Genomic DNA, 72089 nt, shown 5'->3' with positions numbered 1-72089 from the left:
AAATCTGGTCAGATTTGAGCAGATTAAGCAAATAAATCCTTATAGTGCGGTTACACTACAGTTTTTTGCCGGGTTAACCCACTTTATGAGGATTTATTGCTTAATCTGGTCAAATCTGACAAGATTTGCCATACAAAAATTAAATCCTCTCACGACTGGGTTTATTTTAAGTCCGGCACAAATCCACCAAAAATACAGTGTTGTATTCGGTATTTGTGCAAAAAAATCCAACTCTACTCAAAAAGTACCAAAAGTTGCAACTGTTATTTGCAATAGAGTTTGTCGGGTTTTACACGTTTACGATTGGTCGCATGAGATTTTATGGTGTTAATAAATCTAAAGTTATTTGAAAATCATAAAATTACTTATTTTTTTACATTAGACACTTTTTTAACAAAAAGTACTCTTGATACCATGGTACAAAAATGTATCCCTGTGTGTAAAATATACCAATATGAGCAAAGAGGCGACAATATTTCATACGAGAAATTGTAAAAGTGTAAAACACGACTTTATTAGTTATTTTGTATGTATACGTAAACAAACATCAGCTGACAGTTTATATCCTCGAAAAGCTAAGTGTAACCAGCAAAGATTAACCCACTGGATCTATTAAACCCAGTGGGTTAACCTTCAATAGTGTAACCGGGGTATTATGAAGTGGGTTAACCCGGCAAAAAGCTGTAGTGTAACCGTGCTATAATACAAATGATAAAAACTCTCCATTAAATTTGATCATAACTGAGTTTACTTCCTCTGCTCTGCTTTTTGTGACACCGCAACTGATATTGCTTCATCATCCAAATGGTTTTTCATTTTTTCTCCAATTCCAGTTCAGATTTCCAAAAAAACTCTAACTGCACTTCAAAAATAATTTGCGTCTCGTGAATTACAGCAATGTTCGTATCTTTAGTTTGTATTTCTTTATTTTTTTAAACAAATTCTTATAATTTTAGACACTCTTTCTTGTGTTCAGAAGGAAAACTGCGACTGTAGGGATCAAAAAATTGGCTTGCTTGGCTAAGGATCTATAAGCGAGTGCTTCTAAAATGTATCGAGCGGAGTGCATTTTTCATAACTCCGTGTGGGCTGCATCGAAAGATGTATTGAAATCATAACTCTGCATTGCACTACTTCCAAACTTTTTACTGGGTTTATACTAGAACAGTGGGTTGAATTGAAATAATATTTTCCATCATTTCTACTGCTGAAGGGGACTTAAGGCCTGGGTACATAAGCTGCCTCGCCTGCTTGCCTTGCTTGCTTCTGATAAATGAATAAAAAAGAAAAGGGCAACCCAGTTCGAAATTTGCTCGACCTTCTTTATACTTTTATTTTTATTATGTCAGAAATGAAGCAGGAAAGCGAGACAATCAGGCGAGACAGCTTATGTACCCAGGCCTTTAAATGCAGAAATGATTTCTGCATTGATGGGTAATGATGAAATTAATCTTTATTTAACATTCATGCCTCCAATTATAAAAGAGATAAATATGCTTAGGCCCGTTACTATATCCTTTTTGTAGTTAAATGTTGGCCGATATCGGACAGATAACCAGTTTTTTATTCCTACAAGTTTGATTTAATAATAAGTGTCAGATAAATTAAAAGGAACTTTGTGTTCCTTTTAAAATTTAAAGTGCGCCCAAAAACAAGTAAAATTTGAGAGCAAATTCAAATCAACCAATCCAATTTGAATAAATTTGATGTATACAGATTGTTTTGCTTGAAATGGAATTGAAGATGTAATAACAAATCCCTGGTAACGCGAACTTTATTCCTTATTTTTCTCAAAGTAAGGTATAACAAAAAGGGATTTTAAAGAAAAAATGTAAGAATGGACCTTATAGCCCATTTAGACTAGCCATAAATCCTCGACAAATCTCATAGCATTTAGATATACATTTTTGAGGATTTAAATAGCAGTCAGCTGATTTTTGTTCATAGCACAATTACCAAGGTAGATGCTTCAGCGCATCTGATCGAATTTGAAACGTCAAAAGAATTTTTTGTAAATTGAATTCGTCTCAAAAACATACGTCAAATTACAAATTTATTGCTTAATACTGAAAATGTTAGCACATTATGCTACTAATGCTAACTAGAGAGCAAATAAAGAATTATTTTTCGCAGTTTGCCCATCTAAAATAAATAAACGAATTATTTTATCGTTTAGATATCGTAAATATTAGTCTTGCTTGATTAAAATCAACTTTGTACATCAAAACAAATTTAATTTTTCCGCCTTGTTTAACAATATTTGCATTTTAAATTATTTTTAGTGTAGCAATTCACCGATGCATCTACCTTGTTTCTTGTGCCAGCTTGCAACTTTTTGTATTTTCTAGCAACATGTTGCAAAAACCAGAGTTGTATACGAGAATTTATGCCAGATTTAAAACAAATCCACTCAATACGAGGATTTATTTTTGTATGGGAAATCTGGTAGATTTTGGCTGGATTTAGCAAATAAAACCTGATAATGTGCTAAATCTGGCTAATGAAGTCATATCGAAATGGGCTATTAATCTATGTTTTTAAACCTATGCACACTGCTAATATGCATTTTCCCTGTGCACTCGAATATTGAAACCATTTATAAAAAAATTAAGAAGATAATAGGTCTGTTCGATAACCCAAAAGTTTGTACAAATTTGTACAAACTTTTACAAAATGCTGTTCGATAACAAACTTGTTCAGTAAAAGAGAACTGACAGAACTTGCAAGTAGTTGTAAGAACTTGCAAATACTTTTTACTTGCGAAGTTATCGAACAGGCCAATTGAAAAAATAGTGGAGTCGGTCGAAGACGACTCGGCATATTTACCATGAGGAGCCATGGACCTAGGTTTTAATTTTGACTTGTACTTTTTTGAGTAAACAATTATTAAAGTTAACAAGTAAAGAAGCATTAAGTTCGGCCGGGCCGAACTTTTCATACCCTCCACCATAAAATATTCATTCCTGTCCCCAACTTTAAGTGAGTACGTTAAAATGTCAGATAATGTACATAAATTGCTTCATTCGGGAGACCCTTTTCATGGTGCCTATATCTAACTGTTGACAATTTTTGGTGGGCTAGAAATTGGGAGGTACTGTTATATAGGGGTTATAATAAAACATGGGCCTATGTTGACAGTTTTTGATGGGAGCCTTTAATAGCAAATAACTCTTAATTCGGTTAAAAAATTTAGCTAGAATCCTCTAAATATCGAAAATCGGTACATAACGTGGGAACTTCAAATGTCATTAACAGCTACTTCGGAGGTGTCTGGGCTATACGAAAATATGAACTTAAATGAACAATTTTTGTTTCAGAATTTTTGTTAACTTTTAAATTTCAAATTACAGAAAGTTCGTCCAAAAAATAAAGCTAAGGTACGGAAAATCGGGAGGTTTGCTTTGGGGCTATACAAAAACATGGACCTACGTTCGGTTAAACATTTTAAGTAAAATCCTCAAAGTACCGAAAATAGGGAAGTATCGTTATATTGGGGCTATGTCGAAAATTGTTGGTGCAGATGTGTGGTGACCACTACAACCTTCAAATGTCAAATTACAGTTAGTTCTGTTAAAAATTGTAGCTAAAATTGCCAAATTACTGAAAATTGGGAGGTACCGTTACATGGGAGCTATATCCGAACATGGACCTATGTTGACAATTTTTGATGGAGAGGTGTGGTGACCACTAAGAATTTCAAATGTCAAATGTTCAAATTACAGATAATTCGGTTAAAACTTGTTTGTAAAATTCTCAAAATACCTGAAATCGGGCGGTAACGTTATATGGGGGCTATTCCAAAACATGGACCTATGTCCACTAGTTATATAAGTTTATTGACATTTAAGAACCCTAAATGTCAATTGATAGCTAAATCTGTCTGAAAATGTAGATAAAAACGTCAAAATGCCGTAAATCGGGGGTACCGTTATATGGGGGCTATACCAAAACTTGGACCTAGGTCCACTACTTTTGTTATATAAGTTTAGTTACACTTAAGAAACCTAAATGTCAAATTATAGCTATATCGGTCTGAAAATGTAGCTAAAAACGTCAAAATACCGTAAATCTGGGGTACCGTTATATGGGAGCTATACCAAAACGTGGACCTATGTCCACAAGTTCTGTCACATAAGTTTATTAACATTTAAGAACTTTAAATGTCAAATTATAGCTAAATCGGTCTGAAAATGTAGCTAAACCCGTCAAAATACCGTAAATCGGGGGGTACCGTTATATGGGGGCTATACCAATACGTGGACCTATGTCCACAACTTTTGTTATATAAGTTTATTGACTTTTAAGAACCCCAAATGTCAAATTATAGCTACATCGGTCTGAAAATGTAGCTAAAAACGTCAACATACCGCAAATCGGGGGGTACCGTTATATGGGGGCTATACCAAAACGTGGACCTATGTCCACAACTTCTAATTTATAAGTTTATTAACACTTAAGAACCCTAAATGTCAAATTATAAGTTTAGTTACACTTAAGAACCTTAAATGTCAAATTATAGCTATATCCGTCTGAAAATGTAGCTAAAAACGTCAAAATACCGTAAATCGGGGGGTACCGTTATATAGGGGCTATACCAAAACGTGGACCTATGTCCACAAGTTTTGTCACATAAGTTTATTGACATTTAAGAACTTTAAATGTCAAATTATAGCTACATCGGTCTGATAATGTAGCTAAACCCGTCAAAATACCGTAAATCGGGGGGTACCGTTATATGGGGGCTATACCAATACGTGGACCTATGTCCACAACTTTTGTTATATAAGTTTATTGACTTTTAAGAACCCCAAATGTCAAATTATAGCTACATCGGTCTGAAAATGTAGCTAAAAACGTCAAAATACCGCAAATCGGGGGGTACAGTTATATGGGGGCTGTACCAAAACGTGGACCTATGTCCACAACTTCTAATTTATAAGTTTATTAACACTTAAGAACCCTAAATGTCAAATTATAAGTTTAGTTACACTTAAGAACCTTAAATGTCAAATTATAGCTATATCCGTCTGAAAATGTAGCTAAAAACGTCAAAATACCGTATATCGGGGGGTACCGTTATATGGGGGCTATACCAAAACCTGGACCTATGTCCACAACTTTTGCTATATAAGTTTATTGATACTTAAGAACCCTAAATTTCAAATTATAGCTAAATCGGTCTACAAATGTAGCTAAAAACGTCAAAATACCGTAAATCGGGGGGTACCGTTATATGGGGGCTATACCAAAACGTGGACCGATATAGCCCATCATCGAACTTGACCTGCCTGCAAACAAAAGACGCATTTTCCCAAAATTTCAGCGTTCTATCTCTATTTTTGTGGATGCTAGAGTGATTACCACAGACGGACGGACGTGCTCAGATCGACTTAGAATTTTACCCTGATCAAGAATATATATACTTTATAGGGTCGCAAATGAGTATTTCAATGCGTTACAAACGGAAAAACAAACTTAATATACCCTCCGTATTATGGTGGAGGGTATAAAAAGACCAGTGCCGAATATCTTAAACGCTGTTAATACAAATGCTGAAACCGATGCCTATAAATATGCAATTTTTAAACAAACAAGCAATTTTACCCCAATATTTGCAGCAATTCACTAGGTCAACACAATTTTAGCTCTATGCGAACCTTTTTAGAAACAGTTGTCAACACAAAAATCTCCACGATTGTTTACGAATCGGAAAATGGAGAAAGTTATCATTCGTAAGTTGGAGATGGTATTAAATATGCTTTCTGTTCCAACAAGTAATTCTTAAGTAGAAAGAGTCTTCTATTTTGAACTATATTCAGAAATAAAATGCAGTACGAGTTACTAGAATAAATAATAAATTTTCTAACAACTCCATTTGTTGTAGAAATGTTACAACTCTTTCATTATACAAATTTATATAAATCCAATGAGACTGATGACTCTGAATCACTTGAAAGTGAAGTTTTCAATATCGTTAATTTAATTCATATATAAGTGTATAGAATACTTTACAAGTTTAATAATATGAATTTCAATAGTAAAATAAAATTACTTTTGAATTTTTTGTTAAACAATTTTTGGGGATTTTTTTGAGGAAATTTAATAAAATCTGGGGTATTTTGGGGAAAAGTTTTGGACAAGTTGGGGAAAAGAGTCTAAAAAATACTGGCAACGCTGAATGGCTGACACATTACAAAATCAACAGTCCGCACAAGCAGCTACAACAACAAGCGTTAGCATAGTAACGAATTTCGACATCTTTGACCACAAAACAGAAAGTTTTAAAACAGCATCCGGCAAAAAGGGGCACACGTGCCCTTGATGGGAATTACGACAGAACAACCACCACTCAGTCTTCGTTCAGAAGTCATTGAAGAAGGTTCTATTGTCGCTTGTTTCAATGATTTTTAATTTTGGCAATGTATTAACACAACTCTGTTTGTGGAGAGTGCGAGAGAGAGTCGTATGCGTGAGACCGCAAACAATGCGTTTGTATTAGTGCCGATACCTGGTGTGACGTAGGGGATGGAAGATACCAAGGAACGGTCCTGACCGGTTTTAACATGGCAAAGCCCAGGATTTATCTTGGTCCCTCTTTCATCCCAAGTGGACACTGACCTCCCCGTGGTGTCACCTGGGGAACTGCCTTTAACACCCGTTAAAGGTAGTGAGCTAACATGTGCCGCGCGTTCACCCATAAGAACGTTAAAAACTTGGGTTTGGGCGTCGGGTTAGTAACCCTCCCCTAGAAAAAACAGCCTACTATGAAAAAACGAAAGAAAAGAAAAACAAACCCCTCTAAAGTTGACGAACCCCGCAAACGTTTTAAGGACCATGATCTGCGAATCTGCACCTGGAATGTTCGCACTCTTTATAGAGAAGGTGCAGTCTTCGCATTGGCAGACGTACTTGAAAAGTACAAGACCGATATTACTGCCATACAGGAAATACGATGGATTGGGAAAGGCGTCACAACAACACCTAAAGGTGACGCACTGTATTATAGCTGCCATGACGTAAAGCATGAGTTTGGTTGTGGATTCATAGTTAGTCGGAGACTAAAACATCTTGTATCCAGCTTCACTCCAGTGAATGAAAGACTTGCTGCAATTCGAATAAAAGCTAAATTCTTCAACATCAGCTTTATTTGCGCTCATGCTCCCACTGAAGAAAAGGACGAACAGACCAAAGATATATTTTACGAGTGCTTAGAAGAAACATATGACCGTTGCCCTGCCCATGACATTAAAATCATTCTAGGCGATTTTAATGCCAAAATTGGAAAGGAGAATATCTTTGGCCCAACAGTCGGGAAATTCAGTCTCCACAGTGAAACATCTGACAATGGTATGAGACTGATAGACTTTGCAGCTGCAAAAAACATGGTAGTTAGCAGTACCAGATTTAATCATCTCGATATTCATAAGGGCACCTGGCTGTCTCCAGATCAGAAAACAAGAAACCAAATTGATCATGTTGTGATAGATGGAAGACATTCATCGAGCGTGTTGGATGTACGATCGTTCCGAGGCGCAAACATTGATTCGGACCACTACCTTGTTGCAGCAAAGGTACGCACCCGCTTAAACGTAGCAAACAAAGTACGAGCAGACACAACACGAAAGTTAGACATCGGTAAGCTGCAATCACAACAGATAGCCACAGCATATTCCACTCAACTAGCCCAATTGCTTAATCAAAGCCCTCCTCATCCCGATAACATATCAGCGCAATGGCAAAGCATTGCCCACTCCATGCAAACAGCCGCAAAATCCATACTTGGATACCAGAGACCTCCACCAAGGAATCCATGGTATGATGAGGAGTGTCGTGCTGCCACCGAAGAGAAAAATGCGGCATATAAGGCTACTTTACAATCCGTAGCAACGCGTAGCGCACGAGAGAGATACAGGGAGAAAAGGAGAGAGGAGAAACGTCTTTTCCGCAGGAAAAAGAGAGAGATGGAAAAGCGGGAGTGTGAAAAAATCGAGATGTACAGGAGCCAGAATGAAGTCCGAAAATTCTACCAAAGAGTCAAGCATCAAACTGATGGCTTTGGTACAGGCACATCCTCCTGTAGAGACCAGCAAGGTAATTTGGTAACTGATACAGATAGTATACTCAGGATATGGAAAGAACATTTTTCAAATCTGTTGGTATCCAATAGCAGCGAAGAAGACGAAGATACCACAGTCCCAATCCCAGAAGATGGTATTGAATGTATACTGCCCAGCCAAGATGAGGTAAAGACAGCAATAAATCGGCTGAAGAATAATAAGGCAGCAGGGGCCGATGGCTTACCAGCCGAGCTGTTCAAAACCGGAGGCGACACGCTGATAAGGTGTATTCATCAGCTAGTTAGCACCATCTGGCAGGAAGAACGAGTACCCGACGATTGGAACCTGAGTATCCTGTGCCCCGTTCACAAGAAGGGAGATAAGACTGTATGCTCTAACTATAGGGGCATAAGTCTACTCCCTATTGCCTACAAGATCGTGTCAGGGATATTGTGCTAACGACTAAAGCCTATGGTCAACGAGATAATTGGACCATACCAATGCGGCTTTAGACCTGGCAAGTCCACCATTGACCAGATATTTACCCTGCGGCAAATCCTGGAGAAGACCCAAGAGATGCAGACCGACACCTACCACCTTTTTGTCGATTATAAAGCAGCCTTCGACAGTCCGCTGCGCTCAAAGGTATTCCAAGCCATGTCTGAATTTGGTATTCCCGCAAAGCTCATCCGGCTTTGTAAAATGACTTTAACTGACACGAGGTCCTCAGTTAAAATAGGAAAGAACCTCTCCGAAGAGTTTGGTACCAAAAGAGGTTTCAGACAAGGAGACAGCCTTTCGTGTGACCTCTTCAACATCCTGCTAGAAAAGGTTATACGAGAGGCAAACGTCAAAAGAAGTGGCACAATCTACACCAATAGTCACATGTTACTTGCTTATGCTGATGATATAGACATCATGGGTCGATCAGTAAAAGAAGTAACTGATACCTTTATAAAGGTCGAAGGAGAATCTGCTAAAGTGGGTCTGGCGGTAAACGGTGAGAAGACCAAGTTGATGGTGTCGACGCGCAATGCGTCCATTGAGCTCGGACCGACTGTGGAAGTGGGTTCCTATAATATTGAGGTAGTAAAAGACTTCGTCTACCTCGGCACCTCCGTCAACACAACAAACGACATCAGTTGTGAAATAAAAAGAAGAATTGTATTGGCCAACAGATGCTACTTTGGATTAAGTAAGCAGTTTAAAAACAAAGCCACATCTCGTCAAACAAAAATAACGCTCTACAAAACACTGATACTACCCGTGCTGATGTATGGCTCCGAAGCCTGGGTACTTGCGCAAGCAGACATGGCAGTGCTTGGTGTGTTTGAGGGAAAAATTCTTCGAAAGATCTACGGACCAATCTGCGTTGACGGTGAATATCGACGTCGCATGAACCACGAGCTGTATCTCCTATACAACGACATCAATATTGTTAAACGTATCGAGATGCAGCAATTGCGTTGGCTAGGCCATATCATAAGAATGAGCGATGATGAACCCGCTAAAAAGGCGTATGAATACATGCCACATGGCGGTGCACGCAGAATTGGCAGGCCAAGGAATAGATGGCGCAAACAAGTGGATGTTGAGATGAAAAGGCGCGGTATTCCAGAGTGCAAAGCAACAAATAGAGAGGAATGGAGATCTCTTCTTAGTTCGGCCTATAGAACAAATGTTCTGTAATGGGCCAGCTAAGTAAGTAAGTAAGTACCTGATGTGAATCACCACTGGGCTCGCGAGCCGTGTCTGTGTGAACACACACAATCTCAATTGTGGTGAGTTTGAACGTTGCTCTCACCACCGATCATCTTCTTTGTTTTAGCAATGAATCAACGCACACGATGTTTATCTGCTAAAACTTTTAGCAATGAACTAACGCACACGATGTTTATCTAGAGAGGGATAGATATTTGTGTGTGTTCACACAGACACGGCTCGCGAGCCCAGTGGTGATTAACACTGCTTTAGAACTTCATTTTCAACTTAAATGTGTATTCGCAGATAAAGAAACATGTAGAAAACTTTTGTTGCAGAACATTGGGTCTTTAACATATTCAATTCTTTCAAACATTGCCGCACCGCGCAGCAAAAGTGACATCAACTATGACGAATTAATTCAATTCCTTGAATCGCAAGAAAAACATGTTAGTAGTTCAACACAAATTTTTATCCGAAATCCAAAACGAAGATTAAACCACCACAGCATTTGTGTCTATTTTACAGCAACGATCTGCTGATTGTGGTTTTGTGTGTGTATGTCAGAAATCGGTGGCTGAGATTTTTCTACGAGCATAGTTCATCAGGGGCATAAGAGACGGACATATTCGCGAACAGCTGTTACAAACGCCAAATGCATTAATCTCGCAAACAGTGGAAAAGTCAACAACGTTAGAAGCTGCGAAGGTTTATAACAAAGCAATTTCCATCAACTCAACATAAACGGGAGAAATTCACTACATTAAAAAAAAAACACAATCGAGGAGGAAGAAATCGATACAACATCGATTACAACAAAAATCAATTATAAGCAATTAGGATTGCAAGGTACATATGTATTCGTTGTGGACGTACTAATCACGTATCGAATGATTGCACAAAGGGCCCAATGGTAGGTTTCTGAGGCAAAAAGTCCATTTTTGAAGTCATATATTTGTATAAAATAGTAACGGGATTAGATTCTTAACACTTTGAGCCACTTAGAAACACAATCATTTCAACCTGGCAACGCTTCATGGCCACATACCGGGCTGGCAAAGATATTGCATCTTACATTTGGTCTGTTCCTTTACTTTTGAAAATGGTAAAACCGGCAAAAATAGTAAAAGTTGTAAACTGCTCTCATATGAATTGTATGGTGTCAGAAGTAAAGGAACGCTTTTCGAGTAAAAAGTTGTAAAACTTGAAGATTCTTGAACGTAAAGGAACAGAGCTATTGTAAAATTTTATAAAAATTTATCAAACGAAGAACAAATTTGTTTCGCTCTACAATTAAAAACCGCTAACTTAATAAACAATTTTTTTAATGGATAACACGTGTAAAGGTATGTAAATTAATATTCTGATTAAGAATTAAAAGAAGTTAGATTTGGTAAGGAATATTTGATGTAGACTTGTGGTGCATTTTTAGTGTAGTTTATATGGTTTTTGGAATAGAGCTCTCGGTATTGCGACGTATTGTCGAAAATATATATATGTGATAGAAGGTAATAGCGAAAACTTATAGAAAAATACTTACAGATAGCGTGACACTTAAAAATGTGGATATTTTTATTTATTAGACTGGGTTGGGACTGGACGATGCTTAATATGACACAAGTCGGCAAATTTTAAAGTAATCTTATCCGAGTTACACCAAGCATTGAAATCTTCAATATTCTAGATCTTTAAATTTAATAACTGGTACTACAAACACCTACTAAATTTCAAGATCTTAACCTGCAATTATAAAGTTTTCAAATAAAGGACGCGATCGCGGTTTTCCACTTCCAAAACATAAATTAATGATAGAGGTCACAATTACTATTGTTTTGTAAACCAATGCGTCTAATAATCTCTGAGATTTCGCGTTTGGCTAAAACACGTTGTGGGGGAGGTCCCCCACCTCAAAATCGGTTTTTACGAGTTTAACCCAGACTTTCGTTATTTTCGGATACAAACAAATATTTTTTTGTGGGGTTTTCGACATTAATATATTAAGGAGATGTTGTACGCTCGATAAAAATCGTTTTTGAAATAGTTATGGTGAGTATATATCAAAAAATATAGAAAATATACGACGGACCTTGTCAAAATTGCATATTTTGAGTACTTTAAGCTGTAGCTTAAAATGTCGACTATGCGATAAAACTAATCATATACATAAAGTATACATTCAATACAGACTGAAAGGCAAAGGGGTCAACACTCATTCAATCGATAACTGCTCAGAGCATCAACATCATCAAACGATACTCACCATAGTGATGAGTATTATGGAATCAACAGTGTTATCGATATCTATTCAAAACAAAAACAAATATCAGCTGTGGATACACATAAATTTTTGACGGATATTCTGAATGAAGGTAGAAAACAAGTTTTCGATGTAGATTCTGGTGCTGGGTACACGCTGATACCACAAAACGATTTCAATAAATTAAACATAAAGAGTTGCATGCGGAAAACAAATATATATTTTCGTTCTTATACCGGTGATGTTTTTCAACCAGTAGGTGTTGTCGACGTAAACGTTAAATACAAAAATAAAACATCGAAGGAAGAAATGAATGTTGTGCCATCCAATCATGCAACGCTTTTGGGACGAGTGTGGATTCGTCACCTAAAAAAAATCTCAATGATATCGACCAGGAACGTTCAACTGACAATGCGAAAGAAAATTATATGGTAAATTCGATCGGACAAATTATGCAGAAGTTTGCCGACATTTTTAAAGAAGAAGTAGGATGTATTTCAGATGCCGTTTGCTGTTTAAAATTGAAAGAGGGTGCAAAACATGTGTTTTTAGGAGAACGACAGGTAACATTTGCTCTACATGAAAAAGTAGAGATGGAACTAGACAGTTTGGAGAAAGATGACATCATTACCAAGGTAAATACCAGTAACTGGGGATCGCCACTAGTGATAATCCCAAAGCCAGACGCGGAACGTGCGCTTATGTGTCGATTATAAAGTAGCTGTCAATTCACAGTAAGAACCGGCACACTATCCCATAAAAAGAATCGACGAAATCTTCATCAGCCTGAAAACTTCGAAGTATTTTTGCAAATTAGAACTTTATAAGGCTTATTTGCATGTGCATGTCGACGAAGATAGCAAAAATATTCAAACTATTTCAACGCATCAAGGTGTTTACCATATGAACAGGCTTTCCTTTGAAATCAAAACTGCTCCAAGCGAAGTTAAACGAATTCTAGACCAGGTTTTACAAGGGACCAATCTCCTATTTCGACGAAAGAATGTGAAGACCGTTTGATCAAGTGCTTGGATAGGTTAAAACAAAACAATCTTCATGTCAACAAAAACAAATGTGAGTATTTCAAAACAGAAATCAAATATTTGGGCTACATAGTGAGCTATAATCAAATTTCAAAATGTCCAAGTAAGATAAGATAAGACGTTAGAATCAACATGCGAAGACCTCAAAATGTCAATGATTTACGCCGTTTTCTTGGAATGGGCACATACTATTCTAAATTTATACCTAATGTTTCGACAATAACAACGCCATTACGTCAACTCTTGGAAGAAGGTTGACATGACAAAGAAAACAAGACAGACAATTAAAACGAGAAATTTCTTCGGACAGGGTTTTGGTCCCCTATAATGAAACATAACCAGTTACTCTTGCTTTTGACGCCAGCCCTACTGGAAAAGCAGCTGTTTTATCACATATAATGGATTGAGCTGAACGACCCATTGCATTTATCATTGACCAATGCGGAGCGTAGCTACAGTCAACTAGATCGAGAAGCATTGTCAATAATTTTTGCTGTTGACAAATTATTTACTTATCTTCATGGAAGAGAATTTACACTCACAACGGTTAGTCGACCGCTTTCTCGTATATTTCATCAAAACGCAAACGCTCCTGCAATGACGTCTTCCAGATGGTTAAGGTATGCTTCTTTTCTTCAAAACTTCAACTACAAAGTCGAACACCGCAAAGGTGAAAATAATGTCAACGCAGACTTTTTGTCCAGGGCTCCGATTGAAAAAAACTTCAAAATTCAATCACTTTCTAGAAGAAATACAAATGATTCAAGATCAAATTATTAATCGAATTTCAACATCATCGATTATGGCTGTGACCATTGCAAACGAAACGGGCAAAGATATCGAACTTTCCAAATTGAAAAAGCATTTGGTTAGTGGTAAGAATTCCGTTAAAGAATACTCAATTCAAAACTGAGTCATCTTCCCAGGCGATCGTGTTGTCATTCCCATGAAAATCCGTGCGAACATTCTTAACGAATTACATCACACCCATGTTGGCATCGTCAAAATGAAACAATTGGCCGGAATATAATGTTTTTGGAAAGGCATCATTACAGACCTTGAAAATTTGGTAAGATCCTGTTCTGATTGTGCTACGTTGAAAAAGAATCCAGCTAAAGTAATTACGCATCAGTGGGAAGAGTCAGTTCAGAATTTTCAGAGAGTCCACAAAGATTATGCTGGTCCATTCCCAAATCATTACTTTTTCGTATTGGTCGACGCCAAATCAAAATGGCCTGAGGTAAGAGTGATTCGGGAAGCACCGACGACTGAGAAAACGGTATGCTTGTTACAAAACATTTTTGCCACGCATGGTTTACCACAAATTATTGTTTCGGATAACGCAACTATTTTTCAAAGTAAATATTTTCGTGACTTGTGCATTTAAAATGGAATACATCCAGCGACAAATGGATTGGCTGAAAGATATTCTCAAACGCTGAAATATAAACTAAAAGCAATGGGAAATGATAAATCAACACTAATAGAAAAGGTTTAAGAAATTGTTTTTCGCTACAGGGCTACACCACTGGCAAATTGGAAAAGCCCTTCTCAATTATATCTCGGTAGAGAATTAAGAATCAAATTGGACGCTATTCGCCCTTGGAAAAACTTAAAATCTTTTTCAGTTTCTCCAAAAATACGACATTTAAGCCTGAGAGACAGAGTACAAGTGAGATGGTTTTAAAAAAATAAACCAACCTGGAAATTTGGAAGAATTAAATCAAAATTTGGGAATCTTCATTACCAAGTTAAACTCGATAATGGTTATGATCTTAAAAGACATATCAACCAACTTCATAAATCCAATGTCGAAATTGTATGGGAAACTATTACTTCTTCGGATCAACCTGCAAAAAAAAACTACTTTGTGATGAAATTCGTATTGAACGCCGCGTTACCTATCCACAAAGTTTGCCTACTTATCAACTACAAGTACAACCAGCTTTACAACCTCAAACTCCAGAATTAAGAAGATCAAGCCGAGTAAGAAGGCCTCCTAGTATCTTTTGTACTAATTAGTATTCGTTACATTTGTAGTAACTGCCATTTTGCTTACTAGTTATAATTAACCCTTTCGGCCCCAACGTTGCTTATAAGCAACTTCGATTTTAACGTCGTTTTATTTAAAACTAACGGAATTTTTTCCTCAAAGAACACATTGCTTTGGCTAATTGTAGTCCTAAGAATGCAAAAATTATAAAAAAGTGCCAGTTGTATCCCGATCAACAGAACTACGATGCATTATTCAGTGTGAAGTCTGGAAAATCACGGCATGTTAAAAATCGATGTGTACAGTCCAAATTATTTAAATCGTTTCTAAATCAAAATCTACAAGCTTTATGTTAAACTTTAGTTTTGATTCTTCAAAAGTAAGGTCAGAGGTATACTTCTATACGATTATAACATTTACGTTTACATAATTGCACAAAATAATGAGCAAATAAATTTTAGATAAAATGTACTGTATCTTCCGAAATAGGTGGGGTAACGCCCACCAATTTATGTTATGTCTTAGTTTTGACTTATACTTTAATTCTATGTCTTTAAAGTAACTACTAATGCGAGGAAAAAAGTTCGGGGCCGAAAGGGTTAACTTGTTCACATATGCAATGCGGCCTCCCATGTAATTTGTGTAATTTGTGAACCTGCGCCAGGAAGGGGAACCAACCGCAGGAAGCCTTAGGGCATAGATGCATATCAGCTGATTGTCAATTTAGTGCAAGAATTCACAGAGTCAAATTGTGGTACCACAGAAAGAAGCTTAATTTTGACTACATGAAGGAGTTCAGCAGAAAGCCATACATACTTCAAGGAATATATGTTTACGAAGAATTCAAAATGAAAAATTGCGAGGAAACATTTAACAGTGGAGTTGTGGCAGATCTGGCTTCGACGACCAGCCCAAGCAGCGTTTGGGGATATTTGTTTCTAAAGTAGGAAAAACTTTGACATGGAAAATCTCAGATTGTCTGAACTTTTTATACCCTCCACCATATGGAGGGTATAATTAAATTTGTCATCCCGTTTGTAACACATCGAAATATTCGTCGGAGACCCCATAAATTATATATATTATTGATCAGCATAAAATTCTATGTCGATTTGACCATGTCCGTCCGTCTGTCTGTTGAAATCAAGATACATCTCGCAATTTTAAAGATAGAGAGTCAAAATTTGGTACAGAAGTTTTTATTACTTGCAGGATGGTTGGTATTGAAAATGGGATATATCGGTCCACGTTTTGATATAGCCCCCATAGAACCGTACCTCCTGATTTTCGGTATTTTTAAGGTTTTAGCTTCATTATCCTACCAAAATGGCTGAAAATTGGACGTAGTCTTCTTTAGGGGTATACAACTTTCCCCCAGAATTTTGTCGGTATCGGTCCACACCTTTATATAGGCCCCATAGAACGGTACCTCCCGATTTTCGGTATTTTGAAGGTTTTAGCTTCATTATCACACCGAAATGACTGAAATTTGCTACTAAGTCTACGTTAGTGGTATAAAACTTTCCCGCAGAACTTTGTCGGTATCTGTCCATGCCTTCATATAGCCCCCATAGAACGGTACCTCCAGATTTTCGCTATTTTTAACGTTGTGACCTCAATAACCCACCGAAATGGCTGAAATTTGGTATTTAGTTTTCGTTGGGGGTACTCAAACGTCCTCTTTAGATTTGTCGGTAAAGGTCCACGCCTTCATATAGCCCCCATGGAAAGGTATCTCCCGATTTTTCGTATTTTGAAGGTTGTGTCTTCAATATTCCACCAAAATGGCTGAAATTTGGTATTTAGTCTTCAATGTGATATAAAACTGTTCGCCAGAAATATGTCTGTACAGGTCCACGCTTTCATATTGCGCCATTTCTGACTAAAATTCGTCGGTATAGGTCCATGTTTCGATATAGCCCCATAGAACGGTACCTTCCGCTTTTCGTAATACTGAAGATTGCGACGTCGATATCCAACCGAAATGGCATGGACCGAAATTCGTTATTTCGTCTTCCAAGAGTTATAAAATATTCCAGAAGAGTATTATCAGTATAGGTCCACGTCTTCCTATATCCCCATAGAAGCGTACTTCTTGGTTTTTTAAGTTTTAGCCACATTCTCTTACCGAAATATAGGAAATTTGGTATTTAGTCTTCTTTGAGCCTAAAAACTTTCCGTCAGGAATTTGTCGGTATAGATCGACGTTTTGAAATAGCCCCCACATTGTTTTACCGAAATTGCTGAAATTTAGTATTAAGTATTCTTCATACAAGAAAGGAAACTAATTATTCCATTTAACTCCAATACAACTTGTGGTGGAGGGTATAACAAGTTCGGCCCGGCCGAACTTAACGTCGTTCTTACTTGTTCAATAATAAGGATCGTTATCACGAAATGTGTACATTCTGCGGCCCTAGGCATATTTTGAATATATTTAAAAATTTAAATTCTGAGAAACAGAATAAATAAAACAAAATGTCCTTTTACAAGGTTTATCTATTAAGGTTTATGTATTTGGTCGCACTATGCAAATCCTCCGTTTTGTGTTTAAAAGCACAGAATTTTAATATTTCAAATATATATGTCAATATAAATATTGAAGTAAATCAAACAAAAAATAAGTAATGGGATTGTAAGTAACAGTGGATGCCGTAAAAAGCATTGCAAGGCAAGCCCAGCTCAGAATGTCATGTCAAGACTATATAATAAGTTAGGCCATCATCGAAAAAGTTTCCGATTTATATAAGTCCTTCGCGGATTTTAAAGGAAAATTTGAGGGGAATGATGATCTTACTCGAAATGAGTTTTCTGATTAGTTTTCCGCTGAGAAATATTTCGAGACGACAAGAAGTTAGGCACAGCGTACACTAGTAAGGGCAAAAAATACAAAAATAATGATCTTCGTTCTAATAAGACAATAAATAATATGTTCATAATGCTGTGAATGAAATGGGTCACATGAATTTCACTTAGTCATCACTAAGCTATTGTATATAATAAGATTACCTTTTATGTTTAAATTGAGATAGGTACCAAGCAAAAAATTATTTATGGATTTAATTTTTCCAGAATTTCTCGTTACGAACTGAGAGAAAAACCTACCTACCTATTACTATAAATAGCACTGTTGAAAGTAGCAGTTTTTTGAAAATCCACTAATTGGCTATAATATGGAGGATCATATGGTCCGACAGTTCCGAATATGACCCTGTGTTACAAAATTTATACTTGCTTTCATGTGACACATGCAATTAAAATATACTTTATTAAATTTCTTATAATAACATAACAATATTTTAGGTTAGATATTAAATTATATTATGGTCCTTTGATAAATTATAATTAGCGGCCACAAAAAAGTATATAAAAACTACCACAAACAAATGAAAAATTACAGTTAGCAAAATCAATAATAATAATAATTAAAACTTTTAAATATTTCATAATAAAAACAATAAAAAAATTAGTGGGTGCACAGTACGAGGTAAAAAATAGAAGCCAGTACCATGACTGACACAAAGGGAGACGATAAAAATATGCCAAGGGCTTGAAACACTGTACGAAGAACTGGAAGAAAACTTGATCTCGATATTATGCAGCAGAAAATACAGATATATAAAACGATGTAAAAATACTAAAGTTGAATGTGGCAGAAAATGTGAAACATAATCAAGGAATCGATGATGAGGCGATTGTGTGACGTAACACGATGTTTGGGCAGATCCTGTCTGGAATAATTCCAATGAAGTCTAGAAAAAATAACGTAAGATCTGTTGCTGCAAAAAAAATTGAGAGGTTTTCGGGAATAGAGGAAATTGAAGATGAACATACGCCCATGAAAGTTGAATACTTTAAAGCTATAGGAAGAAACTACATGAATAGACGATTCAATGAAATTCGTTGTGCGGTTACCGTTGATCGAAGATTAGGAATTGAGAGATTTGTACTTAATAGCAATGGCGAGATTCAGAAGCTTGTTCCTCCTCGGAAGAAACCACTATCACCCTAAAAGCTACCAAAATTCAAATTATCAATTCTTTTCACAAAGTAATACTTACAAATAATTTCTTCGTCAAGTTTTTACATTTAGTTTTGAGAGCTGTTTACCACGTTTATCTGAAGTAAAGGAGGATACACTTTAATTGCAATTATTAAAAAAGAGGTGAGTATATTACCTGTGGACGATTTGCCAGACTGTGCATTCTTCGGGGAAATCGTCTCGGCTCATACTCGAAATCTAATTTATTCCCCTGCATACAACATTTCATAGTCTTCTTTTTAAATAGAGTATCATGTACAACTTAAAGTAGAATATACAAAAAAAATAAATAAATAAAACTCATATTCACTGTATTATATGCCACCGTAAGCTGTAGTAAGGGAAACAAGACCGATCGATGCGTTATCTAATACGTCAAACGGAAAGGCGCATAAGGACATTCTGCACGATGGATCAAAGCTGCAAATGTATAATTTCGACATAATTACAAAGTGGAGATCGTTGAAGATCGTCATCTCAGCTGATGTTGAAAAAATTTAGCGATAAATCAAAATAGAAGATGATTTCATTGGTTTTCCCCAGTTTGTACAGCTAACTAAATTTCATTCTTGATAGAGGTAAATAATTATGCAGTTTGGTGTCTTCTACGCAGCCCAGAGCACGAGGAAAAGCATTTTCCTGTTTTTTAATGCGTTTTTGTCACATTTAAACCACTATAAAAGAAGTTATGTCCGTTTTAATTTGAAAATCCAAGAAACCCCGTTTTTCACTACACGACCACGATTTTTATCCAATCGATGAAAACAGTTTACCTGTTCAAGTAACAAGTAATCCTACAACAAAATTTGAAAATCGGGCCAGATTTTAATATTAATCATAACTGTTTTAATTTCTAGATTGGGCTTCGTACCCAAATTTTAAAGGCTTAATTGATTTGATTTTGGAAACAGTTTTAATAATTTTTGACATCCATTTTGTGAACAAGAAGGAAAAGCAAAAATTAAAATTGGATTTCAGAATTTCGTGACTAAAGTTTTTGGATTATGAGGAAATGTTTGAAAATAGTAAAGGGATTTGGTGGTTCATATATTTTTTCTTTAATAACAAATTGTTTAAAGAAGATAATGGTAGATATTACCACATTCGTCAGCCAAGTAAATCTTAAAAAACTAAATATCGAAATTCTCTTCATAAGGATTCAATGTAGGGTATACATTTTACCAAATATCATTTAAATCTTAACAAAACAAATTGTTTGACACCTTAATTAAATACACATTGTTAAAAATTTTCATTCAAATATTTACTTACAACATTACTAACATTCTCGTTTAATTTAATACTGATTTGGGTTAAAACATATTTACTAACTTCAATATTAATTTTATGTTTCTTACATATGCGCCAAATGTGACTCCAATTTTTTTTTTCAAAAAAGCTCATATATAAAAACTTTAAAAGCTTATTGTGCCTGAGCTTTCTTATCGAAACACCTTATAATTACGATTTTATATAATTTTATGTAGAAACTCATCACCCTATGATACAGGGATATGATATTGTAAAAAAGTAATAACCCTAATGACCATATGCTGAGACTCCAGAACATTCATACCGAAACTGTAATTAGAGGAGGACAGCATAATTTCATGGAAATACAGTGGGAGCAAGCGGCATCAGTTTTTTCGAGGAGTAGAAAAAGAATCATGGATAAGACAGCTGTTTTTTCAAGATTCTTCTACGCAGCAGTGCCTTTTTATTCCGTATTTTTTTATTTTCTTGGTTAGTCGCAGCTAATCCAATCTTCATCGATAAGCGATACTCTAGAAATATTTCTATTCCGAACTATAATTTAAGAAATGGAAATATTCCGTAAGGTCACCTTAGCTCTTGCGAACAAAAATTGTTGATTCTTTGAGTAAATGTATTTATTTTCATACTGATCCGATGAACTTAAGCTATTCACCTTAAATCTTGCTAACAAATATGGACATTCTTTGAGTCCAATATGCCTATGAATAGCGCAGTACGTACTTTTTTTCATATTGTTCCGATGAATTTAACTCTTCACTCTTGCTCTTGTTAACAAGCATGGAGATTCTATGAGTCCTATATGCCCGTGAACGCAACCTATTATTATTTTCATGCTGTTTCGATGAACTTAAGCTGTTCACCTTTGCTCACGCAAACAAACCAAATTCTATGCGTCCAACATAACCTTGAATGACGCAATACGTATTTCTTTTCATACTGTTCCGATGACTTTAAGATGCACTCTTTACCTCTTGTAAAAAATTGGGGTTTACTTGACTATAATATGCCCATGAATGGCGCAGTACCTTCTTTTTTTCCATATTGTTCCGATGAATTTAACTGTTCACTTTTGCTCTTGTTAACAAGCATGGAGATTCTATGAGTTCTATATGCCCGTGAACGCAATACTATTATTATTTTCATGCTGTTTCGACGAACTTAAGCTGTTCACCTTTGCTCACGCTAACAAACCAAATTCTATGCGTTTTCCGATGAATTTAAGATGCACGCTTTACCTCTTGTAAAAAATTAGTACGTATCAGTACGTACTTATTTTCACACTGATCCGATGAACTTAAGCTGTTCAACTTTGCTCATGCTAAAAATCAGCGATTCGAAGAGTCCAATATAATCTTGAATGACGCAATACGTGTTTTTTCATACTGCTCCTATGAACTTAAGCTGCACACCTTACCTCTTGTAAAAAATGGGGTTTATTTGAGTACAATATACCCATGAATCGAGAAGTACGTAGTTATTTTCACACTGATCCGATGAACTCAAGCTATTTACCTTAGATCTTGCTAACTAATATGAGTTTTAGGAGTCCATTACGCCCATGAATTGCACAGTACGTGTATATTTTCATACTGCTCCGATGAACTTAAACTGTTCACCTCAGTTCTTTCTAACGAATATTGGAGATTCCAATAAGTTAATAAATGGAGCGTTGTGTATTTATTTTCATACTGATCCGATGAACTTAGGCTGCTCACCATTGATCTTGCTAACGAGCATTCAATTTTATGAGCGCAATACGTCCATGAATCGCTCTTCAAAAAAATTGGGGTTTATTTGAGTACAATACGCCCATGAGTCGAGCAGTACGTACTTATTTTCACAGTGATCCGATGAACGCAAGCTGCTCACCTTAGATTTTGTTAACGAACATGCGTTTTATGAGTCCATTATGTCCATGAATCGCACAGTACGTATATATTTTCATTCTGATCCGATGAAATTAACCCAGATAAAGCCACTGGTCGTTTAAACGCCACAAAAAATGGTTGCAAAAATTGACGTAAAACTATGGTTTTTTCGAATATTTTTGTGGGGTTTTTTAATTTTGTTATAGTATTGTCTGTTATTTGTAAGTTCACGCTGATAACGCTTCATTTGACCTACGCATTTCCACGCAATTGGCCAAAAACCCAAGCTATTCAAAAAAATCGACTTTTTTGTAATTTTCGACTTTTGATGAAAAATTTAAATATGCGATAAAAATTTAATCAAAAATGTTAGAATCATATAAAGTCAGGGATTTGTTAGGAATATAGTAAGAGTATTTTCTCAATCAAAAACCAAGGGATTGGCATGTAAGGACACGCCTATATTACGCTCCAAAGTTTTTGGAACTTTTAAAAGAAGGCCAGATTGCAGGAAAATTATAAGTTTTAGAGAAAAAAGTTATTTTTTAAAAAATGCTTAAAAAGTCTCAAAAATATAAATTTCATTAAAAATTTTAAGTTTTCTCGCAAAAAAAATTCTCGGCGCTAAGTGGGTTAAGCTGGTCACCTTAGCTTTTGCTAACAAACATGGAGATTTCATATGAGTGAATCCTGCAGAACGTATTTATTTTCATATTGCTCCGATGAACTCAAGCTGTTCACCGTGGATTTTTCTAACGAACATGCGATTTTATGAAACCAGTATGCCCATGATTCGCGCAGTACGTATTAATTTTCACATTGATCCGATGAACTTAAGGTGATCACCTTAGCTCTTGCTAAATAACGTGGAGAAAAGACATACAACTATACAAACAAGTCAAAATGCATATGCAGTTTTATTTAACATTAATATAAGTACACAACAGAAACATTACAGATATATGTTATATGAAAATCTCTTTCAAAGGACGAAAATTAGAAAAAATAGTATCTGGAATATGCCAACGATTCTCACTGAAGAATAATAAAATGTCGTATCTTTTTATATTTATGCCTTTACCTGGAGATTCTAATATGTACTAATCTTCTCTAGTTCTTAGTTCTTAGCGACACTTCTAAAGCGAAATTTTATATAAGACGGAGCTCAACTGATTAACTAAGAAATCTCTTTAGATTCCTTGAAAAGCCTTAATATTTCTTTACACTTTTTTCGTAATTTCCCTGGTAACATTGCACTAAGCAATTTTGCTCAGTTGTAAATAAATATGCACAATATATTCGCTCAATATCCTTTGATGGATTCTCTAAAACTCATTTTAATTATATACCCTTTTTATGACTAAATTTCTTATCAATTATAGAATTTTAATACATTCACTTTTTGACTACGCGCTTTTATAAGAGTCTTAATCGGCCAATCTATTAGTTGACTATACGCCTATCACAAAAGTAAAATAGTAGATATAACAAAGCAGATTTTTACTACGCTTTTATCTCGCTACTAAAAAACAACACAATTTTTTGCTTAAACGACGGACCTATTACGTCGCTACATTCCGTATAGGCTTACATAGTTAGTATATGATTGGAGTCGTTTTGTACAGGATTATATATTTAAATAAAAAGTTGCAAATAGTTTTTTTAATAGTAATAACTAAAATATTTTCATCTAAACGTCAAATTCAAAGGAGAGTTACATCTAAGAAATTAAGAGTAATAGTTGATTAATTAAGAGCCTTATACCGACGCTGTAAGTAAGTTCAGCGGAGCAGCATGAAAAAAATACGTATTGCTCTATTCAAGATTATATTGGACTCATAGAATCTCTGATTGTTAGCATGAGCATGAAAAAAATACGTGCTGTGCGATTCATGGACATAATGGACTCATAAAACGTATGTTAGTTAGCAAGATCAAACGAGAATAGCTTGAGTTCATCGGATCAGTGTGAAAATAAGTACGTACTGATCGATTTATGGGCATATTGTACTCAAATAAACCCCAATTTCTTACAAGAGGTAAGGTGTGCAGGATAAATTCATCGGAGCATTATGAAAAGAAATACATATTGCGCCATTCAAGGTTCTGTTGAACTCATAGAATCTCGGTTTGTTAGCCTGAGCTTAAGTTCATTGGAGCAGCATGAAAATAATAATAGCGTTCACGGGCATATAGGGCTCATAGAATCTCCATGCTTGTTAACAAGAGCCAGAGTGAACAGTTTAAATTCATCGGAACAAAATGAAAAAAGAACGTACTGAGCCATTCATGGCATATTGGACTCAAAGAATGTGATCAGCTTAAGTTCATCGGATCAGTATAAAAATAAATGCAGTACATACATGTACTCAAAGAATCATAAATCACATTATAACCTAATACAACACCACACCAAACATCGATTTTGATACACTATTTTCCACAAACCGTAAAATAAATTTAAATGTCTACATGTTTTATGTTTGATTGTACATGAACAATGTTTTTTCTTTTTAAATTTTATGATTTTAAACTACGTTAATTGTTTTTATATACATATTTTGCTTGCAAAGCATTAAACGCTACCTCATATTCAATTATAATTATAGCTTATTCTGAATTATAAAAATTATACCAGAGTAGTTATTTACTTGTCAAACATTCAATGTACGTCATATTCAAAGATTAAATCATAATTATAACTTATTTTTAAGATATTAATATTTTTATAATTATCATCATGGAGTAGTTCAATTTGCAATTTAATTGTAATCGGGCTTAAAATTGCATTATATGAAATAAATAAATAACTGCTCTGAGAGCTTATAGGGACTGTAGAATTTTTTAAGGCTCTTTTACTCCTCAGGTTTAGAGTACAATTACTCACACAACTTAAAGGGGTAGGTAAGCATTTTAAACTTCCCTATTTATATCAGTTATTTCATAGGACAGATCTCTGGTAAAGTTATAAAAATCGCTGTCAATGCTACGACAATTAATACAACACCAACTAATAGCCCGTTTAGATTAGTCATTTTAAATCGACTGGATTTCTAAATCCAACTTTCAAATCCTAGTTGTTTAGACTAGTCTAAAATTATATAAGATGTCAGTCAGCTGATCTTTGTTTACGTATACATACGCGAATTTGCAAAAAGAATTGCTTGAAAATTAAAAATGGAATGGAATAATGCAAAAAATTATCTGACAAATTGCTATTAAATATGTTGTTTACATTTGCTCTGTTCCAGAACCTGCAAGAAGCTACTATTTTTTACTACGATAACATTTTTCCCTTTATGTTATCGGAAAAAATAGTAAAAAGTAGTAGATTCTTGCAGTTCTGGAACAAACCATATATATATTAAATTAAATGGCCTGTTCCCGTACTTTATAAATTGGTAAAAGTTATAAAAGTCGTAAACGATTTTCATATAAATTTTGTGTACGGGAACGCAAAATGTGTAAAAGTGGTAAAAATTTTAAAAACTTTTTAGTTCTGGAACAGAGCTAAAGCTACATCTATTTTATTTTTATTTAATATTTTTTTTTTTTCTATTTTTCCTCTTCTGTTTGTTTTTGTGTGTTTGTGTTTACAGTTATTTGAAAAATTTTAAGTAATAGGGTTATGACTTTTTTGCAAACTCACATCCCTGTGTCATATTTTGATGAGCTTTTGCACAATATTAGATAAAATCTTAATTACAAGGTGATTCGATAGAAAAAAACTCACGCACAAAAAGCTTTTAAATTTTTATAGATGAGCTTTTTGGAAAATTTTTGGAGTCACTTTAACTCAAAACAATCGTTAAAGCCACACGACATATCCAGAATGACATAAGCTTTTGTTTCTCACCAATTTTTCATTCATTTTCATTTCATCATTTTATATTGAACGTGCTTTGTGCGGGATGTTTTTCAATATTTAAATGGAATAAAAATTATTTTAGTCATTACTAGGCAAAAAGTCACTTATTCGTGCAACAGGAAAACAATTTTGGAGCAAATCTTTAATAGGCAGAAGTTCATTCACTCTCGCTACAGGAAATCATTTTTGAGAATAAAGGTCAAAAAGTCATAACCCTAGCAAATAAACGACACATGAACGTAGTTGCCAATATTGGTACAGACTGCAATAGTTGCATTTTTAGAAGCAAAAAGCAGTGTTGTATATCAAAATATTTCGATTTAACATTTTTTAGGAAACGTTTTTTAGCCACAACAATGAACTGGTAAAAATATTTCATCGAATGGACCATAAATATGGGTTTTAAATTTAAATCTATTTGTGTAATAGGTCCAAACATATCTATTACACCAGTTATCGAAGAACTGTAAAAACCAAGTAAATATAATTGTCAACCAATATTCCGGCTGGTTTCTGTGACCTGACGCATTTAGTGTACAAATATTGACAAATTTAAATTCTAAGGAACGGAATAAACAAAACGTACTATCCTTTGACGAGACTCGAAAATCAATATAAAATATTTTACATATTTTTATGAAAAAAATGGTCGCACGATGCAAATTGTCACACGGTGGGGTGAGATCCCAAAAAAACGGAGATTAATTCAGGGAAGCATTTGGGTGGTCTTGAGCTACAGAGGGCAAACAAAAATCATAGAATTTTATCTACTATTTACGATCAACCACCAATTCAATGGTCAGTGATCACTTCGACAATTTTTGTTCGCTCTCTCCTTCAACATACTTTAACCAATAAACACGTTAGACCAAACAACCATCAGTGTTATATTATTACTCCATCACGGTAAGTACTACTTGACTTAAGAAAACGAAGATTACAGCCAATCGACTAAAAATAATCAGCGTTCGTTTTAAAACCCGAGAAAAGTTTATACCTTTGTTCCTCCTCGGAAGAAACCACTATCACCCTAAAAGCTAGCGAAATTCAAATTACCAATTCTTTTCACAAAGTAATACTTACAAATAATTTCTTCGTCAAGTTTTTACATTTAGTTTTGAGATCTATTTACCACCTTTATTTGAAGTAAAGGAGGATACGCTTTAATTGCAATTATTAAAAAAGAGGTGGGTATATTATCTGTGGACGATTTGCCAGACTGTGCATTCTTCGGGGAAATCGTCTCGGCTCATACTCGAAATCTAATTTATTCCCCTGCACACAACATTTCATTGTATTTCTTCTTACAGGTGTTATTTTTTGCAATAATGTTGCTTTTCCGCTGGAATCGATATACGCCTTCATAGGACTTTTTACTATCTTCTTTGTTAATGGAAGATCCAACGTATGTTTTTGCGACATTTTTTCTGAAAGTGAACATAAATTGTGTAAACAAAATGCATACATGTCACTCATTGACTCAAAAAGTGTCACATCTCAAAAAGCTTTTTCGCGAAAAACGCGTTGTAAGTTGTCGATTGAAAGTCAACAAAATATTCAGTGCTAAATTTCTGTGCACTTTCAAGCTTGATTTAATGTTTTATGGTCCCATCGACGAAAATTGCTACCAGTTCATTGTTGTGGCAAAAAAAGAATTCAAAAATTGTGAAAAACAGATCGGATTTTGATATAGCCCCGATAAGCTGATTTTGGGCCCTATATAATAACTATATCGAAATGTGATCCGATGTTCACAATTTTTTAGGATACGTTTTTTAGCCACAACAATGAACTGGTAAAAATATTTCATCGAATGGACCATAAATGTGGGTTTTAAATTTAAATCTATTTGTGTAATTGGTCCAATACATATCTATTACACCAATTATCGAAGAATTGTAAAAACCAAGTAAATTTAATTGTCAACCAATATTCCGGCTGGTTTCTGTGACCCAACGCTTTTAGTGTACAAATATTGAAAAATTTAAATTCTAAGAAACGGAATAAACAAAACGTACTATCCTTTGACGAGACTCGAAAATCAAAATAAAATATTTTACATATCGTCACACAGTGGAGTGAGATCCCAAAAAACGGAGATAAATTCAGGGAAGCATTTGGAAGATTACAGCCAATCGACTAAAAATAATAAGCGTTCGTTTTAAAAGCCGAGAAAAGTTTATACCATTGTTCCTCCTCTGAAGTAAAGGAGGATACACTTTAATTGCAATTATTAAAAAAGAGGTGAGTATATTACCTGTGGACGATTTGCCGGACTGTGCATTCTTCGGGGAAATCGTCTCGACACATACTCGAAATCTAATTTATCCCCCTGGGCACAACATTTCATTGTCTTCCTTTTTACTGGATTTATTTTTTGTAATAATGTTGCTTTTCCGCTCGAATCGATATACGCCTTCACAAGACTTTTTAAAATCGCGAAAAACGCGTTGTAAGTTGTCAATTGAAATTCAACAAAATATTCAGTGCTAAATTTTTGTGTACTTTCAAGCATGATTTAATGTTTTATGGTCCCATCGATGAAAACTTCTACGAGTTCATTGTTGTGGCAAAAAAAAAAAATTTATATAAAAATTGTGAAAAACAGATCGGATTTTGATATAGCCCCGATAAGCCGATTTTGGGCCCTATATAATAACTAGACATCGGATTTTTGCATATTTTTGAAAATTATATTGCAAATAATTCCTTTATTAAACAATAGAAGCTGGAGCTTTGTACGTATTATTGATTATTTTCAATATTCAATCTGTAGGGTTCGTGGTGAGACCACTAATCCTAATATTTGGGGGTTTTGTCTTTTATTATAATTTATTTAAATATTATTGCACAGGTGAATATAACGAAACAGACGTTTCCGTCCAATAACGTATTTATCCACTTTGTGTAAGTATGTATTTATTATTGAGGGTCGAAACAGACAATTATGTCCAATTTCGTCCACACAATATTATTTTATATTTTTTTAATAAAAGACGGGGTTGTTCCTGGTTTTGATACTTTATTTTCAAAAGCAATCACAAGAATGACAAAATTCTGATTATGCGTCGTCTTATATAGACAACAAAATAGAGATCATAACACATGATTCCAAACAAAATTGAGAGTGATTGAGTTAAACGAAATAATCACAAAAACAAATGTCACAAGTAAAAATAGTCAAGCATACAAGTTACTCAAAATAAGGCAAACAATAAAGTAGAGCTTTAAAATAAAGAGAGATCGATAATACACGCATTACAATTAATCTCAAAAATAACGTGATAATAACCTGTCACTCAAATGTAATTATTAAACTCATTCATTACAAACATAATTCTCATTGATTCTCTTGAGTTATTGATTGAAAGTAATAAAACAAAAAAAAACACTCAAAAGAAAAAGTTAGTTCGAGTAAAATATAAAATGATTTGATCTCATTTAAAGACAAAAATCGTAACATAAATAAATCATTATATAAATGAATATTAATAAAATAGCAGTCCGCTACAGCCTCCCCCTCTGCCTCAGAAATCGTCCCTGATGATGTGGCAGCATTAGACATCTTGGGAATGTTTCCTTTTCCTCAGAGATCTTCTCAATGGCACTTCGACAGTGGTATTTCCTGGGTTTGTTGTATCCGGAACATTTACATTTGTTGTTGCGCTGATAGCATTTTTTGTATTTTCTGTGGATTGGTTATCATTGGTGGCACATTTGTTGCACTTCTTCGGTCTTCCCCTTTGCCGTAAGGGATAAACTGGAACCTCTTCACGTCCAACATATAAATCTAAATCGGATGAATGGTATGTTGCTAGTGGTACTGTGGGATTTTCTAGCGATGCAACCGTATATGTGTTAGAGCCCTTTTTATCAATGACAACATATGGACCGTCACGCCGTGGGACAAATTTAGATGTAAGACCTTTATCTTTGTTGCTAAGAATATGGGTAGAGACGAGCACATGATCACCAATTTGAATTTTCTTCTGTGGGATTCTTTTCGCATCAACATATGCTTTATTTTTATCTTGCATCGTTTCTTCGTTCTCTTTAGCCCTTTTAAAAGTATCTGCAAGTCTAAGCAGGTGTGGAGTAATTTGCGGTATAAAATTTTCGGCGTTTACAATAGCACGTAGATCATGTTGCACATCCACTGGGGTTCTTAGTTCTCTTCCGAACGTAAGATATGCAGGAGTATAATTGGTTGTGGAACATCTAGCAGTGTTCATGGCGAATCTGATTGCTGGAAGATTCTTATCCCATAATGTGTGATCTTTACCAACATGAATAGACAACTGCACTTTTAAGTCCCTATTTTTCCTTTCTACGGGATTAGCTTCCGGATGGTAGACAGGTGTAAAACTTTGTTCAATTTTCAAACAGTAGGTCAACTTCTGCATCACTGATGAAATAAACTGAGAACCATTATCTGAATGGATCCTTCTTGGGATTCCATATCTCAGGAACACTTCATTTAATAATATTATGGCACAGTTTTCAGCCGATGCTTCTCTAAGAGCAAATAACTCCGTCCAGCGACTACACAAATCTTCGACTATTAATATCCACTGATTTCCTCTTTTAGTACTTGGCAATGGTCCAAAAAGATCAACCGCAACAATTTCAAATCTCTGGTTACTAGATACTGTCTGAAGTAAACCAGAAGGTTTCATATTAGTAGCTTTATATCTCTTACAATCAATGCACGATTTTATATATTGATGAATTTCAGATCTCATTTTCGGCCAATAATAGTGAGGAGTAATGCGGTTTATAGTCCGTTCAATACCATAGTGTCCAGCTGTCGGCTCATCGTGGTGATTATAAAGAATAATACTTCTCATTGATTTTGGAACAACCAGTTGTCCATTTTCTGTATCTTCTTCATGACAAAATCTATATAGGACTCCATCTTGCATGATAAAGCCTCTGTTGATGTAACGAATCACGTTTTCATCATTATTTTCGAAGGATTCGATTATATCCTTAATATCTTCATCCTCCATTTGTGCTTTTCTAATCTCCTCAGCCCCTTTCCGCGGAAAATCAATCCTTATGGAACAAATTTCACAAGTGTTAACATCGTGATTTTCTTCAGAACATGGTGGTCTCGATAGAGTATCGGCAACAGCATTTTTACGTCCAGGTGTATAACCAAAGGTGATATTATACATTTGGAGTTGTAATGCCCACCTGGCGAGACGTGGGACTTTTCAAACTGAAGAGCCATTTCAACGGTTGATGGTCCGTAAGCACTTGTACTTCTGATCCTTCGATATATCCTCGAAACTTTTGGACTGCCAAGACCACCGCCAAGGCTTCACGTTCTGTGGTTGAATAGTTTCTTTCGGCTGGAAGTAACAATCTGCTGGCATATTCTATAGGATGTTTTTCATCCTTCTCCACCTGGATTAATACAGCTCCCAAGGCATAAGGCATCTGTCATTATTTTAAAAGGTTTTGTCTCATCAATTTGCTTCAAAATTGGAGGTGAAACTAGGAGATGTTTTAGTTTTTCAAAAGCAGTTTGCTCCCTTTCTGTCCAGACCCATTTAGCATTTTTCTTTGTGAGATCAGAAAGTGGTTTTGACACGTCTGCGAATCCTGGAATAAAACGTCTATACCACGAGCATGTTTGTAAAAAGGATATGACCTGCTTTGGATTCAAAGGCCTGGGGCGTTTCATAATAGCCTGGGTTTTCTCGGGGTCAACTTTTAATCCTTCTGTCGTTAATATGTGACCGAGATATTTAACTTTCGGTAGGCAAAAATGACATTTATCACGGTTTAAATGGAACCCAAAACTCCGAAGTCTTTGGAAAGTTTTCCTCAAATCCATTATGTGACTTTCTAAGCTACTTGAGCATATAATAATGTCATCCAAATAAGCCAGAATTGTAATATTCGGTAAACCTGTCCGAAATTTGTCTATCAATCGCTGGAATGTCGCCGGCGCATTCTTCAATCCGAAAGGCATTCTATTGAAGACGAAAATTCCAAACGGCGTTGTAAATGCGGTCTTTAATTTATCCTTTTCCGCTATTTTAATCTGCCAATATCCGGATCTCAAATCAAGGGTCGACATGAAAGGAGTTGTCTTCGCAGTATGTAGAAGATCATCCATTCTGGGAAGAGGATATGTATCAGTTACTGTTATAGCATTCAAACGTCGGTAGTCTACGCAGAGTCTAATTTTGTTATCCTTCTTTGGAATTAAGACAACCGGAAATGCCCATGGAGACTCCGTTTCTGCTATTATATTTTTCCTCAACATTTCATCCAACTCTTGTTTTAGCAAAGTCTTCATTCTCGGAGATATTCGGTATGGCGCAGTGGAAATTGGGCTATGACTGCCAGTATTAATATAGTGTTCTACTTCAGATATGGGAACATCTATATCTTCAAAAATCTTATTCTCTTCTTTAAGTAGATTTTCAATAGACTCTTTTTCAGAATCATTAAGAAGAATTGCCTCATTAGACCATCTTTTGCTTTTTCATAGGAGGAAATAAGTCTGAGGACCTGTCTATATCTACTTCTTGAGATAGCGAATCCGCAAATAATTTGTTGGTATATGCTGGAGAATAGTTATTATTTTCAGAATTTAGAGACTCAAACTGTCTGAAAAATTCTTTTACATCATCTCTATACTTCTTCTGCGGATCTTCAATCATAATATTGTTTATTGGGGCAGCTTCTTGCATTTTGAAAAGGAAATATTTGTCAGGTTGATCTTTAAAATACCATGCTCTTTGTGCAAGATCAAGGACTATACCACATTCTTCGAGGAAATCTATACCAAGAAGAGTTCTATTTCCCCTTGCTTTCGGCAGGCATATGAATTTAATACGTTTAAACCTTTTTCTATTATTATGCTCGCTGTTGTTGAAAACACGACTTCGTTGCGGACGATTCCATCAGCTAGAACAATTTGTGATAAGACTTTTCCAAATGGCATTCCAATGGCCTTAAATTTATCAAACAAAATTTGTCCTGCAACACTTGTTCTTGCCGCTGTGTCAAGGTATGCTTCTCCATTCATAGCTTGTATATTGACATCTATAACTTGAACATTTCGTCCTGCAATACCTGTACTTAGGGCATTAAAATCCAATTTTTCTGTACTAGTGCCGGGTTTAACTTTATTACAGAAAGGACAGTTAGATCGGTAGTAACCAGCAGCACCGCATCCATAGCAATTGAGCTTTGTTTCTGGAGCTTTTACATTAGAATGCTTATCGGCTTCCATTTTCTTATAACAATTTTCTACAGTGTGGTTCTTTTTGCGACAATATGAACATTTCACCTGCCTTTTACTGGGATTTTCAGTATCAGATTTTTGATCTATTTTCTCCTGCCTGTTTTCGTTAACCAACATTTCAACTTCCCTGGCTTTAGCCAACAATTCTTGAAAGGATGAAAGGCAACTTGTCAGACAACTGGGCAAACAAAGATCTTTTACGGCATACAAATGCATCTGTAGTTTCAAAAATTTTCTGTTTGTCTTGATAAATCTCGCTATATATGCGCCAATCTGGCTTTGGAGGAGCAAACGCTTTTCTCAAAAGATCAATAGCCTCTTGGAACGTTTTAGCTTCATCTTGTACACCCTGCCACCATGTGGAAGCGTAACCCTCGAGAAGTAATGGAAGGCTATTAAGTGCATGGACATCAGCAATATTCTCCGATTCTTTATATACCAATTTGGTCGCAATAAAATCTTCAATTTTGGTCGAATTTCTGTCTCCACTGAAACGAGATGTGCATGTGCTAAAAGTACTATTCCTTGGTCTTTCCCTGACTGCTAATCCACCCAGAAGATTTCTAAACATTTCTTCACTAACATTGAAAAATACCGGGGAGTTTGCGGGAGTTCGAGCTTCATTCAACAAAGGGGCATTATTAGCATTTATACCACTTCTATTTGGATCTGTATTTTGTTGAGGAACATGGTTCTGATTAACACCAGACACGCCTGGTAATTCACCATCCACCTGGTTCATGGAACCTTGACGAATCGGTGGTGTGTTTCTTGGACTTCGTCTCATATCCCACAATTTTTAAAATCACAGAGACTTGGTAACCCTTTTTCACGGAGTTGGAGCAACTTCTCTCAGCAATTAGGCAGAATTACAACAACCAAATGATACCTCACCAATGTACCAACCACAACAACAACAAACCCTTTGCAGTACCAGAATTACGTTTGCAGACGCTAAAACGCAATATGTATATTATGGATTCTGCAACCAAGATTTGTATTAAACATCCAATTGATGATACTTGGTAATTTTCCAAAATTTTTATGTATTATTTTTCGTTGGGCGCCACTTGTAGGGTTCGTGGTGAGACCACTAATCCTAATATTTGGGGGTTTTGTCATTTATTATAATTTATTTAAATATTATTGCACAGGTGAATATAACGAAACAGACGTTTCCGTCCAATAACGTATTTATCCACTTTGTGTAAGTATGTATTTATTATTGAGGGTCGAAACAGACAATTATGTCCAATTTCGTCCACACAATATTATTTTATATTTTTTTAATAAAAGACGGGGTTGTTCTTGGTTTTGATACTTTATTTTCAAAAGCAATCACAAGAATGACAAAATTCTGATTATGCGTCGCCTTATATAGAGAACAAAATAGAGATCATAACACATGATTCCAAACAAAATTGAGAGTGATTGAGTTAAACGAAATAATCACAAAAACAAATGTCACAAGTAAAAATAGTCAAGCATACAAGTTACTCAAAATAAGGCAAACAATAAAGTAGAGCTTTAAAATAAAGAGAAATCGATAATACACGCATTACAATTAATCTCAAAAATAACGTTATGCGAGAGCACACGTGATAATAACCTGTCACTCAAATGTAATTATTAAACTCATTCATTACAAACATAATTCTCATTGATTCTCTTGAGTTATTGATTGAAAGTAATAAAACAAAATACAAACACTCAAAAGAAAAAGTTAGTTGGAGTAAAATATAAAATGATTTGATCTCATTTAAAGACAATAATCGTAACATAAATAAATCATTATATAAATGAATATTAATAAAATAGCAGTCCGCTACACATCGAATTTGTATCATTGGAATGATATGAATCTATATAATAACGAAGTTACAATCTGTTGAAATTTCAAAAATATGCAAAAATCCGATGTCTAATAATAACTATATCGAAATGTGATCCGATGTTCACAATTTTTTAGGATACGTTATTTAGCCACATGGTAAAAGTATTTCATCGAATGGACCATAAATATGGGTTTTAAATTTAAATGTATTTGTGTAATAGGTCCAATACATATCTATTACACCAATTATCGAAGAATTGTAAAAACCAAGTAAATTTAATTGTCAACCAATATTCCGGCTGGTTACTGTGACACGACGCATTTAGTGTACAAATATTGACAAATTTAAATTCTAAGGAACGGAACAAACAAAACGTACAATCCTTTGACGAGACTCGAAAATCAATATAAAATATTTTACATATTTTTATGAAAAAATTGGTCGCACGATGCAAATTGTCACACGGTGGGGTGAGATCCCAAAAAAACGGAGATTAATTCAGGGAAGCATTTGGGTGGTATAATGTTAATATTTGTTTATGTCACCCTCCCATCTCTGAATTTTCAAAACTTGAACTACAGTGGGCAAACAGAAATCATAGAATTTTATCTACTATTTACGATCAACCACCAATTCAATGGTCAGTGATCACTTCGACACTTTTTGTTCGCTCTCTTCTTCAACCTACTTCAACCAATAAACACGTTAGACCAAACAACCGTCAGTGTTATATTATTACTCCGTCACGGTAAGTACTAGTTGACTTAAGAAAACGAAGATTACAGCCAATCGACTAAAAATAATCAGCGTTCGTTTTAAAAGCCGAGAAAAGTTTATACCTTTGTTCCTCCTCGGAAGAAACCACTGTCACCCTAAAAGCTACCGAAATTCAAATTAATAATTCTTTTCACAAAGTAATACTTACAAATAATTTCTTCCTCAAGTTTTTACATTTAGTTTTGAGATCTATTTACCACCTTTATCGGAAGTAAAGAAGGATACACTTTAATTGCAATTATTAAAAAAGAGGTGAGTATATTATCTGTGGACGATTTGCCAGACTGTGCTTTCTTCGGGGAAATCGTCTCGGCTCATACTCGAAATCATATACCTAAAAGCTACCGAAATTCAAATTAATAATTCTTTTCACAAAGTTATACTTACAAATAATTTCTTCCTCAAGTTTTTACATTTAGTTTTGAGATCTATTTACCACCTTTATCGGAAGTAAAGAAGGATACACTTTAATTGCAATTATTAAAAAAGAGGTGAGTATATTATCTGTGGACGATTTGCCAGACTGTGTATTCTTCGGGGAAATCGTCTCGGCTCATACTCGAAATCTAATTTATTCCCCTGCACACAACATTTCATTGTCTTTCTTCTTACAGGTGTTATTTTTTGCAATAATGTTGCTTTTCCACTGGAATCGATATACGGCTTCACAGGACTTTTTAGTATCTACTTTGTTAATGGAAGATCCAACGTATGTTTTTGCGACATTTTTTCTGAAAGTGAACATAAATTTTGTAAACAAAATGCATACATGTCGCTCATTGACTCAAAAAGTGTCACATCGCAAAAAGTTTTTTTCGCGAAAAACGCGTTGTAAGTTGTCGATTGAAATTCAACAAAATATTCATTGCTAAATTTCTGTGCACTTTCAAGCATGATTTAATGTTTTATGGTCCCATCGATGAAAATTTCTACCAGTTCATTGTTGTGGCAAAAAAAAAAAACGAATACAGATCGGATTTTGATATAGCCCCGATAAGCCGATTTTGGGCCCTATATAATAACTATATCGAAATGTGATCCGATGTTCACACTTTTTTAGGATACGTTTTTTAGCCACAACAATGAACTGGTAAAAATATTTCATCGAATGGACCATAAATGTGGGTTTTAGAGAATTTTCGTGAAAGTGCATCTTTGGCCCCATACAAATTACTATGGAAACAAAGATCGCCTGGGTGGCACGGGTTAATCTTAACCAATCGTCGTTTCATATATAAGGTTTTTGAGAGCTATTTACCACTTTTATCTGAAGTAAAGGAGGATACGCTTTAATTGCAATTATTAAAAAAGAGGTGAGTATATTACCTGTGGACGATTTGCCGGACTGTGCATTCTTCGGGGAAATCGTCTCGGCTCATAGTCGAAATCTAATTTATCCCCCTGCACACAACATTTCATTGTCTTCCTTTTTACTGGATTTATTTTTTTGTAATAATGTTGCTTTTCCGCTGGAATCGATATACGCCTTCACAGGACTTTTTACAGTCTTCTGTGTTAATGGAAGATCCAACGTATGTTTTTGCGACATTTTACCATTTATTTTTGATAGCTATTTACCTTTTGTATCTGAACTAAAGGAAGATACACTTTAATTGCAATTATTAAAAAAGAGGTTAGTATATTACCTGTGGACGATATGCCGGACTGTGTATTCTTCGGGAAAATCGTGTCGGCTCATACTCGAAATGTAATTTATTTCATTGTCTTCCTTTTTACTGGATTTATTTTTTGTAATAATGTTGCTTTTCCGCTGGAATCGATATACGCCTTCATAGGACTTTTTAAAATCTTCTTTGTTAATGGAAGATCCAACGTATGTTTTTGCGACATTTTTTCTGAAAGTGAATATAAATTGTGTAAACAAAATGAATACATGTCGCTCATTGACTCAAAAAGTGTCACATTTCAAAAAGTTTTTCGCGAAAAACGCGTTGCAAGTTGTCGATTGAAATTCAACAAAATATTCAGTGCTACATTTCTGTGCACTTTCAAGCATGATTTAATGTTTTATGGTCCCATCGACGAAAATTTCTACCAGTTCATTGTTGTGGCAAAAAACAAAACGAATATAAAAATTGTGAAAAACAGATCGGATTTTGATATAGTCCCGATAAGCCGATTTTGGGCTCTATATAATAACTATATCGAAATGTGATCCGATGTTCACAATTTTTTAGGATACGTTTTTTAGCCACAACAATGAACTGGTAAAAATATTTCATCGAATGGACCATAAATGTGGGTTTCAGAGAATTTTCGTGAAAATGCATCTTTGGCCCCATACAAAGATCGCCTGGGTGGCACAGGTTAACTTAACTAATCGTCGTTACATATATAAGGTTTTTGGTTCAAATGGAAAACATTTAGGGGTAGGAGTTTCAATCAATTAAAATGTTTTTTTTTTTGTTTTGGTCGGTCTAACGAACGTTTTAAAAACCAAATAAGAGAGGGTTATAGTCGGACAGGGCCGACCATGTGGCACCCTACTCCACTACCTGTGGGCAGGGACGTAGCCAGAATCTCATTTCGGGGGGCCCACCGGACCAACATTTTGGAAGTTCATGTTAGCAAAAATTTGTTATTTAATAAAGATCTAAACATTGATTTAGACTTTTATTGCTGACGATGTATGACGACATTCACCAATTTTTTCTTGTTTTTAGAACACTTTGCAAAATCATAAATCGGTTTTAATATACATATGAATGTTAAATTCAATGATAGTCACATATATTTTTGAGCATATCATTTACATATCAAATTGGAGGCCGTCGTCAGTAAACTTCAGGAATAGGCTATAACCCACATCGAGATGATATAAGTACGATTCATTTCGGTAAGACCAACGTAGTTTAATGACCGAAACTTAAGAAAGAGAATGCAATCATAAAACCATAGGAATATCTTAAAATATTTAAAATAGTGTAATTTTTTTTTTGACTTCGACATATTTATTTATTTGTGCATATTGAAATCGGTTCAGATTTTTCTTGTAAATAAGACTAAAAAACATCAAGTAAGGGTTGTTATTGATCCATGCACTACGATAAGCGAAATATCGAAGAAGCTAGTAGACGTTTTGGGGCTTTGTACAACCACTCTTGGGGATGAAGTTATCTGTGGAATAACCATTGCCTCTCGACAATCCTCCAATACACTTTTAGAAACAACAATGCGTGTCAACAATCATATTTCTATGGATACCCCCAGCCGGAGTCTAGATCCTTCCATAGCGCTCAAATTCTCGAATATTGCGCTAGCTGATCCACAATTTTTCAAATCTTTACCTTTTGCTATTGTTTTGGGATCGGATTTGTATGGACGTGTTATTTTACCCGTAGTGCGATTCTGTAACTTTTTTAAATAACCAACCGACATTGGTAGTTAACGAAAATATTCGGTTGAGTTAACGAATGTGCTATTCTGTAACTTTATGTTACCGATTGTAGAAATCGTTAGCACTACCGACGAATATCGATGGAAAGACAAATTGTCAAATATTATATTTGAATATTTATTAATGTATTTTTTAATTAAACATATTATTTTTCGCAAATACAGGACGTAAAAAGCGTAAGGGAGACAAAAAGGTCTGCTTTTTGATGAAATGTGCTAAATAAGTACATATTTGCAAGTATCCCAACAATGCGTAACAATAGGGTGTACTTCTAGCGTGTGTATGTACTTCTAGGACTTAAGCCCTCAGTACGGCATTGAAGCCAATGGAAGCTTCCTAGACAGATAGTATTAAGGACATTGGTATAGGTCTTACATAGCAGTACCACACTCGGGTTCTTTTGATGCATTTGCTAACGTTTTTCCTCTTTAATAATTAAAACAAAGGTTAGCGCAGCCTTATTGAGACAAATCATCTGAAGGCATTCACATAAGTGTTAACTATGTAAGATAACATGGGGCAGCTTCGCCACTGTTGCGCTTTCGTCAGCGCCGATTTAATTGATACTACATAAAGATCGTCCAAGGGAATGTTACGAGTTAATCGAAGATCTACAACTTTCACATTTATGCAGTTTCTATAAAATCGGCGCTGGGGTAATCACAACTGTGACGAAGCTGCCCCCTGTTATCTTGCATAGTTAGCACTTATGTAAATGCCTTAAGAAGATTTTTTCAATAGGGTGGAATTTACCTTGTGTGCCCTCTTTATTATCTTCATATACATATGTTCATATAAATACACCGTTGTTAAAACAACTCATCAAAATACAGCAATAATGTACTGTCGTTAAGACTTAAAGACTACTTTTTTTGGTTGTTAACTTAACAATAATTTTCGGTAATTAACGACAAAATTTACCGACAAAAATCGTTAAAACTGGTTACAGAATAGCACATACCGAAAATTATCGTTTACTATCGACATTCGTCGTTAATTCTGTCGTTAATTAGTTACGGAATCGCAGTACTGTAGTGGGATTCTGTAACCTTTTTTCTACCGAACCGATATTGATAATTAACGAAAATTGTCGGCTGAATTACCGAAAGTGCTATTCTGTAACTCAATGTTATCGATACAAAAATGTTAGCGACGAATATCGGTAGAATGACGGAATTTAAAAGAAGATACACGTCATTTCAAAAATGAAAAGAGTATACGAAGTATATAAATTATTCTAACTTTTAAACGTTTCTTGTTTTTTACGAGAAATAGGGTAAATCACACCTTAATCGAAATAATGCTCATTCAAAGTTAACATAATTCAAATTTCTAATGAAATTATTTAAATCACTATTGTATATAAAATAAGTATGTTTCAAATTACATGTAGAAAAATTCAACTTTAGGACATGATTTATTTGAAATATAAGCCATGGAATTGACATTTAAAATCCAGTGGGTTTATTAAATATTAAAAATCTTAGTTAAAACTACGTTTACATACATATAACTATACTTTATTTTTTTAATTCCGGGGTATTTTAATTGTCAAATCCGGAAGATTTAAAATCCCAACATTTAATATGTATATTTTGAAAATTAATATTTAAATTGTGTATATTGATCTGTCATATCAGAATTACGTATTATCAGGGAATTGGACGACCATGGTGATATTCTTCTTTCTTTTAATGTTGATGCTAATCGAAACCACCAATACATTTTTATATGGGTAGCAACTGTTACGGAATATATCCTTTAAAATATTATGTTCGTTCTGAAAATAGATATTATTTTCTCAGAGATTTTTCCCGCAATTTCATACATTATTTTATAAAATGTATCCATTTCTAATTTTTCATAAGCTTCCTATTATTGAAAGGATCCTCCATATGCCGCAGAATTTTCTTTTTTATGCCTAAAGAAATGTATCTCAGCTTATGTTTTTATTTGCCATGAAATATATTCCAAAAACGTTTCTAAAAAAATGATTTTCATTGATTTTTTTGTTTAAAATATGAAAATTCTTTTATATCGGTAGACTTATCGACTCCTTTTTTTCGTCGGTAACTGACCGATGATTTTCGATAAGTACCGACATAAAAATCGGTAAAATTTGTATACAGAATAGCACATACCGACAAATATCGTTAACCATCGACATTTGTCGTTAATTCCATCGGTAAAGAGTTACAGAATCGCACTACTGCTCTTTTACCTAGCGATGGTAATTTCCCGGTGGCTATTAATACCATTTTCGGTTGGATGCTATCAGGATTAGGCCGGGGCGATTTGTATGGAAGGAAAAAAGTGTTATCGGGCGCCTGGAGTTTCTGATTCTTGGGATTGTACTGAGCAAAAAAGTCAACTAGACCATATGTCTACGGTGAAAATCGAGCCCCCGGATTTTGACTTGAAGTTATTTTTCAAGGATTTTTGGATATTTTGGCATATAAGAACCAAACCACTGAGATTTTTGATCCAACACAAAGACAACAATTGTAGCCAAGACAATAATAAATAACTCTCTAGTACATCGCAAAAGCATTAGAACGCTCCTTCAGGTAGTTATGGCCTCGAGAAGGTGCACATTTTTCGGAAAATATCGATAAATGACACTGTGCTAGAAAATGGGACTCAAAGTCAGTGGGTGGAAAATTCCTTTTGGAGATGAAAGCCCTTGGTGAGTGTACTAAGAACCCAAAAGGAAATATTCACCATAGGTCAAGTTTCCGAGATATCGCGTGATTAATGGTTTAATTTTGGCCCCTTAATTTGTGAGAAAATAGCTTCATATCTCTCTAAAGCGTTATTGTAGCTTCATTTTGACATTACATTTCTTCGGTCAAATCGAATGGTGAATCTTTTTGTAGAATATTTCATCCCTCTAACTCAATTCCTTTCATGTCCTTTTCGTCCTTTATTTTTTGAACCGTAGTAAAAGTAACACAAGACGAGATTTTACAGCATCCAAATATTCTACAAAAATGTTGTTCAGAAGATTTTAGGTACGGTTCTCATTGATGACTAATCGATATTTCCCCGTTTTCATGGTCCTTTTACAACTTTGTTGGTTCCGTAGCTAGAAAAAAACAGCTTTCTTAAACCGATTTTGATGTAAAATATCACTGGTTGAAAAATTCTTTTTGGCGATGAAAGTGCATGATAAAAAAAACAACATAACATAAATTCATCTCGCCATAACTCAGAAGTTTGACCTATCTGACCTATATTTTACATCAAAATCGGTTTAAGAAAGCTGTTTTTTTAATAATGATTTAATAATAATGTCAAAATGAAGCTACAATAACGCTTTAGAGAGATATGAAGCTATTTTCTCACAAATTAAGGGGCCAAAATTAAACCATTAATCACGCGATATCACGGAAACTTGACCTATGGTGAATATTTCCTTTTGGGTTCTTAGTACACTCACTAAGGGCTTTCATCTCCAAAAGGAATTTTCCACCCACTGACTTTGAGTCCCATTTTGTAGCACAGTGTCATTTGTCGATATTTTCCGAAAAATGTGCACCTTCTCGAGGTCATAACTACCTGAAGGAGCGTTCCAATGCTTTTGCGATGTACTAGAGAGTTATTTATTATTGTCTTGGCTACAATTGTTGTCTTCGTGTTGGATCGAAAATCTCAGTGGTTTGGTTCTTATATGCCAAAATATCCAAAAATCCTTGAAAGATAACTTCAAGTCAAAATCCGGGGGCTCGATTTTCACCGTAGACATATGGTCTAGTTAACTTTTTTGCTCAGTACAATCCCAAATCCATTGAAATAAATAGAAATTTCGCTGCTTTTCGGTTATGTGTGTGTAAGAAAGTAAGTCCGTAGTCACACGTACACATTTTTCGGTAAAATAAAATGTATTTTTTACATTTTTTTATAAAATAAAGGCAGGTGTTTATTCTTCTTTACATTTCTGTGAACTACTTTTGCATAATTTCAAGAAAATCATTGACATTTCCGCCATTTGCACCTCCAAATTAATGGCGATGACAACTTAACGATAATATCGATAGCAATCGATATTTTAAAACATTATATCGAAAATATCTAATGTTGGGAATATCGATGGTTTGCCAGCCCTATCAGGATGTTGTATTGGCTAATTATAACAAACTACATCTTCTTATATTTTACCTTTACAATATTATATGTATATATTTTTTGAATTTGGATTACTACAACATATTATACATATATGAATTATAATAACTATAAGTATTTAAGTTTAATTCGAATATCGATTTATTATCAACAAGTTGTAAGAACAATGTATCTTAATTTCCATGTTGCAATACTGCAATGGGGGGTGGTGATGTTTATGTCACCCTCCCATCTATGAATTTTCAAAACTTGAGCTACATAGGGCAAACAAAAATCATAGAATTTTATCTACTATTTACAATCAACCACCAATTCAATGGTCAGTGATCACTTCGACACTTTTTGTTCGCTCTCTTCTTCAACATACTTCAACCAATAAACACGTTAGACCAAACAACCATCAGTGTTATATTATTACTCCGTCACGGTAAGTACTAGTTGACTTAAGAAAACGAAGATTACAGCCAATCGACTAAAAATAATCAGCGTTCGTTTTAAAAGCCGAGAAAAGTTTATACCTTTGTTCCTCCTCGGAAGAAACCACTATCACCCTAAAAGCTACCGAAATTCAAATTACCAAATCTTTTCACAAAGTAATACTTACAAATAACTTCTTCGTCAAGTTTTTACATTTAGTTTTGAGATCTATTTACCACCCTTATCGGAAGTAAAGGAGGATACACTTTAATTGCAATTATTAAAAAAGAGATGAGTATATTATCTGTGGACGATTTGCCAGACTGTGTATTCTTCGGGGAAATCGTCTCGGCTCATACTCGAAATCTAATTTATTCCCCTGCACACAACATTTCATTGTCTTCCTTTTTACTGGATTTATTTATGGAAGATCTAACGTATGTTTTTGCGACATTTTTTCTGAAAGTGAACATAAATTGTGTAAACAAAATGCATACATGTCGCTCATTGACTCTAAAAGTGTCACATCTCAAAAAGCTTTTTCGCGAAAAACGCGTTGTAAGTTGTCGATTGAAATTCAACAAAATATTCAGTGCTAAATTTCGGTGCACTTTCAAGCATGATTTAATGTTTTATGGTCCCATCGATGAATATTGCTACCAGTTCATTGTTGTGGCAAGAAAAAAAAAACGAATACAAAAATTGTGAAAAACAGATCGGATTTTGATATAGCCCCGATAAGCCGATTTTGGGCCCTATATAATAACTATATCGAAATGTGATCCGATGTTCACACTTTTTTATGATACGTTTTTTAGCCACAACAATGAACTGGTAAAACTATTTCATCGAATGGACCATAAATGTGGGTTTTAAATTTAAATCTATTTGTGTAATAGGTCCAACACATATCTATTGAATCGAAGAATTGTAAAAACCAAGTAAATTTAATTGTCAACCAATATTCCGGCGGGTTTCTGTGACCTGACGCATTTAGTGTACAAATATTGACAAATTTAAATTGTAAGGAACGGAATAAAAGTACGTTCGAGTCCTTTGACGAGACTCGAAAATCAATATAAAATACTTTACATATTTTTATGAAAAATTGGTCGCACGATGCAAATTGTCACGCGGTGGGGTGAGATCCCAAAAAACAAACGGAGATTAATTCAGGGAAGCATTTGGGTGGTATAATGTTAATATTTGTTTATGTCACCCTCCCATCTCTGAATTTTCAAAACTTGAGCTACAGAGGGCAAACTAAAATCATAGAATTTTATCTACTATTTACGATCAACCACCAATTCAATGGTCAGTGATCACTTCGACACTTTTTGTTCGCTCTCTTCTTCAACATACTTCAACCAATAAACACGTTAGACCAAACAACCATCAGTGTTATATTATTACTCCGTCACGGTAAGTACTAGTTGACTTAAGAAAACGAAGATTACAGCCAATCGACTAAAAATAATCAGCCTTCGTTTTAAAAGCCGAGAAAAGTTTATACCTTTGTTCCTCCTCGGAAGAAACCACTATCACCCTAAAAGCTACCGAAATTCAAATTACCAGTTCTTTTCACAAAGTAATACTTACAAATAATTTCTTCGTCAAGTTTTTACATTTAGTTTTGAGATCTATTTACCACCTCTATCGGAATTAAAGGAGGATACACTTTAATTGCAATTATTAAAAAAGAGGTGAGTATATTATCTGTGGACGATTTGCCAGACTGTGCATTCTTCGGGGAAATCGTCTCAGCTCATACTCGAAATCTAATTTATTCCCTTGCACACAACATTTCATTGTCTTCCTTTGTAATAATGTTTCTTTTCCGCTGGAATCGATATACGCCTTCACAGGACTTTTTACTACCTTCTTTGTTAATGGAACATTTTTTCTGAAAGTGAACATAAATTGTGTAAACAAAATGCATAAATGTCGCTCATTGACTCAAAAAGTGTCACATCTCAAAAAGCTTTTTCGCGAAAAACGCGTTGTAAGTTGTCGATTGAAATTCAACAAAATATTCAGTGCTAAATTTCGGTGCACTTTCAAGCATGATTTAATGTTTTATGGTCCCATCGATGAATATTGCTACCAGTTCATTGTTGTGGCAAGAAAAAAAAAACGAATACAAAAATTGTGAAAAACAGATCGGATTTTGATATAGGCCCGATAAGCCGATTTTGGGCCCTATATAATAACTATATCGAAATGTGAACCGATGTTCACACTTTTTTATGATACGTTTTTTAGCCACAACAATGAACTGGTAAAACTATTTCATCGAATGGACCATAAATGTGGGTTTTAAATTTAAATCTATTTGTGTAATAGGTCCAATACATATCTATTACACCAGTTATCGAAGAATTGTAAAAACCAAGTAAATTTAATTGTCAACCGATATTCCGGCTGGTTTCTGTGACCTGACGCATTTAGTGTACAAATATTGACAAATTTAAATTCTAAGGAACGGAACAAACAAAACGCACTATCATTTGAGGAGACTCGAAAATCAATATAAAATATTTTACATATTTTTATGAAAAAATTGGTCGCACGATGCAAATTGTCACACGGTGGGGTGAGATACCAAAAAAACGGAGATTAATTCAGGGAATCATTTGGGTGGTCTAATCTTAATATTTGTTTAAGTCACCCTCCCATCTCTAAGTTTTCAAAACTTGAGCTAAAGAGGGCAAACAAAAATCATAGAATTTTATCTACTATTTACGATCAACCACCAATTTAATGGTCAGTGATCACTTCGACACTTTTTGTTCGTTCTCTTCTTCAACATACTTTAACCAATAAACACGTTAGACCAAACAACCATCAGTGTTATATTATTACTCCGTCACGGTAAGTACTAGTTGACTTAAGAAAACGAAGATTACAGCCAATCGACTAAAAATAATCAGCGTTCGTTTTAAAAGCCGAGAAAAGTTTATACCTTTGTTCCTCCTCGGAAGAAACCACTATCACCCTAAAAGCTAACGAAATTAAAATTAATAATTCTTTACACAAAGTAATACTTACAAATAATTTCTTCGTCAAGTTTTTATACCCTCAGCCTTTAGGCTAAGGAGGGTATATACACTTTGATACGATGAAAATGTGCCTCATCGAAATAATGGTTTTAGACCCCAAGTATGTTTGGACGAAATGTGTTTCAGACAATTTGGAGACGATCTAGCCATGTCCGTCCGTCTCTCTGTCAGTCCTGCTGCCTGGAGCGCACGATAACTCTCGAAAAAATGAACCGATTCGGTTAAATTTTTGGCTTTCGTAATATTTTGCCCAAACTTAGTTTAAGTTCGAAGATGGGCTATATCGGTCCACTCCTTCCGGTACCTCCCCCACAAAAGTTCGGAAAATTTGTGCGCACGATAACTCTTGAAGGGGGTAACCGATTTGGTTCATACTTTGCCCATCGTGAAATATGTACCAGACATAGATGAGGTTCCAATATGGACTCAATAGGTCTATTCCGTCGGGCACCTCCCACACAAAATTTCGGAAAAGTTCAGTTTAGGACCTGCTCTCGAATCGCTTTGATTTTTGTTTTAGCAACTTGTATTCACTGCCCTCTATACGACGGTACAAGTTTCATCAGGGGCATACTTCTTGAGAAAATGGCCTGAAAGTTTCACAAAACCCCTATGACACCGTGTGAGGTGGTTGGAGCGCAAGATAACTCTCCAACGGATCTGCTGATTGGGTCCAAAATTTGGCCTTTGTAATATTTTGTCCAAACATAGTTTAAGTTCGAACAAAAGCCATATCGGTCCACTCCTTCAGGTACCTCCCCCACAATATTTCAAAAATGTTTGGAAAAATTGTTCGTAACTTTTGAAGGGAGTGGCCGAAATGGTCCATACTTTACACATCTTAATATATCTACCAGATATAGATCAGGTTCAAATATGGACTATATTTGTCCACTTCATCCAGTACCTCCCAAACAAAATTTCGGATAAGTTCACTTTAAGACCTGCTATCGAATTACTTTTATTTTTGTTGAAGCAACTTGCATTCGCTGCCTCAATTATGATGCTAAAAGTTGTTTCAGGGGCAAAACCACACTTCTTAAGCAGACAGCCCGAAGGGAGTAAAACCCCCCTATGGCACCATATGTAGTGGCTGGAGATCGACTTCCATAATAGTCAATGTCGACCCATTCTTTTAAGTAATTCCCCCGCAAAGCTTATGATCTCTAATCTAATCAACATTTTTGTCGATTCGTACGTTCAAAATTTTTAAAATCCTCTAAATACATACGTTTTTTGGAAAAAAAAAATTTTTAATATACACAGGCTGAGGGTATATCTCTGTCGGCCAATCCGACTGATACTTTTTGTACTTGTTACATTTAGTTTTGAGATCTATTTACCACCTTTATCTGAAGTAAAGGAGGATACACTTTAATTGCAATTATTAAAAAAGAGGTGAGTATATTACCTGTGGACGATTTGCCAGACTGTGCATTCTTCGGGGAAATCGTCTCGGCTCATACTCGAAATCTAATTAATTCCCCTGCACACAACATTTCATTGTCTTTCTTCTAACAGGTTTTATTTTTTGCAATAATGTTGCTTTTCCGCTGGAATCGATATACGCATTCACAGGACTTTTTACTATCTTCTTTGTTAATGGAAGATCCAACGTATGTTTTTGCGACATTTTTTCTGAAAGTGAACATAAATTGTGTAAACAAATTGTGTAAAGTAAAGGAGGATACACTTTAATTGCAATTATTAAAAAAGAGGTGAGTATATTACCTGTGGACGATTTGCCGGACTGTGCATTCTTCGGGGAAATCGTCTCGGCTCATACTCGAAATCTAATTTATCCCCCTGCACACATTTCATTGTCTTCCTTTTTACTGGATTTATTTTTTGTAATAATGTTTCTTTTCCGTTGGAATCGATATACGCCTTCACAGGACTTTTTACTACCTTCTTGGTTAATGGAAGATCCAACGTACGTTTTTGCGACATTTTTTCTGAAAGTGAACATAAATTGTGTAAACAAAACGCATACATGTCGCTCATTGACACAAAAAGTGTCACATCGCAAAAAGTTTTTCGCGAAAAAACGCGTTGTAAGTTGTCGATTGAAATTCAACAAAATATTCAGTGCTAAATTTCTGTGCACTTTCAAGCATGATTTAATACCACCCTAAAAGAAACCACTATCACCCTAAAAGCTTCCGAAATTCAAATTACCAATTATTTTTGGAATGTTTACACCTCAATGAATAAAACAGGATTGGAGAGGTATTTTCGAAGCCCTCATAAATGGGTACCATAAATATATGAAGTGTTTTTACGGTTTTGTCTACATTTCTTATTTGATTATGCAAAATTCTTCTAATATTTTCAATTATTGCTTAATAGTACGGTTACACTAGAGTTTTTTACCGGGTTAACCCACTTCGAGAGGACTTATTTGACGTTTGCGCTATGGAATTGACATTTGCAATCCTAACCCACTGGGTTAATCCGGTTAAGTGTAGCCGGGGTATAAGCTAATATTTGGCAATGAATTATAAAGTTAGACCAATCTTATAATGTAGCTGCCATATAAGGGTATTTAGTATATTTTTCTGCAAATTAGGATTTATAATTTTCGTGTGAAAATTTTTCAATAAAGGTCAATGTTTTCGCATAGCCCCTATGTGAAGCTACAGTAAAATTTTGGATTTTTGAACATTTTAGCTATATATTAAAACTAAAGTTGCTTAAATTGTAAATCGTGCATTTTGAAGGTATTAAAATTATTTTTACGAAACGTCGTCCGCATATAGAATATATGCTTTGAAATAACTTCCATACACAGGAGCAGTCAAATTTAACATATTTTGAAGATCTTACTCATTCCTCTAGGAGAATTTTTACAAATTTTGGAATAGATATCGTAAAATTATGGTTAAACAGTTTATTATACTAGTACGCTAATAAGTATACAGTAAAATATATTTCTTAGTGTGTGAAAAGTATATTCAGTGGTTCTATGTACATAAAAAGGAGTACTTTCTGAAAAGAAATTACCGTAAATTTCCATGAACAATATCACCCTGACGATCGATAATAGCCTGTCGTACGTAGAGTAAAAACAAATAACACAACGCTAAAAACAAATATGTACCATATAAAAATAACAATCATGGCTCCAATAACTAGTACAAAATTTATTATGTTTACTAGCAAGTGCCCGTTACTTCGTTAGTGGAGAATTCACGCCAATATAAAGGAGGATAATAAATTAATAAATTTAAATGCAGAGTATAGTTTCACCCGTTCCTATTTACAAATTCTTTATCTAGTAAAGTACGACAGTTTAAGGTTTTACCACATATTCTTTTTAAAAATCATACCTGTGGTTTTCAAATAGATCTACATAAATCGATTAATCAATTTGTATTAATTTTGCTTTATTAATGCCGCGTAGAAGTAGCTACAAGCTATCAACGGCAAAATTTTGTTTTCAAAAAATGTGGGCCGTAGTATTTTTAAAACTATATTTTCAACGACTGTTGTTAAAGCTACGTAATCCTTTAACATTTGGTGGATAGAATATACGGAATCGGGAGAATATATGGGAGCTATATCCAAATCTCAACTGATTCTCGTCAAAAGCAATAGCTATAGTCCTTTGGTCAAAATTGCGACCATCATAAATTTTAACCCGGATAGGATAATAAATGCGACAAAAGTGCATTAACGGATGGACGGGAACGTATAAATGGACTCAGAATGTGATGCTATGTAGATCATCGAAAGGAACCATTGACCTATTTCGTTTCCTTTTGCATGTTACATACAAATGCACAAATTGATAATACCCCTTAACACAGTGTGGTGTAGGGTATAACAAAAAATTCTAAAATCGACAAACTTTATCATAAGAAGATTTATGTCCAGTTTCATTAATACGATACATATACAAATTCGTTCAAACTACTACCAAACTTTTTTTTTTTTTTGAAAAATATATAAAAATTTATGAGTCATGTTTGTTTTCAGCCAAACAAATATTTTCTGCAACAACAGGAGTTTGGTTGCTAGTAATTCGAACGGACTTGATTTCGAATCATTTTAGAGAAACAGGTCATTAATTAATTATTTTGTCTTAAAATATTCAGCGTTAATCGAAATCGACTATACTATAATCATTCAATAACCATTATTCAAAAACGCAGATTTTTTTCACTGAATAGTAAATGTATTGAAAATTGCAATTTTTCTGCAGAGCAAAATATGTGTTATATACATATGTAATGGATACTTTACACGATATGTTTTTACACATGTGTTGAAACTTTGCATATACATTTTGTATGTACATACTTAGGGTTGGTCGAATTTTGTCATTCTTTTTCACATGAACATTGAGGATGTCCGAAGAAAGCATTCTGCGAAAAATGTATACATTTGACTGTTTTAGTTATCTAAATGTTATACAAATTTTATTTGTATAACATTTATCGTATCGGGACTTTCAGAAAAAGTTGGTCTTAATATAACGTATACCTACTTTGGGCATCAATTACATGGGATTTAAAAAAATACAATTCGAAATGTCATATTTTATTGATATTTGTGCCACTGATCTTAATTAAGTCTCTCATATTAGTGGGCTGTCTTATTCCCGACTTCTGTCTTCAGATGAACCCATAAATTTTCAATGGGGTTAATATTTGGACTTTAGTGTCGATGTCTTCGTTATAGTTGTATAACAACCAAGTACTACGTAAATAAGATTTACGTCTGTCTAGACTGTCTTGTCTTGGTAGAGTTTATATTATAATTTATAATTTTCAGTGTCCAAAAACCCAATTTTGAAGTTGTCGATTAAATAATTTTTCAATGTTTCCTCCGAAATCCGTTGACAGAACAACTGAATTAAAAATACAATTGTAATCAGATTTTGTTCAAACAAAAACTGTATGTGGTTAGTTTTTGACGAAATCTACATCCTCAGATAATTGTATAAATGAAAATATTGAATTTTTTTTAAATTGCTTTCGAAAAACGTTGAGTATTTTTGTTTGGGTCGGTTAACAACATATAACATGATGCGGTGCTCTTGAGCCAACATTAAATGAAAGGAGCTTACACCTGGGAATAAAAAAATCGCCTAAGCGCTTTTTAAATAAATCACAGTTAAAGTTCACATTTTTTGGGGGTTTTTAGGTTTTCACGCCTTATCAAAATGGAATAAAGAAATTGTTGTAGCATCGAAAATTCTCTACAAAATTGTCCTTTATGATATTTTTGTAGGTGTTACCATTTTTAAGATATAGATGTTCCGATTAGGACAATTCATTGACTGTATCGTCTCCATATGAAACAATGTCATGACTGCAATTTCCCTACTTTAACATATATATCGCAAAAATGGTACAACCTAGGAAAAAATTACGAAATTTTCACAGCTATAAGATTTTTAGTCCCATTTTGAGAATACATGCCGTTTTCAAGCAAACTCGCGAAAACCTAACAAAAAACCTAAAACTGTGACCTTGCCTTCTCTTAAAAATGGTAAAACCTAGGAACAAATCGTATGAGTAATCCTTTGTCTATACGATTCATTTTTTAACATCGAGTTCGTTCACAGAACAGCTCAATTAAAAACACAATTTTAAAAACATCTTGTTCTAACAAAAACTGTATGGGGTCAGTTTTTGACGGAATCGACATCCTCAGATGTAAAAGAAAATCTTGCAATTTTTCTCAAAAATCGACTTCGAAAAATGTTGAGTATTTTGGTTTGAGTCTGTTGACAGCACTCAACATGAGTAATCCTTTGTCTATACACTTCATTTGTCTATGCCCTTACCATAACTTACAGTTCTCCGAACTTTACAGTATGTATTGCATTTTTATTTTCCAGGGATGTGAGAGGGTTGCGCCATATTTTGTGGGTTCTGTCGTAATATCATCAGAAAATATAACGTCATCAAAGTACTTTAAAGGGCTTGAAATCTTCTTTGTAGCAAATCTGATTCGTTCCTTTATATTTTGCGGGGAGAGAACTTTTTCCTATCCCTTCGTGATGAATACTTGTTATGTAATACTTTTCAGCCTTTTTCATGTAACACATATGCTCCAAAATCGTTTTCAATTACAGAGCCAATCTTTTGTCTCTGGTTTGGGACCTATTATTGATTTCATTAATTATTTAGCCATTTCTTCAAATGACAGATTTTGAAATTGAAAATTGAATAGTTATGACTGTACATCTCCATATACGATAATATTCTTAATTGCAAATAAATCGTGGTCATATGCACCATTTTATTGCACTTTCATTGATTTGCAAACATTTAGTTATTACCCAAAAGTCAGGTCCATACAGTTTTTAGCTGTTGTTATTTCTGGCCGATTTCTGAATTTATTCCCCTAATGTTGTCTTCAACAGCAACTCATTTTTCAACAAACCCAACATTATTTATAGTACGTTTATATATAACCGGATTTAACAAACCCACTGGGTTTTAAATGTCAATTCCATTACATATACATCAAACAAATCCTGATAATGAAGGTTAACCCCCCAAAAAGCTCTAGTATAAACAGCATATTATTGAAAGAATTTTTGTTTTAATTTTAAATTGAAAATCAAAACTTTTACAAATGCATCGTTTGTAATCATTTTTTCTAACTGGACTTTAACATGTGAAAACAAAATCAGAATCGGTTTGTCTTTGTCTTTCTATTATTTAGTGGTTTACGATAAAATAAGTGCGCCTAGAAGTAAACTACAAAATTTGAAATTATGTGTGATCGTTTACGGTATCAAGAAGTTATAGCATTGTTAATTTGACACATGTCTTGCAGAGGGCCAACTAAGTGAATAAGTACGTAATAGTAATGGAAAATAAGGATTTTTGTTGTTGTTATTTTTTGTGGTTCCAGGACGAATTTTCTAAAACCCGGCCTTATCTCGCACATTTGCATCAACAGTGACCCACTGGTAAAATTTCAAGCTCCTAGCTTAAGGCCGTTTTGGCTGGGCGTTGATGATGAGTCAGTCAGTCAATCACTTATCACCAAGCTCATTTATATATATAGATAGATATTTCCACAATTTCTTCAATAAAAAAATAACGGCAATAGCGGCACGAGTTTTGTGTTGGTTTCGAAAGACAACACTCAGGACTAAAATACAAAACTATCATTATCGCGTTACCACGCGCTACTTTTTAATACTCTACATACTTTTCGAAAATAGTGAAAATATGGATACATTTAAATTAGTTTTGAATATGTTTCTAAACTACTTTTGCTATAATTATATTTAAAATTCAGATAACTACCATTTTATAATCACCACTTTTGATGCACAGAAAAAAGATATTACACTTTAAGGACAAGACAATTTAATTTTTTTATTTATGTTTACCTGTTTTTTTATGTTATTTTGTAATTGTTAAAAATTCTTCAACTTTAACAACGTGTAACTGTAAAAGTAAACAACATATGTTCTTGACATTTCGGTTAGAGACGTGCAATTTTATACCCTATAACCATGTAACGACAATTATACAAAAAACTTAATTTAATATTTTTTAATTATCTCCGTGTTTTGAGATTTCACCCCTCTGTGCGTCATTAGCATGGCGTGGAACCGATCTGGTGCATCAGGAGACGCGATTTTCGCGCGTTGCACGACTTGCTGGAAATTGCAGAGAACACAGAGAATCTTCCACCACTGACCACACCAGCTCGAGAGCAGCAAAGCAGGAACCGACGGAGCAACCCCCGTCGCCAACGCAGTTGCCGCCTAGCCCCAGCTGCGTTGATTTGTTGGAGGAGGTCCCAATGTAATATGTTTTCCTGGGGCGTTATGTCCTTCTTATCAGTAATGTTTGTAACTTATTCAACAATACATTCACAACCACCTTTTAAAAGGTTGGTCTCCAAGCACCTTAAAAATTCAACCTCTCGAGTGTGAAAGACGCTCTTAGGTACATCTTCTGGCGTGGGTGTTCTTATAAATCTTCTATTGAGAGCCGGCGGCATTGGTTGCACCGGCATAACCCTATGAGCAGAATTTGATCTCTTAGCTGCCGATTTGATCGGCATCAATCTTTGTGTCGACTGAGACCCCGCGTGCAGCTGTGAGCTTTTGGTGGAGACGCGGATTTTGCTGTTTAATTAGAATTTAATAAATATTTGCAATTTTTTCATTGATAGTGTGCGAAGCTGCGCCGAAACAAGAAAGCTAAACAATTTGTCTCAAAAGGAAGGATATTCGGTCAGCAAATATAAGTAGGTGGTGGAGTCCTACAAACGATCATCCAGGTCTGTAGATTGCCCTTAACAAAAAGGATAGTCTACCATTTTGCGAAAAAAGGCGCGTTGTCTTTTTAAAAAATAGATGCACGTTTGCATTGGCCTTTCGAGAAGGATGGGTGGCCGTGTCCCAACCGAGGTTCTAAAGTGAACGAAAAATCGCTAGATTTGTCTTTTTGAGTGGCGTTGCCGGTATGCTGGCGTTTAGCCCGGCTAGCTCAGTCGGTAGAGCATGAGACTCTTAATCTCAGGGTCGTGGGTTCGGGCCCCACGTTGGGCGCCATTTTGTCCCAACCGAGGTTCTAAAGTGAACGAAAAATCGCTAGATTTGTCTTTTTATATGTTAGCCTTAAGTCTTTTTATCTTTTAGCCTTAAGTCTTTTTATTGTATTTTAACTCATATTTTTAGGCTTCAAATTTTCTTCAAATAACTTTGTATTTGGTATTTTGTTTTGTGATTTTAGCTTCACACCAGGTTAAATCAATCCATATTTTCGTATCCATTTATAAATAAAGTTCATTATATTCAAAAAACGGTATTGTTGTTATTCGCTGGTCGGTTGGAGCCACGCATCCAATCTTCTTCACAGGTAAATTCAAAAAGGGCAGATCTTCCTGTCTTTTTTTGTAAGGAAGATCTAATCATGTCAACTCATATTTTCCTTTCTCTCTTTGTTTTCTTTTACTTCCCCCTTAAGTCAGTATTATTGACTGTTTTACAAACAGCTGTTTTGTTAGATGATCAATGTTATCAATCATGTATTCTTCTTCTTATTTAGGATAAGTTAACCCTTAAGAGGCGCACCCCACAGCCGATACTAAGAAGACCTGAAAGAATTTTATTCAAAAAGAAGGATATTCGGTCAACAACAAGAAGCAGTTGTGATGATCAATAAACTATGGCAGAAGTCTGTAGATTATCCCTAAGGTAAGGTATAGTCTATAGAATAAATATCCGAGTTTTCATTGGTTCTTCGGGAAGGATACGTCCACAAACCAAGATCGCTGGAAGGCTGAAGAATCTGCCTCAAAAGGAGGATATTCGGTCAGCAAAAGGAAGCAGTGATGGAGATCTACATACTATCACCCAAGTCTGTAGATTATTATATACATAGATCGCCGTTTACATTGGTTCCTCGAGCAGGATAGATGTCCGATGTCTTTATATTATATCGACTACCTTTTACGTTGGTTCCTAAAGCAGGATACGTGGCCGAAACCAAGGTAGATTGTCTTTAAGGAAAATTATAGTCGATCATGCTAAGAAATAGGTGTTGTCTTTATATAATATAGATCCCAGTTACCCGATATCAAGAAGGTAGATTGTTCTTAATGAAAATTATTGTCTATCAGGATGCGAAAGACGTGCTGTTTTTATATAATATAGATACCCGTTTACATTGGTCCTTCGAGCAAGATATGCGGCTGAAACCAAGAAGGTAGATTGATCTTAAGGGAATTGCGCCGTTTACAATGGTCCTTTGAACACGATAGATGGCCGAAACCCAGAGATAGGTTGTTCTTAAGAAAAAATATAGTCTATCACGAAGACGTGTTGTCTTTATAGAACAAGGATCGCATTGTTCCTTCGAGCAGGATAGGCGGCCGAAACCAAGAAGGTAGATTGTTCTTTAGGAAAATTGCGTGTCCTTATATATTATATGGATTCACGTTTAGAATGTGGTCATTCGATCTTGATAGGTGGCCGAAAGCAAGAAGGTAGGTAGCCCTTAGGGAAATTTATAGTCTATCATGATGCGAAGAAATACGTGTTGTATTTATAGAATATAGATCCCAGTTTGCATAGAAAGGTGACGTATTTACTTGAATAGAGAGAATCTTCTATCAGCAAGAAGAAGCAGATTGAGACGGTAGCAAATATCTAAGACGAAATAGATTCTGCAGCGTACCCCGAAGAAACGAAAATTAACACAAAGAATTGTTCATTTGTTTACTGAGAACATTGAATTACGGAAACAGTAAGTGCGACTGTCTATATGAATACGTAAGCAAACATCACCTAACGAAGATTTTAAATTATACAAAATCCGATATGAATGAATTTCATGGTGAGACACACCAGAATTCTTGCCTTTTTATTTATATTTTCCAGTTGTTTGGCAATGACGGCAAACATTGTTATGACAGGTTATGTCAGTAGCTCGTTTTATTCGTAGTATTCAAGTTGGTACCAAGCGAAATAAATTGTTTTTCCAGCAATCGAATTGATATCAACATTTTGACAAATCAAGTTTCCCCAGCAATGTATAATCGTAAATCTATTGTGTAGAGAAGTAATTAAATTTCACAAATCAATTCTGTCAATAAAATTTTTCGTTCATAGATTGATTTGTTTTAGAAAATAATGAGCAGAAGCAATGGAAAATGTGGAGAAAAAAATCATTTCATAGAGAATTATTTTATGAAAGCACGAAAACCCCAACAATGAAGGTTTTAGTTGGTGTGTTGAATGCGATATGAATGAATGAGCGTAAAAGGATGAAGTCATGGCATAATTTGATTACAAAGTAGAAGGGCCGAGTAAAAATATTCTTTAATAAATCCATGCCTCGAAGGGCCAAGTAAAAATATTCTTTAATAAATCCATGCCTTGAAGGGCCAAGTAAAAATATTCTTTAATAAACCGACGCCTATAAGGGCCAAGTACAAATATTCTTTAATAAATCCATGCCTTGAAGGGCCAAGTAAAAATATTCTTTAATAAACCGACGCCTTTAAGGGCCAAGTAAAAATATTCTTTAATAAATCCATGCCTTGAAGGGCCAAGTAAAAATATTCTTTAATAAATCCACGCCTTGAAGGGCCAAGTAAAAATATTCTTTAATAATTGCACGCCTTGAATGGCCAAGTAAAAATATTCTTTAATAAACCGACGCCTTTAAGGGCCAAGTAAAAATATTCTTTAATAAATCCCTGCCTTGAAGGGCCAAGTAAAAATATTCTTAAATAAATCCACGCCTTGAAGGGCCAAGTAAAAATATTCTTTAATAAATCCACGCCTTGAAGGGCCAAGTAAAAATATTTTTTAATAAATCGACGCCTTGAAGGGCCAAGTAAAAATATTCTTTAATAAATCCACGCCTTGAAGGGCCAAGTAAAAATATTCTTTAATAAATCCACGCCTTGAAGGGCCAAGTAAAAATATTCTTTAATAAATCCACGCCTTGAAGGGCCAAGTAAAAATATTCTTTAATAAATCCACGCCTTGAAGGGCCAAGTAAAAATATTCTTTAATAAATCCACGCCTTGAAGGGCCAAGTAAAAATATTCTTTAATAAATCCACGCCTTGAAGGGCCAAGTAAAAATATTCTTTAATAAATCCACGCCTTGAAGGGCCAAGTAAAAATATTCTTTAATAAATCCACGCCTTGAAGGGCCAAGTAAAAATATTCTTTAATAAATCCACGCCTTGAAGGGCCAAGTAAAAATATTCTTTAATAAATCCACGCCTTGAAGGGCCAAGTAAAAATATTCTTTAATAAATCCACACCTTGAAGGGTCAAGTAAAAATATTCTTAAATAATTGCACGCCTTGAAGGGCCAAGTAAAAATATTCTTTAATAAATCCACGCCTTGAAGGGCCAAGTAAAAATATTCTTTAATAAATCCACGCCTTGAAGGGCCAAGTAAAAATATTCTTTAATAAATCCACGCCTTGAAGGGCCAAGTAAAAATATTCTTTAATAAATCCACGCCTTGAAGGGCCAAGTAAAAATATTCTTTAATAAATCCACGCCTTGAAGGGCCAAGTAAAAATATTCTTTAATAAATCCACGCCTTGAAGGGCCAAGTAAAAATATTCTTTAATAAATCCACGCCTTGAAGGGCCAAGTAAAAATATTCTTTAATAAATCCACGCCTTGAAGGGCCAAGTAAAAATATTCTTTAATAAATCCACGCCTTGAAGGGCCAAGTAAAAATATTCTTTAATAAATCCACGCCTTGAAGGGCCAAGTAAAAATATTCTTTAATAAATCCACGCCTTGAAGGGCCAAGTAAAAATATTCTTTAATAAATCCACGCCTTGAAGGGCCAAGTAAAAATATTCTTTAATAAATCCACACCTTGAAGGGTCAAGTAAAAATATTCTTAAATAATTGCACGCCTTGAATGGCCAAGTAAAAATATTCTTTAATAATTGCACGCCTTGAATGGCCATGTAAAAATATTCTTTTATAAATCCACGCCTTGAAGGGCCAAGTAAAAATATTCTTTAATAAATCCATGCCTCGAAGGGCCAAGTAAAAATATTCTTTAATAAATCCACGCCTGGAAGGGCCAAGTAAAAATATTCTTTAATAAATCCACGCCTTGAAGGGCCAAGTAAAAATATTCTTTAACAAATCCACGCCTTGAAGGGCCAAGTAAAAATATTCTTTAATAAATCCACGCCTTGAAGGGCCAAGTAAAAATATTCTTTAATAAATCCACGCCTTGAAGGGCCAAGTAAAAATATTCTTTAATAAATCCACGCCTTGAAGGGCCAAGTAAAAATATTCTTTAATAAATCCACGCCTTGAAGGGCCAAGTAAAAATATTCTTTAATAAATCCACGCCTTGAAGGGCCAAGTAAAAATATTCTTTAATAAATCCACGCCTTGAAGGGCCAAGTAAAAATATTCTTTAATAAATCCACGCCTTGAAGGGCCAAGTAAAAATATTCTTTAATAAATCCACGCCTTGAAGGGCCAAGTAAAAATATTCTTTAATAAATCCACGCCTTGAAGGGCCAAGTAAAAATATTCTTTAATAAATCCACGCCTTGAAGGGCCAAGTAAAAATATTCTTTAATAAATCCACGCCTTGAAGGGCCAAGTAAAAATATTCTTTAATAAATCCACGCCTTGAAGGGCCAAGTAAAAATATTCTTTAATAAATCCACGCCTTGAAGGGCCAAGTAAAAATATTCTTTAATAAATCCACGCCTTGAAGGGCCAAGTAAAAATATTCTTTAATAAATCCACGCCTTGAAGGGCCAAGTAAAAATATTCTTTAATAAATCCACGCCTTGAAGGGCCAAGTAAAAATATTCTTTAATAAATCCACGCCTTGAAGGGCCAAGTAAAAATATTCTTTAATAAATCCACGCCTTGAAGGGCCAAGTAAAAATATTCTTTAATAAATCCACGCCTTGAAGGGCCAAGTAAAAATATTCTTTAATAAATCCACGCCTTGAAGGGCCAAGTAAAAATATTCTTTAATAAATCCACGCCTTGAAGGGCCAAGTAAAAATATTCTTTAATAAATCCACGCCTTGAAGGGCCAAGTAAAAATATTCTTTAATAAATCCACGCCTTGAAGGGCCAAGTAAAAATATTCTTTAATAAATCCACGCCTTGAAGGGCCAAGTAAAAATATTCTTTAATAAATCCACGCCTTGAAGGGCCAAGTAAAAATATTCTTTAATAAATCCACGCCTTGAAGGGCCAAGTAAAAATATTCTTTAATAAATCCACGCCTTGAAGGGCCAAGTAAAAATATTCTTTAATAAATCCACGCCTTGAAGGGCCAAGTAAAAATATTCTTTAATAAATCCACGCCTTGAAGGGCCAAGTAAAAATATTCTTTAATAAATCCACGCCTTGAAGGGCCAAGTAAAAATATTCTTTAATAAATCCACGCCTTGAAGGGCCAAGTAAAAATATTCTTTAATAAATCCACGCCTTGAAGGGCCAAGTAAAAATATTCTTTAATAAATCCACGCCTTGAAGGGCCAAGTAAAAATATTCTTTAATAAATCCACGCCTTGAAGGGCCAAGTAAAAATATTCTTTAATAAATCCACGCCTTGAAGGGCCAAGTAAAAATATTCTTTAATAAATCCACGCCTTGAAGGGCCAAGTAAAAATATTCTTTAATAAATCCACGCCTTGAAGGGCCAAGTAAAAATATTCTTTAATAAATCCACGCCTTGAAGGGCCAAGTAAAAATATTCTTTAATAAATCCACGCCTTGAAGGGCCAAGTAAAAATATTCTTTAATAAATCCACGCCTTGAAGGGCCAAGTAAAAATATTCTTTAATAAATCCACGCCTTGAAGGGCCAAGTAAAAATATTCTTTAATAAATCCACGCCTTGAAGGGCCAAGTAAAAATATTCTTTAATAAATCCACGCCTTGAAGGGCCAAGTAAAAATATTCTTTAATAAATCCACGCCTTGAAGGGCCAAGTAAAAATATTCTTTAATAAATCCACGCCTTGAAGGGCCAAGTAAAAATATTCTTTAATAAATCCACGCCTTGAAGGGCCAAGTAAAAATATTCTTTAATAAATCCACGCCTTGAAGGGCCAAGTAAAAATATTCTTTAATAAATCCACGCCTTGAAGGGCCAAGTAAAAATATTCTTTAATAAATCCACGCCTTGAAGGGCCAAGTAAAAATATTCTTTAATAAATCCACGCCTTGAAGGGCCAAGTAAAAATATTCTTTAATAAATCCACGCCTTGAAGGGCCAAGTAAAAATATTCTTTAATAAATCCACGCCTTGAAGGGCCAAGTAAAAATATTCTTTAATAAATCCACGCCTTGAAGGGCCAAGTAAAAATATTCTTTAATAAATCCACGCCTTGAAGGGCCAAGTAAAAATATTCTTTAATAAATCCACGCCTTGAAGGGCCAAGTAAAAATATTCTTTAATAAATCCACGCCTTGAAGGGCCAAGTAAAAATATTCTTTAATAAATCCACGCCTTGAAGGGCCAAGTAAAAATATTCTTTAATAAATCCACGCCTTGAAGGGCCAAGTAAAAATATTCTTTAATAAATCCACGCCTTGAAGGGCCAAGTAAAAATATTCTTTAATAAATCCACGCCTTGAAGGGCCAAGTAAAAATATTCTTTAATAAATCCACGCCTTGAAGGGCCAAGTAAAAATATTCTTTAATAAATCCACGCCTTGAAGGGCCAAGTAAAAATATTCTTTAATAAATCCACGCCTTGAAGGGCCAAGTAAAAATATTCTTTAATAAATCCACGCCTTGAAGGGCCAAGTAAAAATATTCTTTAATAAATCCACGCCTTGAAGGGCCAAGTAAAATATTCTTTAATAAATCCACGCCTTGAAGGGCCAAGTAAAAATATTCTTTAATAAATCCACGCCTTGAAGGGCCAAGTAAAAATATTCTTTAATAAATCCACGCCTTGAAGGGCCAAGTAAAAATATTCTTTAATAAATCCACGCCTTGAAGGGCCAAGTAAAAATATTCTTTAATAAATCCACGCCTTGAAGGGCCAAGTAAAAATATTCTTTAATAAATCCACGCCTTGAAGGGCCAAGTAAAAATATTCTTTAATAAATCCACGCCTTGAAGGGCCAAGTAAAAATATTCTTTAATAAATCCACGCCTTGAAGGGCCAAGTAAAAATATTCTTTAATAAATCCACGCCTTGAAGGGCCAAGTAAAAATATTCTTTAATAAATCCACGCCTTGAAGGGCCAAGTAAAAATATTCTTTAATAAATCCACGCCTTGAAGGGCCAAGTAAAAATATTCTTTAATAAATCCACGCCTTGAAGGGCCAAGTAAAAATATTCTTTAATAAATCCACGCCTTGAAGGGCCAAGTAAAAATATTCTTTAATAAATCCACGCCTTGAAGGGCCAAGTAAAAATATTCTTTAATAAATCCACGCCTTGAAGGGCCAAGTAAAAATATTCTTTAATAAATCCACGCCTTGAAGGGGCCAAGTAAAAATATTCTTTAATAAATCCACGCCTTGAAGGGCCAAGTAAAAATATTCTTTAATAAATCCACGCCTTGAAGGGCCAAGTAAAAATATTCTTTAATAAATCCACGCCTTGAAGGGCCAAGTAAAAATATTCTTTAATAAATCCACGCCTTGAAGGGCCAAGTAAAAATATTCTTTAATAAATCCACGCCTTGAAGGGGCCAAGTAAAAATATTCTTTAATAAATCCACGCCTTGAAGGGCCAAGTAAAAATATTCTTTAATAAATCCACGCCTTGAAGGGGCCAAGTAAAAATATTCTTTAATAAATCCACGCCTTGAAGGGCCAAGTAAAAATATTCTTTAATAAATCCACGCCTTGAAGGGCCAAGTAAAAATATTCTTTAATAAATCCACGCCTTGAAGGGCCAAGTAAAAATATTCTTTAATAAATCCACGCCTTGAAGGGCCAAGTAAAAATATTCTTTAATAAATCCACGCCTTGAAGGGCCAAGTAAAAATATTCTTTAATAAATCCACGCCTTGAAGGGCCAAGTAAAATATTCTTTAATAAATCCACGCCTTGAAGGGCAAGTAAAAATATTCTTTAATAAATCCACGCCTTGAAGGGCCAAGTAAAAATATTCTTTAATAAATCCACGCCTTGAAGGGCCAAGTAAAAATATTCTTTAATAAATCCACGCCTTGAAGGGCCAAGTAAAAATATTCTTTAATAAATCCACGCCTTGAAGGGCCAAGTAAAAATATTCTTTAATAAATCCACGCCTTGAAGGGCCAAGTAAAAATATTCTTTAATAAATCCACGCCTTGAAGGGCCAAGTAAAAATATTCTTTAATAAATCCACGCCTTGAAGGGCCAAGTAAAAATACTCTTTAATAAATCCACGCCTTGAAGGGCCAAGTAAAAATATTCTTTAATAAATCCACGCCTTGAAGGGCCAAGTAAAAATACTCTTTAATAAATCCACGCCTTGAAGGGCCAAGTAAAAATATTCTTTAATAAATCCACGCCTTGAAGGGCCAAGTAAAAATATTCTTTAATAAATCCACGCCTTGAAGGGCCAAGTAAAAATATTCTTTAATAAATCCACGCCTTGAAGGGCCAAGTAAAAATATTCTTTAATAAATCCACGCCTTGAAGGGCCAAGTAAAAATATTCTTTAATAAATCCACGCCTTGAAGGCCAAGTAAAAATATTCTTTAATAAATCCACGCCTTGAAGGGCCAAGTAAAAATATTCTTTAATAAATCCACGCCTTGAAGGGCCAAGTAAAAATATTCTTTAATAAATCCACGCCTTGAAGGGCCAAGTAAAAATATTCTTTAATAAATCCACGCCTTGAAGGGCCAAGTAAAAATATTCTTTAATAAATCCACGCCTTGAAGGGCCAAGTAAAAATATTCTTTAATAAATCCACGCCTTGAAGGGCCAAGTAAAAATATTCTTTAATAAATCCACGCCTTGAAGGGCCAAGTAAAAATATTCTTTAATAAATCCACGCCTTGAAGGGCCAAGTAAAAATATTCTTTAATAAATCCACGCCTTGAAGGGCCAAGTAAAAATATTCTTTAATAAATCCACGCCTTGAAGGGCCAAGTAAAAATATTCTTTAATAAATCCACGCCTTGAAGGGCCAAGTAAAAATATTCTTTAATAAATCCACGCCTTGAAGGGCCAAGTAAAAATATTCTTTAATAAATCCACGCCTTGAAGGGCCAAGTAAAAATATTCTTTAATAAATCCACGCCTTGAAGGGCCAAGTAAAAATATTCTTTAATAAATCCACGCCTTGAAGGGCCAAGTAAAAATATTCTTTAATAAATCCACGCCTTGAAGGGCCAAGTAAAAATATTCTTTAATAAATCCACGCCTTGAAGGGCCAAGTAAAAATATTCTTTAATAAATCCACGCCTTGAAGGGCCAAGTAAAAATATTCTTTAATAAATCCACGCCTTGAAGGGCCAAGTAAAAATATTCTTTAATAAATCCACGCCTTGAAGGGCCAAGTAAAAATATTCTTTAATAAATCCACGCCTTGAAGGGCCAAGTAAAAATATTCTTTAATAAATCCACGCCTTGAAGGGCCAAGTAAAAATATTCTTTAATAAATCCACGCCTTGAAGGGCCAAGTAAAAATATTCTTTAATAAATCCACGCCTTGAAGGGCCAAGTAAAAATATTCTTTAATAAATCCACGCCTTGAAGGGCCAAGTAAAAATATTCTTTAATAAATCCACGCCTTGAAGGGCCAAGTAAAAATATTCTTTAATAAATCCACGCCTTGAAGGGCCAAGTAAAAATATTCTTTAATAAATCCACGCCTTGAAGGGCCAAGTAAAAATATTCTTTAATAAATCCACGCCTTGAAGGGCCAAGTAAAAATATTCTTTAATAAATCCACGCCTTGAAGGGCCAAGTAAAAATATTCTTTAATAAATCCACGCCTTGAAGGGCCAAGTAAAAATATTCTTTAATAAATCCACGCCTTGAAGGGCCAAGTAAAAATATTCTTTAATAAATCCACGCCTTGAAGGGCCAAGTAAAAATATTCTTTAATAAATCCACGCCTTGAAGGGCCAAGTAAAAATATTCTTTAATAAATCCACGCCTTGAAGGGCCAAGTAAAAATATTCTTTAATAAATCCACGCCTTGAAGGGCCAAGTAAAAATATTCTTTAATAAATCCACGCCTTGAAGGGCCAAGTAAAAATATTCTTTAATAAATCCACGCCTTGAAGGGCCAAGTAAAAATATTCTTTAATAAATCCACGCCTTGAAGGGCCAAGTAAAAATATTCTTTAATAAATCCACGCCTTGAAGGGCCAAGTAAAAATATTCTTTAATAAATCCACGCCTTGAAGGGCCAAGTAAAAATATTCTTTAATAAAGCCACGCCTTGAAGGGCCAAGTAAAAATATACTTTAATAAATCCATGCCTCGAAGGGCCAAGTAAAAATATACTTTAATAAATCCATGCCTCGAAGGGCCAAGTAAAAATATTCTTTAATAAATCCACGCCTTAAAACGCCAAGATTATATTTTCCGCATGTATTTCTGCTGCTGCGACAAGGACTTCTCGTCTCGTCACAAAGTGTAATTTAGGAAAACTAAGAATAATTTAGGAAAACTAAACACGCCGCAGAGATGATGTTGTTGGTCCCACGGGTGAATGGGAACTCTCTATCATCATTAGTTGCTTCCGTGAAGGAACTAACAACGACTTCACACTATTCTAGAGTTGGCCAATAAAGTTCCTGTAGTGGATCGATCTTTCTAGTTCCTTAATATAGTTCAATGAATTTTTCTCTTTCATCTTTCTTTCTGTTACTCTAAAGCCACACGCTGAAACTTTCCCATTATTTTGGCGTTCTTAGGTCGAGTTTCCCAATACAGTAATTTCATAAAATCACTTTAGTATGGAACTCAATCTATAAACGCCAAAATAATGGGAAAGTTTCGTATGAAAGTTTCAGCGTGTAGCTTTAGAGTTTCCTTCGTTACAAATAGTTCCGAGACCGATATAGTTCACAGAATCTTTTTCCTCCATCGTTCCATATAGTTCCGAGAGTGAAGTTGTTTAACGGATCTTACTCTTTCTTTTTATCATAATTTAAGTCTGTGTTTAGACACGCAAATTTCTCGGGAAAGTAAATTGAGTTTTTTGGGAGAAAGCAGAGAGGAAAGAGCTCCTCACTACTCTTTCCTACCCCCTATTGCCTTAAAACTGAATTTACATTCCCGAGAAATTTGTGTGTCTAAACACGGACTAATGGATGAATTGACATAAAAATAAATAAATTGCAGCGATCTGTGGCCGCATCTGAATGATGAACGAACCGAACGAGAAAGATCAAAGTGAGTGTGGAATTAAAGGAAGAAAAATGAACAATACAAATGAAAGTACACTCATACCTCTTTATACGGCATACAAATCCATATTAACAGTAAGAGATCGGTTCTGATTTATTGTAAAAATAAGTGGTTTTAATAAAAATCAATATTACAGCAATAAAAACAAGTAAAGCATGTATACAAACAAACAAACAAAGCAGAGGGTGTGACTTAAATTATAAAAACTAGTTTGGGGTCTGGAAGTACTTAGTTATATAGGAATAAATTTTCAAAAAAATTCAATTTTTTGTGTTTTTATGGGTTGTACGCGCTTGTTCCATAGAGTGCATCTTGTAAACTTGGCCGAACTTAGGTTCGATTATTTTGTGGGGAATGAAATTGGACTCTCAGAATACGGAATAACCACATTAGGGCTGCAAATATTTGCAAATCTTTTGATGACTGCACTTTTAAAATACGGGATTTTGCATGAAATTCATACAAATTTAGCTGTGCATTTGTGTGGGAGCTAAATCAAAATATGAACCTATCAAGTTGGTTTAAAATGTGGTCATGATATTCAAAATACCTTAAATTGGGAGGTACGGTTACATGGGGGATATATCAAAACGTGCACCTATGTCCATAATTTTTGGTTAAAATATTTTGTGACCACTAGGAACCCTAAGTACCAAATTACAGGTAATTTGCTACGAAATTGTGGCTTAAATCCTCAAACTACCGAAAAACTTAAGGTACCGTTATATATGGGGGCTATACCAAAACATCAGCCGATATTGTTCATATTTGGCCCATTATTACCCACAGGTACAAGCTGAGTTTGTTTTACTGACGTATCTCGATTCGTTTGCAAGTTATTAATTTCGCGCCGCTAAATCAGTGTTTTCGACCACCGTGCGGCGGTTAGAAAAAACCAATTACTTTTCAGTTATGACCGGCGCCAATAACAAAATAGTATATTAGACATTAGGTCAGAGTGAGGCAGAGAACATTTTTGGGTCTCTCTTGTGCTCTCAATGAGCGTAAATTTGTTGTTGTTCACAACGTGTTAGCATCTACACAGGCTGTGAGCGATAACAAATTTACGCTCACTTAGAGCACATGTGCTCTCTTGTGAGTCACAATGCCTCCTCCTGCATTAGGTTATTACTCCAGTGCAGTGATGGCCACCAACAACAACTTTCCTATGCCCGCGAAAATACGACACACACGTACACTGTAAACACATTCGTTAGGTTAATGCACTGTTTACGTTTCCATTCACACTAGCAGAAGTTATAATCTGCAAATGTGTGTTTTTGGCCATCACTGCTCTAGTGTGAACATAGGTAAATGTGCATTGTTGTTACAATTTAGCTATTCACAACAACGCACAGTGAAAAAATACCGATCTAGCACGCCAAAAAATCACATACGTCAATTTAAAAATTATTGATGCAGTATTGATCTAAGGTGTCCGCAGAATCTAACGGATTTAAAATAATTTGTTGGATAATGTGGTAGAAATCTTTTAAATACCGAAAATCGGACAAGTCAAAAATTAAGTCGCCAGACGTGTTGAAAAATCGCCACCTTTGGCTATAAATCGCCATATCGGACAGCCCTTATGTACATAAGTCGGTGGTGCTCAAAATATTTTGTGCATTAGTCTCTCTGAGCGAGTCTTTCCTTTGCTAAACCACGACAGATGAGAATAAAGAGAAGATATGTTGTTGTTGCAGTAACAACCAAAATAATGTTGTCGCTAAGTCCTACCGATAGCAATCGCGTTGTAAATTTTTATTGATATTTTTCATTATATTTTGCGTTCTAATTTTACCGATATTTGTCTGTAACTAAAATTAGTTACAGAATTCCACCACAGGCCCTCGCTTTCTCTACTTTGGTATACGGGTGTGCTCTGGAAATTCACTCGGGTGCGGTGAAATATTCAGCATCTGGTACGGTAAGCCTTTTGGCGTTGTGCTGGTTACGACGGAGTAACTGGATACGGACGGAAAGCTCTCACGAGATTGCTGGCCATGAACGGTGCGATGACTACGAGCATTGCTGAGCAATGAGATGGAAAAGGGTGAGTAGTGGACTATGAGCGTCAGCTTAACAGGTTACTAAGATTGCGTACAAGCCACACATCCCTTCACTGTACTAACTCCGGTTCTCGACCAACTCTGTGATGACATCTTTTGCATCTGCGTTTACAAAGCGAATGCGAATTACTTGTAATGCGAGGTGGCAAGAAACGCACTGGAGTTAACGAATGAGGGTAAGAAATTAGATTGCATTGTTAGAACAAGTGATGCGTATTATGTGTATGTATGTTGTTGTCTGCAGTACCGCGACTGAATCGTATATTAGGCTGGGTAGTACTGATGGATGCATTTAGGTGAAGTAGGGAAAATAAACGATTTAAATATATTAAGTAATTTCGGCTAGTTTAATGGGAATGTTTTAAAAAAAGAAAACCGTTGTATATAGTAAGGTAGATCATATATAACGTTCACGTTACAAGGTTCTCAAATTTCCTCTTCAATTCTTCCTCAACATCGTCCCTGTCGAAGTCCCCTACTGAATCATCGATAAACACAGAGTGAGGAGTCTGATTTTTCGGAAAGAAAGTGTAATGTTGTACACATTCCTTAACCAAAAGATTTCTAAAACTGGAATAGTGAGAAAAACTGGAATAAAATACACTCCCGTTCACTGGTTTCATCTCAAAATTATCGTTTCCATGTTTAGGCTTAAACAGATGTAGCCTTTGTTTAACATTAGTATTGTACGTTGTAATGAGAGGATCTGAGAAACTGATGTTTTCAGCAGGGTTTCGGAGTCGAGGTATTTTTGGCTCGACTCCGACTCCAGACGAGTTTTTTTCACGACTCCGACTCCGGGTCGACTCCGAGGGTAAAATCCTATACCACTAAAAATGAATAAAATTTGCACAAATTGTTAACTTTTTCCTATATTTTGGCCTATATAGGCTAATGTGTTAGTTTTCCTTACATATTTAGTCGGAGACTGAAACATCTGGTATCCAGCTTCACTCCAGTGAATGAAAGACTTGCTGCAATTGGAATAAAAGCTAAATTCTTCAACATCAGCTTTATTTGCGCTCATGCTCCCACTGAAGAAAAGGACGAACAGACCAAAGATATATTTTACGAGCGCTTAGAAGAAACATATGACCGTTGCCCTGCCCATGACATTAAAATCATTCTAGGCGATTTTAATGCCAAAATTGGAAAGGAGAATATCTTTGGCCCAACAGTCGGGAAATTCAGCCTCCACAGTGAAACATCTGACAATGGTATGAGGCTGATAGACTTTGCAGCTGCAAAAAACATGGTAGTTAGCAGTACCAGATTTAATCATCTCGATATTCATAAGGGCACCTGGCTATCCCCAGATCAGAAAACAAGAAACCAAATTGATCATGTTGTGATAGATGGAAGACATTCATCGAGCGTGTTGGATGTACGATCGTTCCGAGGCGCAAACATTGATTCGGACCACTACCTTGTTGCAGCAAAGGTACGCACCCGCTTAAACATAGCAAACAAAGTACGAACAGACACAACACGAAAGTTAGACATCGGTAAGCTGCAATCACAACAGATAGCCACAGCATATTCCACTCAACTAGCCCAACTGCTTAATCAAAGCACTCCTCATCCCGATAACATATCAGCGCAATGGCAAAGCATTGCCCACTCCATGCAAACAGCCGCAAAATCCATACTTGGATACCAGAGGCCTCCACCAAGGAATCCATGGTATGATCAGGAGTGTCGTGCTGCCACCGAAGAGAAAAATGCGGCATATAGGGCTACTTTACAATCCGTAGCAACGCGTAGCGCACGAGAGAGATACAGGGAGAAAAGGAGAGAGGAGAAACGTCTTTTGCGCAGGAAAAAGAGAGAGATGGAAAAGCGGGAGTGTGAAAAACTCGAGATGTACAGGAGCCAGAATGAAGTCCGAAAATTCTACCAAAGAGTCAAACATCAAACTGATGGCTTTGGTACAGGCAAGGTAGAGACCAGCAAGGTAATTTGGTAACTGATACAGATAGTGTACTCAGGATATGGAAAGAACATTTTTCAAAACTTTTTTTTTTATTTTTGCCGTATTAAGGCTGTTGGTATCCAATAGCAGCGAAGACGACGAAGATACCACAGTCCCAATCCCAGAAGATGGTATTGAATGCATACCGCCCAGCCAAGATGAGATACAGACAGCAATAAATCGGCTGAAGAATAATAAGGCAGCAGGAGCCGATGGCTTACCAGCCGAGCTGTTCAAAACCGGAGGCGACACGCTGATAAGGTGTATTCATCAGCTAGTTAGCACCATCTGGCAGGAAGAACGAGTACCCGACGATTGGAACCTGAGTATCCTGTGCCCCGTCCACAAGAAGGGAGATAAGACTGTATGCTCTAACTATAGGGGCATAAGTCTACTCCCTATTGCCTACAAGATCGTGTTAGGGATATTGTGCGAACGACTAAAGCCAATGGTCAACGAGATAATTGGACCATATCAATGCGGCTTTAGACCTGGCAAGTCCACCATTGACCAGATATTTACCCTGCGGCAAATCGTGGAGAAGGCCCAAGAGATGCAGATCGACACCTACCACCTTTTTGTCGATTATAAAGCAGCCTTCGACAGCCCGCTGCGTTCAAAGGTATTCCAAGCCATGTCTGAATTTGGTATCCCCGCAAAGCTCATCCGTCTTTGCAAAATGACTTTAACTGACACGAGGTCCTCAGTTAAAACAGGAAAGAACCTCTCCGAAGAGTTTGGTACCAAAAGAGGTTTCAGACAAGGAGACAGCCTTTCGTGTGATCTCTTTAACATCCTGCTGGAAAAGGTTATACGAGAGGCAAACGTCAAAAGAAGTGGCACAATCTACACCAATAGTCACATGTTACTTGCCCAGCAAAATGTTTGTAGCCAAAGAAGTAGTTAAATCATGAGTGCAAGTGATTTCGGACTACATCTTTTTACGTGACTCTGCGTGGACTGCTTCAAAAAAAGCTATTCAATCACTACTTCACAAGGAACAACTTCAAATAAATTTTGCTGGGTGCTTATGCTGATGATATAGCCATCATAGGCCGATCAGTAAAAGAAGTAACTGATACCTTTATGAAGGTCGAAGGAGAATCTGCTAAAGTGGGTCTGGCGGTAAACGGTGAGAAGACCAAGTTGATGGTGTCGACGCGCAATGCGTCCATTGAGCTCGGACCGACTGTGGAAGTTGGTTCCTATAATATTGA

The 72089-nt window shown here is 35.2% G+C and overlaps 1 protein-coding gene and 1 non-coding gene across 2 annotated transcripts; one reads left to right on the top strand and one right to left on the bottom strand.

Moving 5' to 3' along the window:
• Positions 1-29661: 29661 nt before the first annotated feature.
• On the bottom strand, positions 29662-30507 carry LOC141398356 (uncharacterized). The gene has a single exon (XM_073975644.1). It carries the CDS (start codon positions 30505-30507, stop codon positions 29662-29664), a length of 846 nt encoding a protein of 281 aa, XP_073831745.1.
• Positions 30508-55459: 24952 nt separating this feature from the next.
• Positions 55460-55532, top strand: TRNAK-CUU (transfer RNA lysine (anticodon CUU)). Its single transcript has one exon. It is a non-coding gene; the product is annotated as a tRNA-Lys (tRNA).
• Positions 55533-72089: the final 16557 nt, after the last annotated feature.

Source organism: Musca autumnalis, unplaced genomic scaffold (genome assembly GCF_047663935.1).
Source record: "Musca autumnalis isolate F117 unplaced genomic scaffold, ASM4766393v1 scaffold_3, whole genome shotgun sequence".
NCBI classification, from domain to species: Eukaryota; Metazoa; Arthropoda; class Insecta; order Diptera; family Muscidae; genus Musca; species Musca autumnalis.
The sequence above is the reverse complement of the archived record's forward strand: the minus strand, read 5'-3'. Positions and strand labels throughout refer to the sequence as shown.

Excerpts from the sequence above, each read along its gene's own strand:
- LOC141398356 (XM_073975644.1), bottom strand. The coding sequence starts at position 30,507 with ATGCAGAAGTTGACCTACTGTTTGAAAATTGAACAAAGTTTTACACCT.